We start from the raw sequence: 72,089 nt of genomic DNA, 5'->3' as shown, positions 1-72,089 counted from the left end.
AAATGCACACAACTTCTTTGCTCACTGATGCAACCAAAACACCCAGGAGTTATTATAATGTGCGTTCCCTTGACAGAGACTTTTATTTCATGCAAATTACTATGATTAAGATTCGAATACTTTTTTTTTCATTTTCGCACATTACTTAATCAATGTGAAGTACTGTGTAAAAATTGCATCTCTTCATAACAGTGATTTTGACCAAGTCAAGTGTTGCTGCTAGAATCCTAATCCAGACTTGTGATTCAATTATCATTTAGAGACTTTCTAAATTCAAATTAAGTTTACCAAAAAAAAAAAAAAGTTAATATCAATATGGATCATTTGTAGGTTTTATCAAAATAGCTTCCTGTTGCAAGAGAATGTAAAATATGTTGGATTCTTTCTGTTTCATTTACTTCTTTAACTTAACGTGAAAAATATACAGTGCTGCATGGAATCTGAACATTAAAATGTATACCTTGGGACACTTCTTGTTTATATTGCATTGTTTATATTTTATAGGCAGTGATCCTGAGAGCTTATGAGAATATTTAAGCTCTGGATGCGAGCATGTGATTGAAGCAAACACATTACCACAACAACTTCATGAGTTACCGTTCATCAGCTGAGTCCTAGAAATTCACTGCTACCTCATAACCCAAAGCAGGTGTCTGCTTCAGTCCTCAGAGCTACAACTGCCTCAAATAACAGGTAAAAAACATGTCTGTTAAAAAACCTCCCTCCTCTTGGTGATCTGCTTTAAAATTTGGATGGGATATGCGTGTACATGGTGCAAGCTGCCCGTGAACTGCTATAACCTCGTGGCCTCTATACGTACGCCCGTGTAGTCAGGTTGGCTATTTCAATCATGGGTTTTTTGGGATAAACTCACTGTGGGCTGTTCATGGGTGTTAAGGTCAGCAACAACTATGATGTTGGTCTGTCCCTTTACATACCCATGCAATTCGACATTGAAATGCCTTCCTCAAAGCCAGTGACGCTGGTGGGACCAGAACAAATACTTTTTTGGGGAAAAAACCCCAGCTGCTCAACATAAAGAATCTGATCAGTGGAGAATTTGCTATATCCCTTGGCCCCAAAGATAACACAGTCTATTCTGGAGAACATTAGCCTGGAATTCATAATGTAAAGCCTCTAGATTTCAGAGGCTAGCTAGAAAATCACATTTTCATTAATGTTTTGACTAATTATTCTCCTACAGCCACATAGAAAGGTTACCTGGTCTCTTAAATCTGGTATGTATCTAGTATGTTAGCAATTTTCCTTCCTTTTCCTTCCTCACAGGACAGAAATTAGACATTGTCATTCCATATTATTTGCGACATGTTGACATTATAATTTAAAAGGATGCAGCAGTTCTGAACAGCTGGAGAGTAATCCCGAACAATCCTTGACAGTTTCCTTTGGAGGATGAATGCCCCTCCCTGGAGAACTGCACAGTCTCTTATTTTAAACTAACAGCTAATTTTAGACAGTTTGCCCTCTTAGAAATGCATGCCACAGAGACTTCTCTACATGGTGAACAGCAGTGACCAGAGATAAGCACCCACACAGAAAAAGAGAGAGCTCTAAAATAGATTTTTCCTCTTCTAAGAGACATGACTTGTTTGCAGTATTGCCTGATGGAGCCAAAGAGAGATTCTCGTTGCTGGCGCTCTCTGAGACAGCCCTCCCTCGTGCTATGCTGAGTTGAAAGCTTCTTGGATGCTGCAGACACTTTGGGATTGCTGTGGTTTACTTCTCCTCAGAGACCTGGGGGAATTGGTTTAAGCAGAGGAGATTTTCCCTCCCCACCACCCAACAGGTTTGGTGCACTGTGCTTGAAACCTCTTGCTCCTGGAAGGGAGCAGGAAGCAATCTGCAGCAGGGTCTTGCATCACCTCTGTCTCTCAAAGGTCTTGAGTGCAATGGCATTGAGTGATGGGGGGCATGAGCCAGCAAATACCTTGTGTAAGATGGAAACCAGCTTCATATGGCTTTGCCTTGTGGGTTGTTGAGAGAAGGGAGGAGCGTGGGACCTGTGGCATCTCCTCCAGACATCTCCCAGAAGGAGGGGAAGCTGCTGTGGCTGTTGGACAGAGCCCCACCTCTCCTGCCTTTCTGCAGCTATGGCCTAGCCTTGAGGACAGGTTCAAACACTCCCTACTAAAGAGTGCTTGTATCTTGAGCCAGAAATGTCTTGAGGTTTTTATTTTCTTTCTTTTTTCTTTTCTTTTATTTTTCCTCCCCCCCCCCAAAAGTCCTGACTTCACATCATCATGCTCCTGGGCCATCCTAGGCAAAGGCATGCTGATTGCAAATCAGACATCAGGCAGGTGACCCATTTGCCACATCTGTGGGGTGATTTGGGTTCAGGTTAAGGGTAGAAAAAAACCTGCTGAAATGATTATTGCTTTATTGTGTGTCATGTTGTCTGAACAGAAGCAGGTCTGGCTTGCAGAAGTCATTGCAAGGACAAGCAAGAAGCACAAGAGAACTGGTTCTCTGTTGTCACAGGCACTGGAGGCATTGCCAAGACAGAAGAGGAGCTCTCCTGAAAAACTGGTTCATGCTCTGCAGCTCTTGTCTCTCCTGAATACAGGAGCAAAGAAGGGCTGAAGGGACAAACCGTTTTGTGCCACATACTGAGCAAAATACCCCTGTGCTCAAATAGGTTGGGTCAGATCTGAATTGTGCTCAACCATGTTTTTCTGAGCTTTGCAGCAGACACGAGTGTGGTCAGTCTGGGCACTGATGATTGCCTCCTGCTCCACTGGGACCACTGAAAGGCTTCACGCTGGCTCTAATGGGGCTTTGGTCCAGCCTTTAATCTGTACAAGTTTTTTTCCATGCTGCACATCTCCTCTGGGGAATAGTCTGTCTTTTCTGAACAGGAACCACAGCTGGCTGCAGAATAAAAGTGTCTGGAGTTGGGCTATGCTGGATACTGTGCACTGTGAAGTCAAGGGGAAATTCGTCACTGATTTCAAGGACAGCAGCTTGAGGTTCCTTCTTCAGCTGTAATTCAAGACTTTGCCTCATGGTTTCTACCAGTTCAATATTTCCATCAAATGAGGATAGTGCTCTAAAGAGGAGAGTCTGGTAGAAAAAAAACCCAGAAGAGTTCATAGAATCACAGAATGATTTGGGTTGGAAGGGACCTCAAAAACTATCTAGTTCCAACCCCCTGCCATGGGCAGGGACACCCTCCACTAGCCCAGGTTGCCCAAAGCCCCATCCAACCTGGCCTTGAACACTGCCACAACTTCTCTAGGCAACTTCTGCCAGTGCCTCAGCACCCTCACTGAGAGGAATTTTTTCCTTATGTCTAATCTAAACCTCCCCTCCTTCAACTTAAAGCCATTCCCCCTTGTCCTGTCACTCCATGCCCCTGTAAACAGTCCCTCTCCAGCTTTCCTGTAGGAAGGCTGCTATAAGGTGTCCCCGGAGCCTTCTCTTCCCCAGGCTGAACAATCCCAACTCTCAGCCTGTCTTCACAGGAGAGGTGCTCTGGCCATCTGGAGTACTTGCTCCACCAGGTCCATGTTCTTGTCCTGGGGACCCCAGATCTGAATGCAGTACTGCAGGGGGGGTCTCATGAGAACGGAGTAGAGGGGAAGGATCACCTCCATTGACCTGCTGGTCACGCTTCTGAAGAATTCCTGATTCTCATTTCTCTAACTAAAAACAACTCCCCTCAACTCTCAAAGCTCTAATCTGGGTATAATACTTTCAATAAGAGAATACTTCCCTTGCAGAGTCAAGAGCAGCAAGCTTAAAAATCCAGGTTTTGGACAGAAGTGATTTAAAAAACAATTTCACTGTATTTAATCTGTAGTTGGAAGAGCTGATAAGCCATGCAAAAAAACCCCCTGTGAATGTAGAGAGTGAGTGGACTGATATAAATCCATCACTGCAAGATCTGTGTTGAGAGGACTTGGTCACAGGAGTAACGCTGTTCCTGTGAAGAAGCATTTGCAGGCTCCAGTCCTCAGTATAGCACGTGGAGCAGCTGAACAGGTAATACCTTGGGGCCCGTGGGGATGGGAGATGAAGCTGTTCGAACACTTGTCTGTGTGCAGGCACTTGAGTGAAAATATAAAGTGTGCGTGCCAGAGCTGAAAGGCTTACAGGACTCAGGTGTTTACACCTGATAAAAAGCCAGGACAAGTGGTGTGGGAGTGCAAGAGTCTGAAGAGGAGAAGTCAAGACTTGATCTGTTTCCCTGAATGATTCATTGCCCTAAAAACCAGAATCTGAACTATATTTTCCACTGAAGACCAGATTCTCCCAGCTAAGAGAGAACCCCAAGAGCATTTCCAGGTGCCCTGTATGTGGGAACGAAGAAGACAGTGAAGCAAACTCATTTTCCTAGGTCCTTCCAAACTTGGTCTCAAGCAGTTGCTAGAAATGTGAGCTCAGCCAGTTCCCTCTCCAGAAAGAATAAAATACAATAAAATGGCTTAGCAGAGCTTTTAAATCCTGATATCCCTATTGATTTTCCATGGAAAGCAGACAGTGTTGAACAGTAACAGTGCAATGCCCTCAGGTCAGTTTTCTTGTGCTGAGATGCAGAATGTACCTAAACAAGTCTAGTTTTACTAGAAATTGTGCTCTAGAGCGCAAGTCACCTCTAGCCAACATGGTCCATCAGATCAGCTCACTACCCCTTTATCCTCCCCATTGTAGCTCTAAGCATGGAGTTGATGCAAGTCTGTTTAACAACCTCTGATGTGATCCAGGAGACGTGGTAGAAAACCATGACCAAGTCAAGAGTTGGGTGAGTCTTGCAAACTCTGCTCTTTGGATGAGGTTGAGATCCTCTCCAAAATTCACACAGATATTTGTAAAACATTCCTGGGACAGCCTGAAGGGGAGAAATCAAGGGCATTGGCTGGAAGAAGGGCTGGTGGGAAACTTAAGGAAACTCCTACCTGAGAGCTCCTGAACCACAATGCCTTCTGAGCTTGTCCAGCAGATCTCCTGGGACCTTGTTCCACCCTCTTATCTAGCAACCAGAGGCCTCCTGGAGCCACTGGACCCTGATGGTAATTAGCAGAGCAGATTGCTGATGTGAGGCTTGTTCCTGTGATATCAAACTCCCCACCTGCTGCTGTCCCCGGAGCAGGTCGCGCCCAGCACGCGCCGGGTGCTTGGCACCAGAAGCAAGAGCCCCCCTCGGGACTCGCCCCCCCGCCTCACTGGGTAAGTGAAAAAATGATCAGAGTAGTGGTATTTCACCGACGGCCGGGACGCCAGCGGGCGGGTCGCCCCGCACCGCCGAGCGCGTGCCCGGCCTCCCACTTATTCTACACCTCTCATGTCTCTTCACAGCGCCAGACTAGAGTCAAGCTCAACAGGGTCTTCTTTCCCCGCTGATTCCGCCCAGCCCGTTCCCTTGGCTGTGGTTTTGCTGGATAGTAGGTAGGGACAGTGGGAATCTCATTCATCCATTCATGCGCGTCACTAATTAGATGACGAGGCATTTGGCTGTTTATCGAACATATATAAAATTATACATGTTCCTTTTCCAGGTTAAGTATAGGTGGCCCGTCCACCTTGGTCAAATCAGGTAAATTTAGAACTCTCATTAAGAGAGAAGACGTGTCATGATATCGAGTCCCATATTGTCCCTACATACTAGATAGAATCCCTCCCTAACCATTGTGAGCAGGTTAGCTGTACCCTAGATGATGGCCCCTTTTATTAATTAATAGTCAATACAACACACAGTACAAATACATTACAATTTCAAGATCTTACTTGTCTGTATGTGCAATCAGATGCATGGGCAATTCTGGCCCCAAATAGCTGTCTCCAAACCAAGGTTTCTGCTACTTGTCAAGGAAAAATCTGTATCTCCCCGTAGCCTCAAGCCTTCCCCAGGGAAGGTTTTATCCATGAAAGTGCATCCTAAGATGCCTTTGAATGTTGAAGTCCTCTCCTGACTTGCTTAGTTCACTGGCAACAGAAGCCATCCCTTCCAGGACAGAAAGAAAAACAACAAACCCTCCTTATTTTCTTTCACCCTCGCACATTTTCAATTAAAATAGATTTGTGCAAGCTATACTGAATGTGCCGCAAATCTCTTTGCATGGTTAAAGTTGATTAATTGGGGTCGGAAGTGAAAATTAAAAAATGGCAGCAGCTAACAAAATATAAATAGCCTCTCTTGGGCCTTGCGGATGATGGAGCACAAACCGAGATGCCTGAGCTGGTTCTGCCTTGAGGAGGACCGCCTCCTTCACCTTGGGTTAAACACTCAAGAGCAGAGCTGGGTTTTGGGGGGAGGGGGTCGGCCTCAAAATAATATGTATATAATCCTCAAGATAATCAATTTCTTACAGATGCTTTGTAAACTTTCGTGTTCAAGAGCGCAAGCCATAGTACTTTCTAAATCCCTAGGGGTTGTACTTGATATCCATTTGTTATTTCCTAATGCTATTCAATCTTTTTTTTCCCCCGTTTTTTTGAAGCTTGCAGCAATAAGCCTCAGACTTACGTCGGCAGTTGCCACCGCTTTTGCCATTCTGCAGTGAACTTTGTGCGCGTTTTCATATTCCTTTTCTTACACTCCTGATAAAAGCATTATCAGGGAAATTCAAAAGCAAGCAGAAAACTGGCATAGCTAATTTAGGCTAATTAGTATGGCAGAAGCTGAGTCTTGTACTTCAGAGGTTCCCATGCCCTCCCATGTCTCCACCTGATCGCCTTGTCCAGCAGCAAACCCAGGAGGCAGCTCCAATTATATCATAACCTCTTCAAACACCAAGCCACTCAAGCTAATTTTATCCTATTAAACAGACTGAAGGATTCAGAAGAAAGGTTCTCCCCCAAAAGCTTCAATTACCAGTGTCCCTGATTACCATCTTTACAATCCTATATGCTACAGTTAAATACTTTTTTGCTTAGTGTTGCTTTCTTGATTTAGATGAAAAGCGAGTATTAAGAGCATGTCTTTTCAACTCAAGCAAGTGACATTCATAAAAAAAAAAAAAGGAACCTCTCTTGTTATTAGCGTGTTTAATCAAAGTCAAGTTTAGAACCATTCAAAGACAATGTAATTGGGGAAATGCAAACATCCCCTCGCATCCGGTGGCATTTAAAGCAGCCACAGGTAACTGCCAGTAACAGTGGTGATGGCCAAAAGAATTAGGTCTAGAAGAAAAAAAATAAATAAAGAAAACAGCAGGATCTCCTGAAGCAAGGAAATGTCGAATGGTGCTTGAAGTAAACCTCATAGCACTAATCAGTAATAAAGACAGAAAATATCCTCTAAGGTATTGAACTGGTTCATCTTTCCTTGCACCAATATGCGGTAGACGTTGGCCTTGAGCACGCAGTCACGTCTGGCCAAACGCACTCGCCTGGGTCACAGATGTGCCTGGGCTTAGGGCAGCGCACAACCTTTCCTCCCCGTGCTCCACTCTTGATGGTGGCCTCCAGCCTTCACTCTCCATCCTCATGATGCTCCTTCTCTGCTGGCCGTGCTCACTGGGGAACCACCTTGCCATTTTTCTGGCTGGTGCCTCCTGCAAGGGGGCTGCGATCTTGGTGGATGACCCCAGGTGCTGCTATCATTCGAATAATAATTGTAGGATCCAGACTATTATTTTTAAGAACAAAGAGGGAAATGGAAAGAATACATATCATCTGAGCATCAAATTAACACGCTCCTGAACACTGAACCTGGGAGATGTTCAGGTGATGGCAGTTCCTGTTAGGACAGCATTTATATGGAAACAAGACAAGGATATGGATAACTTGGGAAATTCAGTAGCACAGGTCATAGCAAAAACACACTGTGGTTTTTTTTTTAAAGGAACTCATTCTTCACCTTCCCCAAATAGACTAATTTTGCTTACTCCTCCCACAGACAGCAATTATTTTAGACACACGACTTAATAGTCTTGTTTTCTTTCCCAACTTATTAGCTCCCAGTCCATCACGAGCTGGAGGTATTTGGGGGTTGGATTTCACTTCTGATCTAGTCATCGTTGCAGCTGAAAATGAGCATTTTTCTTTCTCTCTAGAAACAAACAAACAAACAATTTCTGTCATTTAACAGAAATTGAATGAGTTTCACTCAATTGCCCGCTCTTTGGGCGATATGGAAATGCTATTGTCTGCAGACAATGATTCTCATGCAAATGAAACAACAGCTAAACAAGAATCCTCCCTATCTCTGTTTGGGCCAATTTTCTTAACGTTTCAGCAAAGCTTAATCTGTTGGCAGAAGTGTTTAGGCCCATTAACAGCTAAAGTCACAGAGTCCACAACTCACCCTGCTGACAGTAAACAAGGAATTTGAGGAATGGCCTTTAAACAATGGCTAAGCCACAAACCATTTTGTCATCAAATGCTGTGAAAGGCATATAGGCTGATGATTTTCTTCCTTGGGTTACAGCGATTTGAAAGACCAGCTTCCCTCCCCTGAGTCCCCAGCACCCTCCAGGCTTGGGTTACAGCTGTTTTATTTGCCTTTCCAGCCCTACAGCTGTGGGATGGGTTATGCAGGTGTGCTCCCGACAAATGAGTCATTCCAGGGCTTCGTATTATTTATTTGTATTGACCGTCTTGGAGACCAGGGCCCCCCCTGTGCTCCACACTGCCCAAACATAGGACAACATGATGCTCCATGCCCTGCAGGGAAGATTCCTGGGTTTAATTTTGCACCTAACAGCGTCATGGACAAAAAGAGAAAATTTACCCTGGGGGTGAGAAATAAGTGATAATTGCTAAATAAAATAAATTGCTAAATAAAATCCATAAAGCTTGTATCCTGCCAGCAGAGCTGAGATGGAGAGGGGGTGTGTGGATGCTGGGGCTGCTCGTCCCACGGTGTTTCTAGGTTGTAGGCTCTACCAGGCAGTGCCAAAGGAAGTCCCTCTGCACCCCACTGCCTGAATGGCACCCAGATTTATCCCTTCCCCCTGGGAGAAGCAGAGCCAAAGTTACGGCAGATGGCTGCAACCCAAAAGAGAATGTGGACAACTTTTTACCTGGAGTTGTTGGGAAAATACAAACTCATGATGTCAATGCCATGCCAATGCCAATGCCATGCCAATGCCAATGCCATGCCAACACCATTTGCCTCACAGGTGCTTTTCCCAAGCTAAGTTAGAGTGTGCATCTAGCAAAGAACTGAAGAGCAACATGTTACAGTCCCTGCCGTTGTGTCCTTCCCATGGTGGACGGCAGGAGAAGGTGCCACACCAGCATCTCCTACCCAAATTGTCCTCACCCGCTCTCTTGCCAGAAGACAACAGGCAACAGACTGAGCTAATCAGTGCAAGTACTGAAGGCCCATTCCTAGATAAACCATGAGCACTATACGGGGCTTCTGGTGGGTGTGAGAGATCTTTTCCTCTACTGGGTCTCCCCAGGAGAAACCAAAGAACAAGGAGAGGAAGAGAAGAGTGAGGAGCAGAGCAGGTAATTAAATGCTCTTTGGCAGCATATGCAGATATCCCATCCCTTGACTTGTTCAGGCTGCATCTGAACTATGTTGCATCCACCAGTGCCAGGAGGGCATCATCAGCGTTATCAGGGCATGTGAGAGAAGGAGGGAAAAGAGAGCTGGAGTGGGAGAGCGTTGGCTGTGCCATCAATGCAGCATCAGGCACCAGCCTGCAGCCAGCGGCATGGCAGGACTCTCATCGTGCCACAGCTCTGGACTGTCCACGTTTCACTTCTCCACCTCTGACATTCATTGCCATTAAAGGCAGATGAAAACTCAAGGTTATTTTAGTATGGTCACATCTGGGCAACAGTTTGGCAGTTCTTTTCCCCAACTTTGGTATAGGTTGGTTCATAGTTTTCAACCAAAATATGTTTTCCCCAGTAAATTAATTCTGTAGCAGGCAAGATTCTGGGTTTTCTTGGAATATAAATGAAATGAAATGAAATGAAATGAAATGAAATGAAATGAAATGAAACAACAATTAATAAAATAAAATAGATTTTTAAAAATAAAATAAAATAAGAAAGCTTGTGGCCAAAGTATTTTGCCCTTTGAGATACCATTTTTAAAAATGAATGCTACGGTGTTTCATGGCAATTTTTAAAAATGAAAACTGGTATCAGTCACTCTATTAAATGACATTATTCCTCCATGCCAACCTTGTTTCGTTTATATCTTTAGACCACCATGGTTACAGTGACACTTTTGCTAACTGCTAATGAAACGTGGGAAGAAAGAAGGTTGTGAGGCATTTTTGCAGATGGAATTTGGGAGCAACACTGGTGATGCCAGTAACAAGGTATTGGCATCAGAAATGAATTCTTCCATAGATCCTTCTGTATAATTCTCAGTAACGTGGTGCCATATACGCACAGCTGTGTGGAGACGGCTGTTGGCTGCGGTGTTGGCTGGTGGCACACAAGAAAACATATCCAGACCTCCTGGTCTGGTGCTGACATTCCCACAAACCGTTGTGTCTGAGACGGGACCTCCTTGCAGCCCCTCATACGAGCATTTAACTCTGATTCCAGCTTTACAATGACTTCACGTTCAAGCTGATGTGAACAGACGGAGAGGCAGGACATGAATTAGATGAATGAGGGTTGGAAGTACAAGGCAAGGATGAAAACTAAGAGTTTAACGTGGAGCAGACAGCTTTATCAGCAGCACTGGGACCACAGTGATGCATTTTGCCAGAAGAGTGTATCAGCAGCACTCCATGAAGGCCACTTTCTACTGGACTGAAAACTCTTTTACCTAGTGCTAACGTACTAAGAACTCCTTGTAAGTCACAAAATACTGACCAGAAACACCCTTTGGAAACAAAGTGGAGCCTACACAGCAACTGAGCCTTTCGATCTACAAGGCAGCATCAAAGAGGGGATCCAATCATATTTTTAAAAGAAACAAGGCATAAAACTCACATCAAACTCTCTGAAATTTTTTGCCTATTTCTGACAGACCTGAACATTTCTTGGACAGGTTTCCTCTAAAATAAATAAATAAACCACCATCTTAACCCCACAGCAGGACTATCTCCCCCCCATGTATATACATATACATATATGTATACATACATACGCACACACTTATATACACAAATAAAATACCTGCAGTAAATCAGTTTGCAAGACATAATCCTGTAAGACGTTGATCAGGATGTCCTGATGGGGAGGGGGATCCCAGGGTACCTGCAGGTCTGTGGTGGGAGAGTAGACCCTAGTGCCTGGCCAGCCAAAATGAGGAGGCACAGCTGTCACATCTGGCTTAGCACGACGGGGCACGTGGAGGGCCAGGCAGGTTGGTGTGTGGCAGCTGATGCGAGGTGTGCTTGGGGGCTGAATGTCCAGTAAAAATTGGATCAGAGAAAAACTATAGTTGGATTTAGAGAAAAACTATAGTCCACTAAAATTGGAAGAAACTTTTTACTTTATGTGCTGCTGTGCATCGGATCGGGTACGTGCTTTTAAGGACGGGGCCGTCATTAGGCTTGCACAGTGGTTATCTAGAGAAAAGCAGATGCTGCGGATATTTATACGTTACCATTTTCAGGGTGTACAGCAGTTTTCAGCCTCCTGAAACGGTGCCTCTCGGTGTGACCCACGCACTTGTAGTTTTGCGTCTCAACAGGAGAAAGGGCTAATTTTGGGGAGTGGGGCTTTCTGTCTTGTTGCCTCTTTGGGGTGAAAAGAGAAGCCTGATTAAAACCTATTAATCTAAGGATTTGGGTAAGGGATGTTGAATGAATTATAAAACCTAAAATTATTAGAATTATCAGAGAGACAGACAGACAAGCAAAATTTGACCGAGCAAAATGTATTGAGCATGTAAGAACACATCAGCTAATTTGGAGTTTTCGCTCCCATTTTACAAAGTCAAAAGATTTCATCGTTTTCCTTTTTGAAGGAAGTATAAATCAAAGCTGGATATTTTGCTGATAAAACATTTCCTCTTTTGGGCTTTATCACAGGTGAAAATGAACTTGGCGTTCGCAGCTTAGTCCCAGTTAATCAGAACTTGCAATCGGAGAAATCAAGTCGTGTTTCTGCCTGCAAGTGAAGCCAGAGTTAATATTCCTGCGTGGTCCAGGAATGTTTTGGTGGGCAGATGGACCCTCCGTCCGTAAACAAGGGGGGACGGCTCTATTGCAAAGTGGGACTTAGGCTCGAAACGTGCCTCTTCAGGGAAAGGGTGGCATCCCAAACACAAGGCTTTCAGGCTTGCCAAGTTCTCTGCGGGGTATTAGGAGCTTCTTTTTAGCTGCCTAAAACCAGCCACTCAAACTTTGCAAGCACAAACATTCACCCCAAATGTGAGCATGGCATGAATCAAGCAATAAAAGTTAATCAGCATCATTAAATCTGTCAAACCAGCAGGTTATTAAAATTACCACTATTCACTCCGAAAATGGGAACAAAAAATTATGCTCTAGCTTTCTGAGCCTGTTTGTCTTGTTTTCCCACACTGCTTATGAATTACTACAGTATATTACAATGTCCTCTATCCATCTTCATTAGCATTGTGAACAAATTGTATTGGGCTGTAATGCAGCGTTTTTTTCGTATTGTACAAACATATATGATGTACAGAAAATGGGCAATTTAATATGAAAAGAATATTGTGCCTCAGAATTTTTATTTTCTAAACAGTCATTTCAGTTGGGAATTATTGCATGATTTCTGCATAATTTCTCATGGATAGTTATTTAAATATAAATAGGGAAAATATGTAATTCCATATGGTGGCTATCTACCCTTTCTTGATGCCTCTCCATATTTTTAATAGTGCAATAAACAAAAGATAAAAACATCTCTAAGCCACACACTAGTCAAAAGAAGATAATTGTGCCTGTATGTGTTTATTGTAATTTGAATGTGCTTCAATTAACTTTCCTCAATATTTCCCAGTTCTTTTAAAAGAAACTTAAATTGGTTTTTATTTTGTGAAATTTGTTTTCAGCGCAATAAGAAAAAAAAAAATCCCTTTGTTTACCTCATTATGGATACATCCTATCCAGGAGCAAAGCTCCAATTCTTTATTCCCAACAATATATTTTTTTTTTCCATTTTAACATGTTTCTTATTATACTTTAAGTAAAAATATCAAATTTCTAGTGCTCCCTAGGAAGAGGCAGCTCATCATCACTCAATATATCACATATCAAAGTGTGGTAAAACATGAAAATGGCAGAAAAGCAAACTCTTACACTTTTGCACTGCAGTCACTTTTAAAAGATGAGAATTTATTACCCTTTCCTCCTACGAATCATCAGGGCAACCGAAACAGAGAGAGCGCATATAGAATACTTGTTGTAATTAACCTTGAGGCTTTTATTTAAACAAGGTCAAACATTTTAACAGCTTTATAAATTAAGGTTGGGTCTGCATGGCTCTATAGCATCAGGCTAATGACAAAATGCACATGGAATACTTATTAAACGGCATTTATTTACGGAAAATACATCACGCAAGCTTCAGAGAGGCACGCCCGCGGGCTGGTCTAGCATCGACAGACACACGGCTCCATCCCCAACCAAACCACCCCACGGCCACCTGTGTCACTGTGCTTTTATCACATGCTACCCAAGCCCAGGTATTGGTAAATTAGGTCATTTGCAAGCTAACTGCATTTTTAGAGTGATTACAAAATTACAGGAGGTAGATTACAATCACCCCAATAACTGCTGTTCTGTCCTTAATTTCGTCCTATTTTTATTTATTTTTTCTTCTACTTAAGTTTTAATGGAAGGAGAAGGTAGTAAGACATTTGAGTTGAGTAAGATGAACTACTTCTCAGTGTTAGTGAGCAGTTAGTCACCCAGGGACCTTTATCAGTCTCTCTGCCCATCCTGGGTTATCTCCTACTTCCTAATAAAAAATGGCCATCAAGAGTAATTTTTTCTGAACAAGGAACTTTCGATTTCTTTCTATTTTGCTTTCTATTTCGCACCCTAAACGGTAGCTTTTAAGTTGCCACCGTTCATAATTTCACACTCTTTTCAGCGTACCAAAGCATAATAAAGAAGATCATAAGCCACAGCGCCTGACATGGCTGCTTTACACGACGGTCTGCTCTGCAGACCTCTTACCAAAAATCCTCTCTTTGAAGTCAAGACGAGATCCACGTGGACAATAGATGCCCGCTATACGTGTGACCCACCAGTCTTAAAACAGCTGGCGTAATTTTCCTAAATGATTCAGATAATTTCTCCCCAAATATTTCTTTCCTCTTAGGCAGTTTTTCTTAGCCCCACGGTGTATGAGTTACACAGACCCCAAGGGATACTCATTATTCACCACACTTGCTCTCTTAAACTTCACATCTGGGTGGCCACAACCGCCTCTCAGTATGAGCTCTGGGCCCCTGGAAACATCAGTAGGGCTACAGCTGGGATCTTCATGGAAACCTCCTCCCTCTCACCTGGCCACAGCATATTGCATCACATCCAACCAACAAAAATCCCGCGTATCAGCGGGGCCAACAGCGGGGACCGAACAGGGTGAAGAAATAAACATTTTTCGGCATCTGCGTTCACCATTTTAATTGACTTCTCCTTTCATTTGTTCCCCTTCTGTGCCCTCCGACTATAAGTGTTCAAGCGGCTGTAGCAACCCCCAGGAAAAAAAAAATAGTTGTGCTAAATGAGATTTTTATGTGTGGGTGTTTAAGTATCCGCGTGAAGCAAATTTCTACCCTCTTCTCATCAGAATGGGAATGAGACCATGTGAGTGATGTGACCAATTACCACCGAGCACCCCAGAGCAGCTTCTGAATATTCACGTCCAATTGCTACTTTGGTGGAACAATTGGTTTGAACAGTTTGAAAAGGCAATGATGTCAAACGTGCGGCGTGATTAAACGCAGAGAAATTACCAGCCGTTGAGCTGAAAAAGAAGCTCTGTTTCCTTCCCAGGGTAATTCTGCTTTCGAGTTTTGCAGGAAACGCTGTGCTTAGATGGCCTCTTCCCACACACCCAAATCTGTCAGGGCAAAGGTGCAGCTGAATTTTGGAAGCAGCATGGTCGAGGACACGCACGGGAGCTTTGATACGGGTGCAGCAAGTCAAACGCCTCCTCTTCACCCTGACGCTCATGCAGAACCACGTTTCTACCCCAGGTAGAGCAACGCAGCGGCACATTCTGCAAGCACACCGTGATGCAAATGTAATTTGAACCAAAGATTTCTGGGGCCAAGTACCTGGGAGTTGAATTGTCCAGGTAACTGGCAAAGGCTACGCCTTTTCCATCAGTATCAGCTGCGTTTGGGAGATCTTCTGTTTTCTGTACAGACAAGGACCATGTTAAACACACAGTCCTGCTGCTTGGTTCATGCCTATTTCTGTCATCACTATTTTTTTTTTTAAAAATAGACCATTAATTCCTCCATCCAGCTCTCTCCTTCTGCTTTAAAAATGCATATACTACTGTAAGTTATAGTTCAGTAGCCCTCGTTTTATGACTGAGTCATGCAAATCCAAGAATTAGGAGAAACAGCATTTTTTTTACTGTAGTGCACAGAGTAGTGTGTAGTTCCCAGATGGCAGAAGGGAGCTGAGAGCACACACAAGGAAAAAAAGTAATGCATCCTCCAGGATCATATCTGATGCTGAGCCCTTGTCAGAGAGAGAGGGCACAGCAACGCTGCTCGTGTTTGGGGCCAGCTCTGAAAACAATTTCTCTCCTCCTGGTCCCCTTCAGGGAAGGTGGTCACGTATACTCTTGTACAAAAAAATGTGTTTTTTTCTCAACAAGCGACTCCCACATGTTTTGTGAATGTGCAAAAGGTTTCTTAAACATGATGCAGGAGGCTAAGATGAGGAAACAGTGTGTATAAAATCCCCCTTGAAACTAGGGAACTTTTTCTTTTCCTTTCTTCTCATTTCCTACCCAGAGATCTGAGCTAATTTTCCCTATCCATAGACTCCCCTCACCCCCTCAAAAAAAAAAAAAAAAAAAAAGGGGGGGGGGAGACTGTATTCACTAATTATACATCCTGAAAAGAATTTGGTTCAGTGTAAGATGATCCTAGTGATATGCTAATCCTTTTTTCTGCTTGGTGCAGCCTGAAGCCTGTGTCTAACATTTTTTTCAACTGTATGACAATAAAAGTTGTGGCAACAAAAGAAATAAATGGGCAGCTAAAGAAGGTATAGCTGAAACACATGGCAGACCAGTTCTCTCCTCTCCTTCTGGCTGCTCTTTTGTAGGCTCTGGTTTGGTATCCTCAAGTCAATAGCCGAAAGCCAGCCACCTTAGCAACTTAGTATGACACCCAAGCCCTCTCTCTTTACATTCATGAATAGTCAGCAAGCAGCAGACAAAATAGAACTAATCTTTTTTGACAGAATTGTTCAATTTTAGAGGAAAGGCTTTTGAGGCACCTTCCATACATTTGCAGAATATGAGACAACAATGGCCACCATCACATTTTTACAAAAGGACGACCAGGGATGTGAACGCACACACACGCACCCACAATGGCTGTTTTGATAAAATATTACAGCTAAGTTCAAGCGATTGCAGGGTATGCCCATTGTTAGGGGGAAAGCTGGCAGGCAAGAATAAATAAATAAATAAACAAACAAACAAACAAAAATCTCCATTGTTTTGTTGCTGATTATTAAACATACACATCCCGATAACGCGTGATTAGGGTTATTTGTCTTGATTAACCAAAGTTAAGAGAGCTGATTAATATCCATTCTTTAATTTCCTGTCATAGGCTGATAACTTCATCTTTTTTTTTTCTTTCTTTTTTTTTGGACCAATGATTCTTATTGCAAAATGCATTCAATCCAGCAGGTTCTCGCCTGCTTTTAAAAGCTGGTTTTGCCATTTCGAAATCCTGTAACACAGCAGCCACTCACAAGTCTACTATGTGCAGAGAAGGACATTCCTCCTTTTCCCTTCTCTCCCCTCCATTTAATGCAAGCCATATCTCCATCTCCAAATACAGTCTGAGCAGGAAAGAGAAGAAAATAATAGTAGTAGTAGTAGTAGTAATAATAATAATAAAAAAAATAAAATAATCTACCCAGTCTATGGGCAAAAGCAGAAGTTAGCAACATGGTCCATGCAGCTGCAACACTACATTTAAAATTCAGTTTACTCCTAGGAAGAGGGCTAATCCTGCCCCTGTAATTCCCTACAGCCAAAATGTACCCCCCTCCCTGAGTGACAGTGCAATGCAAAGACACTCGCACGCTTATCTTCCCCAACCAGATGGCCGACTTGGATCAATGCACACACGCCACGATCAATGGGAGCGATAAAGAATTAGGAAAACAGTGGTACATGCTCCCAGAAAGCTTGTACACTGCATAATTATTTTATGATTCTACACATGGCTACATGTGATACTGGAGTCAAGAAGGAAAAGGATAATTAGAGAGCCAGAAAGCACCCGTACTGCACTACACACTTTGTCAGTCAGCAGTTCCCACTCGGCTCAAGTCACCGCCGTTATCTCCTCTCCTGCCCCCTTGCAAACGAATTTAGGAAATATGCAAAATATTAGGGGGAGGCGGCTTCTGGGTTACAGAGACGGGATACAGGAGATTATCGTGTCCTGTGATACGACAGCAAAAGTTTTTGTCCGAGGGCTGGGGTGGACCGTGCGAGCATCGCTTGCGGCGCGGAGCGTGGGGCAGCATCCGCGGGGCACAGGGGTACCTGCGATGAGCAGGGGCTGCGTCTGAGCCCTTCTAGGGCTTTATTGGGAGAGGGATGTGTCCACATTCATTCAATAAAATATATCTGTATATGTTACTCTGGATTTGTTTGGTTTTTTTTTTTTTCCTCCTTTCTTCCTCACAGGAATTTTGAGATTGGCTCCTTGCATCCAGCCTATTTGCCGCCACGCTGCCGAGCAGAGAAGGCGGGGGGAGGACAGAACTGGCTCCCCCCAAACTGTTCGAATGACACAGAATAAATATCAAAGCGCTGGATAGTTACGACGGTGAATCTGGATGCCAAAGAGCACACGACCGAGATTAGGGAGCAGAACAATGCCAGGCAGAAAGCTGCCCTTCGTGCCCAGGCAGGCAGCGAGAAATCACCACGCTAAGCACTTTGCAAAAACACATCGTCACCACCTGACGCCACGCACGTCCCTGCCCTACCACCCTAATACCACACTGAAATTGCCAATAGGGACGGAGGGAGGAGGAAGGAGACAGGCTGCCATCATCATCGGAGGCAAAGCTGAGGCACCCTTGTCCCTCTGAGTGCCCCCATGGACAGGACCTTCCTGCTGGCCCTCAGGGTGGTGGTGGGACACCAGGCCATGGCATGGTGTTCCTGTGCAAGGGGAGAGCGGTGTAGGAAATACCCGGAAAGGCTTACAGAGAGTTAACCCACTGACCAGCCAAGGAGCAGAGGGGTGTGATGGAGAGCTGGAGCTCGGAGGGGCATGGGGTAGGCATCACCATCCCTTCCACGGCTGCCTTTCCTCCTGGGGCCTTAGTGTACACTGCAGAGGTGTCATTGCTGGACACCATGGTCCAGAGATACCTGCCCAGGTCCTTCTGCAGGGATGTGGCAGAGGGGCTCACCCTGCATCTCTTCATCCCTGACCTAGCCTGCTCCCCCAGCATAAACCAGGGCCAAATGGCACCTTTCAGTAAAATAAATGAACATTCTCATGGTGGTGACATGGTTGGGAAGGTCCATTTTAAATGTGAAGTTTTAAAATAAAGAAATTGGTGTCCCTCCTGCTGGCATTTGACTTAAATAAAGACCAAGGCCCAGAGCTCTTCCCTGACCTGTGGATCAAAATGTCTCTGATGTGTGCTCAGACTAAAACAGCCACCCCAAAAGCATCTGCACTTTACTCTTCTCCTCAGACACAGGCCATTGCATGGGCAAAGGCAGATCAAACTGCAGTGGCCTCGCCAGTAGAAACAGCCACCATGAACATATCTATGAGGCTGGACTGGTGATCAGAGGTACCCCATGCATGACAAGTCACTCACTAAATTGGTTACTGCAGCTCCAGCCCTGAACACACTTTTCTGCTTGATCATAAAGGTTTCCCATCATACTGGGTCTCAAATCAAAACACCCATTAGAGTTTGGTTTGCCCAGCAATGTTTTGCTCCACTAAAACCACATGTCCATAAGAAAGGTGAGAAAGAACATGTGATGACTTGGGTCAATTTAAGCGAACATCCTCCACTGCCAAATCAGAAATCATGCAGTGTCGGTTCTGCCTGTGAGGGAAAACTTCCAGGCAGCATTGCCTGTAAGCAACGCTCTAGGAGCTGAGCAGTGCAAGTGGGTCCAGCTGGGACGGGGATGAAGACTGGTGGATAGGTAAGGTGTGACACACAATGGTATTAACTCACCCATTTCTTCATCTCTTCTCTTGTGGGGACTGGTGGCATCTGTGAGGAGGGAGGTAACGCCAACACTCAGAGGCATGCCAACAACAAGGTGCAATCATAGTGTATCATGCTCAAGGGTCCACCTTGACTGGACAACTCTTTGTGAAGAATTTATAGTTCTGTGCATGACATCTCACTGCCTAGAACCAACCCACTCTGATGGGTATGTAATCTTCACAGGTATAGATGGTCCAGATGACACTGTCAAAGCAGCATTATTCTACCTGTACAGTTATGCATTGTCACAGGTCTTGGAAAGACAGCTTTTCTGGAGGTGGCAGAGAGTGTATGTGAAGTGCCATTATTTTGACCACTATGGCTGTTTCAACTTCTTAATCAAAAAGTCTCTATAAATAAAACAAATTACTTTTTGAACAGATATGAAATTTTTGTTGGTGCCTTCTGTTTGTTTTGATGTATTACCATTACGTATGGAAAAAACCCACAATAGTTCCCTTCTTTAAAAATTGCCATTTTTTGGTAAAAGTTTTATTAAAGATGTATCTCTAACTGAATATTTATCCTAAAAATAATAAAGAAAATTCAGGTTTATTTGTCAAGGTTTTTACACTCCGTTTTTTTGTCAAAAAAATGATAGGAGCTTCAGATAGAAAGGGGAACTATTTCTGAAATTTCTCAAGAGAAATAATTGCCTTCACTAATCATTGCTTCCACAAAGAAAAGGTTCTTTAGTGACACAGGTTCTGCCTTTGGAGTTGGCATCATACTGGGTAACAGCGTAATTAGAAATAGAGAGATGTAATAACTCTCCAGGTTGGAACAGATCTGTACGAGATCAGTTTTGCCTCACTTGGATATGGACTATCCATTTCTGGAGTGCAATTTAATTACTTCTGTGGTAGCAGGTGGTAAGTTCTGCATCTCCCTTGACTGGCAAAGTGCCTCTTCTCCTCCTCAGTCCAGCTCCCTATGCCTTCGCTAAGTTCGTCCTCTTCCTCGCTGGGTCTGTCTCTGTGGCTCGGTATTCTCCTGCCATAGTGGTTATGATGGATGGATTCTACCGTTTGTTTTGGTAAACAAAGACCTGGAGCCACAGCTGCAACCAAAGAAAGCTTGCTGCAACTCAAAAGAGGGTATTTTTTTCCCCACCTGCTGTGTATTAGCCTTTCTAACACAGAATTAAATAACCTGACAGATGCCCCAAATTTTGCCAGCTGCTTTTGATCCCTTCGGACAGACAGGGATGACTAGAATGTGTGGGACACCATGGCCATGTGTCCTTTCTCTTGATCAGGCCTCTCCTAGACGTTTTGGACATCACACAGCTATATAGGCATTGACACTAGGAAGGCTGGATGTATCATCCTTTCTTAATGCAACTGTGTTGGTGTCTTCTGGTGAGGCTAGTCCATGCCACTCATGGAGTAACTTGAAGTTTGCATGCCATCGTCCCTCCTTTGTATCAAGACTGGAAATGCAAATGCATGTCCTGTCGTGAGAGAGGATGTGAAAACAACCTGGGGTCAGCTGACGAGATGCTCACAAGCAATCCCACCACAGAGCAGCTCATGATCCCCCTGGCCCCAGCAGTGGATTGTTCATAGGATGGGAGCACATCCCGTTGTATGTGGATAGTCCCCTGAGAAGGCAGACCTCAGGGTAGCTGCTATGGACAGGTTCCTGCAAACCTATTTCCACCAAGTAAAAGACAAATCTGGAAGAAGAGAATAACTATCTGCAGACCAATGCCCAGAACTCTGTCCCATGTTACAAACTGGACAAACTTTTACTTCTTAACTATTGAAAGCAAATGGGACTTAAATTGTCACAGATGCAAGTAGGCTGGTAGAGAAGCAAGAAACACTTTTTTGTATCTTGTCTATATGGGTTTTTTTTTTTCTTGTCTCTTATAAGGCTAAGTAGCATATTCTCTCTCTCCTCTTCCATTATTTCCTGCTTAATTTTAGGTTCCAGTTTTGGCCTTGAACAATAACACTGTTAACAGAGAGCAGTGCCTTGGACTCATGGAGGCTTTCAGAAAATATTGGTGCCATCTTCCATAAAACATTTTAAACACATGCTATTTGTTTTTAGTCTCCCTTCTGGTTTTACACACTACAAAGAGGACATTTAATATGTACAATAGAATTAATAGGGATGCAATGTAAGCAGGACTTACATTCAAAATACACTTCCACAAAACAAAGGAGCAGCTGTGAAAATGTAGAGTCCGCTGAAAATTTTTTACTTGGGTATCACATTTGCTAAAAGATTTACTCTGCAAAGTTTTATCTAATTTCCCATTCATTCAATTAAGCAGAGAGATAAATGGCCAGATCCCAAGGGATTAGGGGAAACTGTGTTTAGCTCCCCCTTACACTTGCGATCAAGACTGTGTTCAATTTCGTGATTATTGCTATAAAGTTCATGCTTACAGGCTCTGTGCTGCTGATGGAGGAACACCTCCATCTTCCACCAAATCCAATGGGATTTGAAAGTACTCAGGATCCCACAGATCTCTCCAGATCAAGAAGATTCAAACCACATATGAAATGATACCCCATTCGGCAAGGATAGATCACCCTAGCTAGGATGGGGCTTTGTGCAACCTGGCCTAGTGGAAGATGTCCTTGCCCATGGCAGGTGGGTTGGAACTAAATGATCTTTAAGGTCCCTTCCAACCCAAACCATTCACTGATTCTCTAATTCTATGAATGGTCTTTGAGCTCTGCAAGGAGGAATGGCCAAAACTCATGCATTACCAGAGCCATCAATTCAGAGTAAGAACCAGGCACCCACCAAAATCTCTTGGAAATTAATCATATGGTAAAGGTAAGGCAGAGGAAAACAGATCAAATGAAAATTGCTCTCTTTTCCCCTGCTATTTGTGTCACACAGCCTTTATTGACTTGTCTAAGCAAAGTCAGGAAGATTTTTGAACCAAACCAGAAATATGTGTTAATGTTTTGTTGAGCATCAGTCCAGAATTCTTCTTTCTCCTCTGGCAATTGGAACATTGATATTTTAGTCATCGGGATAATTACTTTCTGGAGTTAGCCATCCATTTAAAGCTAAATTATGGATCTTGTGAAAGCTTGAAATCCATGGCAGAGCCAACAGACCCTCCCAGAGTCAGGAATACTCTGCTACTCCTTCCCTGGAAGGGTGACAAGTGGGTAGGAAAAGAGAGATTGAACACAGAGTGAGCACAGCCACAGACATTCATCCTAAAAACACAGAGCTGTGAAGATTGTTCCTGGTCACTCTTACACATCAGGAGAGGGCACAACTGAGATGCCCAATGTCCCACCACACCATCAGGGGGTGGGAGCTGTTAGCAGCAGTTAGTCTGAGCAGCCTTGAGGCCAGTGAGTTCCCAGGATGCGGAAGAAATGATGGCTGACCACCACCACACTGAACCATCCAGGCAGCAGCTGCGGGACATGACAGAGGTTTGCTAGTGCCAGCATTACTGTGGAAGCTGCAGAAACTCAGACACGTTCTGAGTTCTACCCTGCAATGAAGTGCCTTTGAAGGAACTGCTTTAGGAACTGAACAAATTCTGTTTAGCCTTTTGTTTGTACCTTCTAATTCCACCAAGGTTTCTTCAGTCACCCTGGATCCTCATGCATGGCACAAACATATAGCAAAGAACTGCTCGTGCCTTATTGACTTTATTATCTAACTATAATACTGATTCTGAGTTGCAAGAGTTTTTCCTGCAATTTACATCTTTATGGATTGTATGGGTAATAGGAATGGACAATTCCAGGACCCAACAGATCAAAGGGGAATAGAATTTCCTGCAGTGCTGGTAGGCAACATGTTTTCAGGTCCTCTTGTCCCAAACACTAACGAGCAGCAGAACTGTAGAAGGAGAGCAGCTCCTGCATATATTCAAGGCAAAGCATTTGGCAGTAGGTTTGATGAGACCATTACCTTTCATATTGATCTGAATTGTCTCAGTATTTTCTTCTGTTCACCCTAAACGTCTATGTGGATAGAAAATTCTCTGAGAATAAAACAATCTTGGGCTTTTGCATTTAAAAGCACAATAATCCACAACCAGGCTGTAGTAATTCTATGATATTTCTCCTACTGCTGCTACAATTACTACTCTAATTAGAATGGGACCCTTTCTTGATACCTTGATTAAGAATCAATTTCCAAAAGCATCTGCTGGTATGCAGAATTTTGCAGATTTGGCCCTCAGATAACAAACATGGTTATTTGACAACATTAATATAAAATGTTCGTTCATGTACCAAAGCAGGAACACTTTGGGATGCTAAGTAGACTTCTGTGGATTTTGATGTCTGTTTGCAAAAAAAAAAAAAAAAAAAAAAAGAAGAAGAAAACAAGGCAAATGATAGAAAAGACCTAAGATGTTATTCTAAATTTTATCAGAAATTTTTGATTACACATATGTGAATACATTGTCTGGTTTTAATAAGCTTGAAAACATCATCAGCAATTAACTGGCAAAACAGAATATTGTTGCATAGTCAAGCAAGGGTAATTGTGCTCGTTATACTGCGAGAGATGCAGTTGATCAAAAAGAAAGATGCTGTTTTCCCTGAAGTTCATTTACAGTATTTAGGTGGAATCCACACTAGGCATTAATCAGACAAACTGCTTCACACAGAAACTGCTCACCAACCTGCGAACACCCAGCACACTGTCAATACGCACGATGGGTCTCCCACCGGATGTGTGTATCTCTTTTTCCAAGGCTGTCAGTGCTATTTTTCCATTTCACCTGGAATATCCATATTTATCCCTCAAGAAGCAACACCAGCCTCTTCTCGTTCTCTGTTGTGAAGAGAAAGTGTTGAGATACAGCAGGGTGCATGGATATTCTTTAGAGGTCAACTTATCTCAGTGAATTTACATGGAAAAAAGAATGTGGTTGAACCTTGTTACTGCAGAAAGTGAAAATACTAACTATTTTTCTACAGTGACATAGTTATAGTCATCCAAGAATGCAAAAGAGGCACTGTCTGTAGGCAGAGGGAACAACACCAGCTGACATAGCTGACAAGGACAAACTGCAGGACCAGAAGCCATTTTCCCAACAAAAATTTTCATAGTTTTTCTAATCCAAAGCTGGGATTTTGAGGTTTGGCTTTTCCACCACTATCTCTTTCAAGGATGGGACAAACTGTTTGGACAACCCTGAAAAATTACGACTCCCTTTTCAAAGGCCACATGCAACCAGCAAATGGTGACTCTATAAATAAGTGCCTGCTTTGTTTGGGCCTGGCTCTGCATATGAACAAGCACTTCACCCACTGCCCTTGTCCTTGCCTCTTATTTCCATAATTACCTGCATTTATTGCTTACTCTGAATATGACGCATTTAATGCCTCAATTTATTCAAATGGGGTCTGCAGCTGTAGGTGCTCAGTGTTTGCATCTACAGGTTTCTTTAATGGCTTGGTAGGGGCTTTCTTCTCCAGTGTAACCAAGTACCAGTTTCCTCCAGGGATATACAACAACCTCTTCTCCAAGCCAGCAAACTTTTAGTTGTGTCAATACTTGCTTAGTGATGTCTATTTGTTGTTTCAGAAATATGTGCCAACACGATGCTTGTACCCACATTTTCAACAGAAAGACCTGTGGGCTTGAATTAAAGCTCTTATTTTACCTACTCTCAGTGCTATGTATTTTAAAGTTCTGTTTCTGAATTTTTTTCTGCCTCAGAAAAAAAGAAAGAACACTGCTCTGATTTTGTGCAAAATTGGTTTTTGAACTTATAGTGAATCCTTTAATTTTCTACTTTGTGCAAATATTTTGTATGACAGCAGCATGTGCAAACAAATTTTCATATTTCATGACGATGCATAGAGAAGACAAAGAAGGGAATATGATGAGGCTCATTGCTAGATTCAAAACTTCATCTGACCAATAATCCACTAATGTAATTCTGTCAGGGACATGGGAGTTACGTCAGCTCAGTTTGGAATAAGAAAGTTCAAGGAAAAGGCTCTGAGCCTTTAAGCACAGATTCCTTTTATGAAAAGAGCCAGGAGGCAGCAATTAAACTCAGTTACATTGGGATGAACATGCTCTCCCCGTGCCCAGAGACCACACACGCGCTGGATGATTCTTGGAGGATGAATGTATCCTGCTCCGGCCAAGGGCCAGGTCAGTGATAGCCAAAAACTCTTTGAGGTTTTGGCTCAAAGGTGCAGCCTTGTGACATACTTGGAGAGGCAATCCTGCACCACATAGCCTGTCCTGATGAAGTTGCCCCTTTTGGAGTATGCCGGGACATTGACCCAATTTGCACAGACCCTCGGCATTAGCATAGACCCATTGCAAACGAAGTCTTTGAACACCAGTTGCCTCCAAATTCCATTACCTCTCTCCCTGCTGGGTTTTGTGCTTTAAGTATCAGCCAGAGGCTGGGAGAAGAAAAGAAAAAGAAAAAAACCCAGTAAGTTAAATCCTAAGCCCAAATAATTAGTCATGTTTTGGTTAGTTCTCTAAACTCTTACTTATTGCTGATTCTCCATTTGACAGAATAAAATCTGATTTTTTTTTTTTTTCTCTGGCTCGACACACAGGTCAGTTAATCCGGAGGTTCATAAGTATGGATGAGCCACAGAGAGAGGTAAACACCAACTTTGGATGCGTTTGTCACAGCACTTCATCTTTGTTTGCAGCCTCATCTGATGTACAAGCAAATTTCAGAGTCATCTTTGCGTGCAGGTACTCTGAGAAAACTTCACTTGGAGAGGGAAAGAAATGCGGGATGACTTTGCTGTCTAGCAGATAAGCTTAAGGGTAACAACAATATTTCATCCTTTGTCACTAACGAGAGGCAGGCTTGGGTTTGCTGGATAATTTTAAAGGGAACACTGCTCATAGAAAAATCCTGTGTGGACAGAGGAGAGTTTTAGTTCTGCATTGAAAGGTAGCAGGCACTCTTATTTCATCTGGAGGTGAAGACCCAGCCCTGGCCTGGCATGGAGGGGACTTTTCAAAATTAGACTGTGAGTGCAGGACGACTGAAGGAATAAAGTCCAGCTGGTTTGACTGCTTAAAGCTTCTTGTTTCTTTGTGTTCAGGAGCAATTATTTAAACTTGATGCCTAGCAAATACAGGGAGAAAGACTATTTATGCTAAATATCTGCCACTTTGGTGCACTCCTCCATCATTAGTCTCCACAAGTGAAAGGACCAACACTCAATGCCTGTAAAAGACTGTTTGAAGGCAGGGCTTACCATCCAAAGTCAAGAGGGGGTCCCCAACTTGGACTAAAGCTCTGCTGCTGTAGGCTGTTTTACTTGTATTCACTTTGACCAAACCACAGCGTGATCTACAACATGCTAACCCTGGGGCTGCGAGTGCAGATCTGGGCCTTGACTTGTCTTTGTAAAGACGTTACCATGCTGCAAGTTGGAGGGGAATCTGCACAACACGTACTCTGTACCACATGTCTGTGCATCACCCAATATTGTACTTCAAACTAGATGCAAAGTCTTCACTAACCGTAGGAAGATCGTGGACAGCTTGCTTGGAGCAGGTACTCACCCTTCAGCATGACTGAAGTTACAAAACCAAACTTCAGTGCAACTCACCTACTCTACATGCAACATGCACTGAGCACATCAGTACGGCATCTCAGTACAGCGTAGTGTGTGTATATCTACCTTAAGATGCAATATTTGCACTGAGACCCTGAGCACAGCATGACCATTTTCATTCTTACACTGTTCCCATCTTATACTGGTTCTTGCAGTGTGCATGTCACTGGGCGCAGCTGTTTGCTCTTTGCTCCTTTTCAGTGGAGTTTGCTTCATTGCTTGAGTTTTCTTCAGAAAGAGAATTCTTATTTTGCATGATTCAGGTACAAAAGAAAGTGAGATTGAAGAATACGCTTAGAGTAGGAGTGAGGTTTGTGGTGCTCATTTCTTCTTCAGGGAGGCAACTTTGCACTGGCTTTCAGGGAAGTTGTATCTCTCACCCAGGGGCTCTTCACCCTATTATACAGGGCTCTACAATTCAGAGCAAAATTCTTGAGGACAGCCCTGAGGGGTCCTTGAAGGTTTTCTTCCACTAGCCTTTTCCAGAGCTTGTGACCTTGTCAACACTATGAACTGAATTTGAAATTCTCTGAAAAGCTGCTTGAAGGACTGGAGGTACGATGCAGTTGAGTAGCTGGTATCATTAGGGAGATACCTGGTGGCATTTCTTACTAGCTAGAGTTTTCCAAATGCTGATGGCCTTATGCACAGTTTTCTCACGCTGCTTCACTTTCCCTGCAAAATGACAAAATACTGCAGGAACAAGGTGAGGTCACCACCAGAGGAGACAGGACAGAGTCTCTGAGCTGGAAGGAAACAGCAGAGGATATTACTTGCACACGCTGCTATGGTAGAGATTACTGTCAGGGAAGACTGAGTTGAATGGACACCTTCAACAAAACAAGACAGTGCTACAGCTACATACTCTTTGAAATCCTTTCCTCCGAGCAACAGCATTACCTCTGCCTCACCAAGATTCAGCTTCAATGAGCTCTTCTTCCTTCATAAGACTGTCCTGATGTGAAGGATGTAGCTCTGCGTGGTGGCAAATAGGAAAGGCTGCGTGTTATCTGTGTGCTGCTGGCACTCAAAGCAATGTTGCCTAATCAGTTTATCTTTGGGTTTCACAGAGGTGTTAAAAAAAAAAGCCAGAGAGGAGCTGATCTTTGTGAGACTCCATGAACAAAGGACTTGGAGGTGCAGCTCTATTTAGTCCATTTTAGCATTTCACCCTGCAGTCCTGACACCTGTTTGCGATGAGAAGGCAGACCCGCATGGTCTCCAGGATCAAAACAACTCGATGAGATTGTTAGTTGGTGTTTGGCTAACTTCACAGAGCTTGCTCAGGAGTGGGAGCTCAGCCAACAGGAAGCAATAAGCTGATATACTACGGGGTGGGAGGTTTCCTTCATGTCCGTGGGATGGAAATGGCATGGACTAGATTAACAAGACTTTGGGGGACAGGGAGGAAGGGGATATTTTTTTACATCATCCAGAACTTCTCAGGTGCAACTGCACTGCTCCCTGGGAGCAGAGACAAGCTGCTGACTAGTGAGTACGAGCCATTTTGTTTCAGAAAACCACAGATACGAAGAGTGGCTCTGCCTAAGAAGTGTAATTTGAATTAAGGTTACTATACCAATTCTGCATGGAGCCAGGTTTCTTCAGCGCTTTGACAGCCATTTTGCACACACTTTCTGACCATAATTTCTCAGGGTGGAAAAATCACCCACCAGGCTTTAGCCTTGCTTTTTCTCTTGGCAAGAGCTGCAAGCCCAGGTGGCAAACAGAATGCAATTTTGCAAATTATTTGGAAGTGTCACCCTACTCAGGTGCTCTTTTTCATGTTGTTATCAATATCCATAAAATACAGCCTGCTTTGAAAGCATTTCCTACCTTAAGAATTACAGAATTCCATCCTGGAATATATAGATTTTAATAGTTCTCATTAACAGACTGTGGGCTTGCTAATAAGTACAAGAAACGTGATGGATGAGAAACACGAGAAAACTCCAGAAACTAAATGTTGTGAGGATTCATCTTGTTGAATGGTGATTCATGCATGCAATTCCCGTGAGTATTACCAGGAGTTATGGATACAAATCCTAGCACATCAAGAGGGGAATATAACCCCTAGTGGTTAGGAATTAAAAGCATTCTGAGGGGCGCGGAGTCTCATCTTAAGACACAGAGTCACTGTATGCATCTAAATCCCTGTACACCGAGATGTGAATATGTTAGGATCACAGTAATAACAATGACTATGCAGCTTGTGCGGCGCTTTTGAAATTGGATGACACAGACACATCTTTCCAAATTAGCGATTTAAAATTGCAGGTGGCTGGCGCTTTCAGTTTTCATCCACCCCGTAAGCCTGGAGATGGTTTCACTAATACAGCACTTCCCAGATGTTTAGACCCCAGGTGTGCAACACTGTTCTTATTGATGAGATTTAAATTCTCTTTTTTTTCGGTACTGCTTATGATAGGAGCAAAGATAACTACATCGGGTCATACCTTTCATTATCACACAATCTTCCTCTCTTCCTTGCATTACTGATGGTGGGTTTAATTCTTTTTACAAAGAATTTGTTGAGACCGTACATATATTTGTGTGCAGGGCATGTCCTTACCTTGAACCAGGATAGTAGCTTCGCTGTTCATTCATTTGTAACGATTGTCTCCATGTGCATGCTCACACCAACAGATATTATTTTACCAGTGAGTGTTAACTATATTATTAATGATTTTCTTTTTTTCAGTGCTCATTTACATATTAGGATTGTTTCTTTGTTCTAGTTTTGCAAACCTTTGGATGTTGTCACTGCACCACTAGATAATGCATTTCAAAGTCTCGTGGTTACTCTACTTCCCATTTGTATGTCTGAGGTTTTACCTCAAGCCTTGTTTGCTTGACTAATAGGGGATGGTGAGCAATACTTTGGTTGGAGGGGGATTCATCTGTTTCAGGGCATGTATACACTGCACAGGTACTTCCATCAGAACTAGTCCTCCTAATGCATTTTAAGTCAGTCAAGAGAGACAGGTACAATTTCTCTCAGTCCCACAACGTCAGATGAATCATATCCTAAAAGTATGTGTTTACCCCCCCATGATTCTAAAGGGAGTCCAGAATAACGGGTTCAGATGATGATGTTCACATTGTAGGTATCTGCAGTCCAGTGAGATGGCACCGACTTTGCATGCCAAATACAGCTGTTTATAAAAACCAAGTTGGAGCAGCCAAAATGCTGAAACTCACAGAAAAGTGGCCACAATCAATTTATAGATTAAGAAAGAAGCAAAACCCTTTCAATGCAACCTGTGCAATGCCTTTTATCACGCGCATCATTAATGCCCACAGACAAAAATAAAGGCATACATATGGGGCTATGGCATGAATTAAATAAACAGGTACTTTCCATGATGTGCCGTACAACAAGCAACGAAACAGACAGTCCCCTTCTAAAAGGATGGCAGGACGGCAGACCAAAGTACGACACCCTGAAAACGGAATAAATCCATCCCTAATCACTACTGAAGTGCTGACTATGCAGTAGATATTTCTCTTATCAAAACCTATAGCTGGATTCACTGATATGGGTAATTTCCCAGGTGTTTACTAGCCAGAGAAACAGGTCATCTAGGGGGAAACTGTGTCCGGGAAGATGAAGATCTGTGACCCAACAACTAAATAAGTGTAGGAAAAAGTTTGCCTATACAGCAAAATGTTACAGTTATGATAATTCCTGAAAATGCCAGGGAGCTGGATTCACAGGACTCTTCCAGCTGCATATCCCTACGTCTTACATGACACCTCCCACCTCTACCAGCTGCAACATGGACCTTTATGAAAATAACCCCAAAGTGGATTCATGAAGAGAATGATACTAGAACTAACACTATCAGTATTCGGGTCTGCTATCATGCCAACACATGCCATATTTCAGAAAATAAAATATAAGCTGTGGAGTACTTGGAGTACTATATTTTACTTTTTCTTCCTATCACTGAACAAATTACTCTTCTAGTTACTCCACTGCAATTTTTGCTGCCAAGGAGAAGCCTGATTTTGCATTTTCCTCAAACAAGAACCGGTTGAACACAATGTTTCTGTACAGTCTCCTGTAACATTGCAGTGAGAAAATTCACATTTCCTTTTTTTTTTTCCAAGTACTGAAACTAGAAACTTGGCCTTGGGAGTAACACTCAGCCACTGCTGGCAGAGAAGCACTGCTGGGTGACATCTGTCATCAGCCACCGCTGAGCTGAAATGTTCACTTCCTAGCAGCAAGTTGTGCATTAAACAAGCAAACAAAAAGCCTTCCAAGAATTCTCCAAAAGCAGTTTGAAGCAGAAGTGAATTTGAGAAAATTCGATATATTTTTCAGCCATTCCTCCATCACAAAAATACGCATCAATTTTCACGTGAATTGTGCATTGAGCACTGCACAGATTAGTTTGAATTGCAATGTGAAAAAATGTCAGGCAGCAATTCTGACCAGTCTAATTGTGGTCTATAGCACTTGTCCAGACAGAGGATTTTAGGTGGTACTTTAATCTAGGGAAAATACCTGATAGAAACATGCCTTTTAACTCCTGGAGAAAAATGTATGAAGAAGCAATGCCTTGAAAACTCAGCCAGAGAAATTCTAGAAATGAGGTAAACATTTATAATATTGAAAGTGATTAATTCTAGTGACAAACATCCAGCAAAATAAGGAACTGCCTAGCTCTTGAAGTCTTCAAATCAAGAATGGACAGGACATTTTAACATCAAAAAATGTTGAAGTTTACACTGATTTTAAATTAATAAAATAATCTGGTCTGGAACATGCAGTATGTCAGATCTAAGGACCACCCAGGATTAAAATGCTGATTCCATGAAAGCAAAGGGTTGCACATGGCTTTGTGACTGCATCATAAGATGGATCAGTTTGTCCCAGAGCTCTAAAGCCTGGGCCAAAGATTATTTAGGGACTAGACTTGTCCTTGGCTGAAATTGAAGCTATTGGGAAGTTCTCTGCATCAGAAAGGCAGATGATATGTTAGGCAAGACATGCTTTGGCACGTTCTATAGATCCTGAGGGCCCCACAAATACATCTGTTTAAACATTTTGTCACCCAGCCCCATGGGAATCAGGATACTTGTGTTCCCTTCTTCATTCACTAGACTTGTTATGGGGTCCCAAGCATGCTGATTTTCCCACTCTGTTCCCATCTCCCCAAAACCACTTGTCTATTTAAACTGCATGGTCTGGGAGACAGGGCTCTGATTGCAAAGATTGTCCTAATAACACTCCTGACACGTAAGAGCATAAGAGCATTTCCATCACAGCTCGCTCTTTCACGTGCTCTAAATGCAAAAAAAATGGGAAAGACTTTACTTTCCCCTGTTTAGATCCTACCGCATCCCCAAAAGTGAAGTTAAATACCTGATTAGAAGGCAACAAAATACTTTTTGTAAAGAACAAAAACCTAGCTGTATTTTAAAAATGGTATAAACCTGCTGTGGGTGAGAGCGTAAGTGTTGACACGAGTGTGTTAGGTTGAGGTTTAGAACATCATTATTTGCTCTTATTTACCAAATGTCTTACCTACCATATTATCTGCCTTTTCAGATGTGTACTGCTTTTGATTTTTAATTGGTCTTATTTACCAAATGACTTACTCATTAGACTATCTACTTTTTCAGATGTGTTCCCATTCTGATTTCACCGTGAAGCAAACCAGGATATCAAAACAGCGACACACAAGGCTTTTTCCGCATCTCGGTGCCTTTGACACAGTGTCCAGCACCTCTGTGTACCACTCCGGTGGTTTTGCAAGTGACCCCTTCTCGATTCAACTTTGAATTCTGCGATTCAACTTTGCCATCTCCCTGTTCAGCATGTAGGGAGTTCAATAAGGCATCGACCGCGATGAGCTAGATTTCCAGAGATTGTGTCTCCTCCACACCTTGCTGACATGTCTTTCTGCCTTTGGTTTTCATGTACCATTTGGAATGATTTATCTCCCTTGTAAGGGAATAACTTCACCACCTGAAACAGTCTGAAACATTGCACTTCATTTCTTTTCTCAGGGCTAATTGCTGTGGCAAGCTGGTCTCATTCCCCAGATATCTCAAGCATGTAGTCAACAGCAACTCAATATTCAGAGCAACAGAAGCCCCTGGGGGTATTTAGTCACTTAATGCTAAATATGTCCTTAACTCTTCTGCTGGAGGGGACTCAAGAAGATGCGCGCCGCAGCCAGGGTCTTCTTGTGTGGTGGCAAAGAGCGGCTCAAACACCCCACAGAAGATCAGGCAGCCCACCACAGGGAGTTAATGTGGGGGTCCACGCAGGCAGGGGCTGTCTCTGGAGATGGATACCCCTCCTCATCATCACAGGAACCCTACACGACGTTGCCAAGCAATTCCCACCTAGGTAGGGCAGAGCCATGTGTGCTCTGACAGCCCACTGCCGGACTGGGACACCAGGGCACGCACCCTGCGGACCCCAGCACGGCACGCCTGTGCTGCCAAGGCACTCAGCAATAAGGGGCAAAATTGCATCAGTCGTGGGATTTTTCACATTCAGCCTCATCTTCATGCGCATTCTTCACCTCTTGGTGGCTTTGAATTTGCAATTAAAGCCCCCGAAGGTGGGAACAAAAAAGGCAACTTTTGTCTGAAGAACAGTTAGCTCTGTGCAGTAGGTTGGATGTTGGATTTATTGTTTCCTTATACAACAAAATCCATTTTTTGCTGAATAAAACCCAGTTGTTTGCACTGACTGCTTAAGAATCCTCTAATATTTAATCTAAAAAACATCTCCAAATGACAGTTTGCCCCAGACCTTCTGGTAGCTGAAAATCCAGAGCACAAAGGATATAGTTTTCTAAAAAAAAAAAAACCCAACAACAACAAAAAAAAACCTCAGTGCATTCTTGGGAAAGCAAACAAATTTACCAAAAATATCTAACAATTAAAAACTCTGGAGAAATTAGCGATAATTATAGATTGTCTTAATCAGAGTTTATTTACTATGTTTATATAGATCTCATTGCATTACGAGCCTCTTCACAATTTGAGATCTCTGGAACTAGCAAAAAAAGTATTAGCAAAATATAAATGCCTTTAACATTACTAAAAAGACCCCAGTCCTTCTGCATACAAGCCAACATAACAACAAAAGAAAGAAAAACAGTGGTAGCAAACATCAATAGTTTATCCTTTAGGATAATTCAAATTATTCTGTTTTACCAAAAGTTGGATTCATTTACAGCTTGCAACAGGCAGGCTGAATTTTAATGCATTTTTACCCTTTTATTGTTTTGTCTAATAAAAATGTCCTTAGCTCATGACAAACACAATGATGAAAACTGATGGCTTGATATGCAAACTTTGACCCACAGCAACAGCCTACTATGTCACCAGCCGGGAAAATTCCAAGTGAAAACGTTTTTGACAATAAGCAATAAAGGAACAGCATTCCAGGGAGGAACTCACACTTGAGGCTGACAACTAGGCGAGAGATTAAAAAGGAGAGAGAGAGTGAATTTTAATGACCTGGAATGCTCTGGAAGATACGTCTGGTGTAAGTATCAAAAAATTACAACAAAGAATGCAAACATGATAGAGCCCAAATACTTGTGAAACTCTAAAGGTCTAAAAAAAAAATAAAAAATGGAGAAATGAACTAATGTTAGTGTGTGCAAAGATCTCTGGCTTGGTGGCCAGGGTCCCCATCCAGCTTGTGCTCTGGTTTAAGAGCAACCTAGGGGACACACACATGTACCTAGAGATAAACATGGCTTGTCAGATCAGGGCCCACACGTCCACCTCAGTTAAAGGGGTTGCCTCAATGAATATTCTTCTAATCATCCTTTTTCGAAAAACCCAGGTCTGCCTGGAATTCAGAGCAGAAGCTGAAGGTGTTTTAGTAGGGCTGAGGACTGATAAGGCTGTTATAACAATTCAAAGCACCAGGACCCAGACACTTCAGACAGGGCACCACTGACTTGCCCAAAAGTTCTAGATAGATTATTCAGGTTTCTTGTGGACACTTGACCATGAAGGTGCTTGGCTTTTCTTCCCTCTACCAGATTCTGCAGTCCCTAAGCACTAGCATTTATTGAACTCTCTTTTCTTCCAAGGAAAAAAAAAAAAAAAGAGGAAAAATTGTACAAAAAAATAAATCCTGCTTTTGTTCTGGATAAAACTAGGTCAGCGTTTTCCATCCTCACTGTCAGTTTTCTGCAGTGTGTTTTGTACAAAGCATCATCATTCCAGCAAAAGGTATTTATAAAGTGAGCTTTGACAAAACAATTGGTTGGTGGGTTTTTGGTTTTTTTTTTGCCAGAAAGGCTTTGGCATCTGTCGCTGACAGGAAAGATTTAAGATCTAGGTAGAATTTTCATCTCTCACAATGACTTGGCCTATATTGACTAGATCTAATAGATCTAATGTTTTAAAACACCTTGTGCAGTAAAGCACCATAAATTGCAGCTGTTTAGAAATCCCCCTCCTCCATGGAAAATCTTCAGTGGAAAAAGCACAAATGTTTCCAAGATTTATTTTCATCTGGCACCCACACAACACCCCCCCTTCTTGATTCAGAGGCAAAAAAATAGTACCGCATGGGAGGTGAAACTTGCCAAAAATAGTACCCCATGGGACAAGGAGGATGCCAAAAACACAGACTACTGTGGGCAGGGGGCATGACAGAGGCTTTGCTGAAAGAAATGAGAGCATTTTCCCCAGAACTGGGGAACAAAGACAACTTTTTTCATTTCTTCATAATTTGCAACCAACTGGTGAACCAAGACCCTTTTCCACACACATTTCAGCGCAATTACACACAGAAAAAAGTGATACTTGAAATGTAAAAATAAAGAGAAAAATATCTGTCATTTTCTTGCCATCTTTTTCAACGTGAGATAATCAGGACTAGTTAAGGCTTATCGGGCACACACAGAGTATTAACTCCAGGGCATTTACTCCATTGTGGCGACACATAACCCACCACAAAGGCAATGTCTCCACTTACCCCACTCATGAGGAATACACTGTGTCTGTAGCAGTCTTGGAGCCCCTTACCTGTTTGATGAAAGAGGATTTGAAAGTATCAGATGCAGCTGGGGTAGATGCTTATCATCAGTTCTCCAGTCAGATCATCCCTTAAAAACAAATATATGAGAGAGTCATCCACTGTTGATACATAAAACAAGCACAGAAGATCTACATCAGGCACAGGGACAAAAGAAAAATGGACTGAGATGCCCGGAGCTCACGAACATCTCTACGTCTCATTAATAAAAGTGGGGTACAGGAATGATCCGCAAGGTGGGAAGAGTTGGAAAGCAGAGACATGCACAAGAGAGAGAAGCGTAGGAGACCTGCACTGGCAAAAATGAGAGATGGATGAAGGACCATAGGGCTGAAGTCAACGGGTTTCTCCACAAAAGCAGTAGTAAAGGCATCACAGTCTGGCCTGCATTTTCACTGAGGTTCTTGCTCTCGAATAAAGTCAGAGAAGACAGAGTAAGACCTTAGGTGGAGAGAGGGAGGAAAGGCAGAGGGGACTTCAGCACATCCCACAGCTCTGCAGAAAAGGCAGGAGCCAAGACACAGCCATAAACTAGTTAATCCCAAAAGCTTCATCTGAACTGTCCTAAACCAAACATGCCACCAGAAAGCATTCCTGCAGCCCCGTAATAGCTCAGCATCGCTCACAATAGCCACAGCATGTCCAGCAGAACAGCAAGGTTAGTCAGTAAATCAATATTATGTCAAATCCCAAAGTCAATCTGAGTCTGATTCATCTTGAAAACACAGCTCCCATGTCTTCAAACACAGCCAAATTCTTTACAGGAAAAAAGTCTCTGCTTCCCTGGGTGTTGTGAACAAGTAAATAAGTCTAGCAAAATCCAAACACAATTTGGCAGGATATAATACTTGTTGGAGATAATCCTACCTGCTGAAATTTCCTTTTAACCTCAGCGAAGACTCCAGTAGATGCTAAGTATAATCAGGACAGATACCAATTCTCTCCCACTGGAAAGCAGAGTGAAAAGTCTTCAAATTATTGTTCTTTCATGTGAGAGCACGGCAGCAAAGGAAAAGTTCTAGAAATAGTTACTTTGGGCAATTTTCTCCTGAAAAGTAGGCTGGGTGATTTTGGCTGCGGTAGGTCCCCCAGGGTAATAACAACATAGTTCAGCCCATGATATTCAGGTGATGGAGAACCATCACCTGGTGTTCCCAGGTAGGGGGACTGCAGATTCCCACAGTAGGAGTTGGCCTGGTTTCTCCTGAACCCACAGTGGGTTGGGAAGGACCATGGCAAAGCTGTTGTCAACGTCTTTTGCCAGTTGAAAACCTCTCACTACAACTTCTGTCTTGCCACCCAGCTTGAAAAGTATTACAGGACAGGGATGACTGTTACGGTTATCTAAAGATACGCTTTACAAATAGATTGTCCCGAGACTCCACAAAGAAGTTCTCTGGAAATGCCCATTATGTTACACAAAGTGTTTATTCAACTTCAATTAAAGCTCTGATCATGCATTAATTGTAAATTTTGTTGCAAAAAAGCATGAGTTTCCTGATGATTAAAGGACTGATATCGTTATTTATTAATTATCATTTGCAGCATGGAAGGCTGCAGTGCGATTCCCCCTACAGAGGTAGGTGCCGTATATACCCTCCTGAAGAAGCATCCTTGGCCCTGGAAAACTTAGAAATCTAAATAGACAGTGCAGACAAAGAACTACCATTATCTTCCTTTTACAGATGGGGAACTGAGGCACAGAGAGATTAAGTGACTTGCCAACATCTGTGGAAGAATGGAGGATTAAACCTTGATCTCCTGAGTCCAAGTCTGGTGTTCAGTCACCGGACCAGCCTTCCCGCTCCTGCTAATGTGTTATTGCTATCATCTACCCATTTCTACCTAATCCCTTTTCAAGGTAGCCCTTCAGGGACTGTTACTTATGTGGGTCAGGGCTTGATACAGCCATGCCAAAGAGGGACATACTGTTTCGTCCTGTGGGCACCACTGGCTCTGCTGGCAGGTGCCACTGCTGGGTGGCATCGCAGGAGCAAGGACTTACAAAGTCATTTCTAGTTCAAGACAGAAAAACCTGCCACAAAATAGCTGGGCAGCAGGGAAAGAGGAGGATGTTTGCTGCATCTGCAGTTCCCATCCTAGCGAAGCCAAAAGAGTGTGTTCGTGTAGGAAGAAGGCTCGTAAGATGAGGCTATAAGACAAGAAGAAAAAATCTTGAAAGGCGTGTATTGGATGGATCCCTGGAGTCTATCAGTATTTATATCTTGTGCTGCAATACCACCTGCAGGTCCCAGTCCAGGGCTGGACGCTGCAGAGAAAAGATGGTCTTATAACCCAAGGGGGTAGGTCCCAGCTCTCAACCTCCACGGGAGCCTTTCTGGTCGCTACGGCGGGTTCAGATGACGCTCTGCGCACACCGTCAGACAGGTGTACCCCATGCTGCATGCACTGTCCAAACCGGTCCCCTTAACCCAACCAAATGCCTTGCAAAAAAAACCCTGTGAGGAGAAGGGCTGCAATGAAAATAAGCCCCAAAACAGTCTTTGAGGTGGAAAGCTACCGGTCCTCCCAAAGAACCAAGAAACGATGCTATTTCTGCACATTTTGTGAAAGGTCAAAACTTTGTCCTCCACCGGCAAGCAATGCATTAGCATGCGGACCCCAAGTGGGGCTGCCCCACTCCCCCAGCCCACGCCAAAATGGGGGGCGAGGGTGGAGGGTGCCACCGCCGGGCCCTCACCTCAACGCCTGTCACCCCGATTGCAGTGGGCGAGAGATCACAGGCGAGCGGCGGTATCTGCTCAAGAGACATCAGACGGCGTCGGAGCAAGGGTAATCCATTTATTTTTAGAGAAGTTTTTCCACTCGGCGATCATACACACTGCAGATCACAGAAACACATGCAAGCATGAAATTTAATTTTTAAGAATTCTTTTCCTGGGGCTTCCATGTAAAGCGGCAGTGAATGGGAAAAACTATAATCATGACAAGACAATTACAGAGGGTTTTTTTGCTAAGCATGAAACTTCGAAAAAAATGTTTAGGGAAAGAGGGAGAAAAAAAACCCCAAAACACTAGAAAAGTCATTTTTGTCCAGTTGTCTTGTTCCACTGAAGCAGAATTAGACATCACGTCACATAAGTGACTTTTAAAATAATAATCGGCTTTAAAGTATCCAAGAAAAAAAAAAATTAAAATGTTTGAGTTTGAACTACTTTTCCTGGTTTGGCTCTTTTAGTGACACAGTGTGTATGCAAATGTGGAAATTGTCTGCAACCTCCTAAATGCTGCAAAACACACGTACTTGTGCGTTTAGCATGAAAGGACTGGGAGACATATATTAGGATTTGTGGGATTATGGTGAGAAAGCAGGAGTGATAACTTTGATGTTCTTTTAAAAAAAAATAAAATGGTGAAAAGACAGAAAACTGAGTGTTTTTTTTCTTCTTGGCAAAGCCCCCCAGGAAAGAGCTAGCATGGAAAATGAATCCCCTCTCATCTTCCAGAGAGGCAATTCCTTCCCTTCCAGCCTAAGTTCACGGACATGGCTGTGCGGGGAGCTCAGACGCTGCATGTCTGAGCCCTGCTTAGCCTGTGGATAAACAGAGAGGTTAGTTTCTACAACACGCAGCCACGTAAAACTTCTTAAGTAGCAAATATGCCCCGCGAAATAAATACCCATTGTACATCCAGAAATGTAAAATAGAAGCAATTTGGTATTGGCGAGAAATGCATGGTTGCCACCTCGATGGTCACATAGACAGGAATTTTAATTCTGGGGAAGTTTTCTAACTTGCTTCTCATTAAATCCAGTCCTTTCTTGGCATAGGTCTCTTCTGATGTAGCAACAACTGCTTAGAGGTTTTCACAGCTGCCCTATTCATAACTGCAGCGTCCCAGCAGCTTTAAGTAGGAAATAGAGATTCAAAAATAGCTCATCGATCCACAGCGGAGGGAATCAAGATGTTAAAAAATTGCTCTGAAACTTTTCAGCTGTCCTTATTCAAGAGGCAGGGCTTTTAGCGCTGATCGCTTAGGAGGAAAATGGCATAAAGCAGAAAGTGTAAAAGGGTTTACCTCGATTTTGTAGCATTGCAGCATCCCTCTGAGTCTCTCGTCCCTGCATCAGGCAATACTCAGCTGCAATCAAAGGTGGCAACGCCATGCTCAGCTCCTCCAGGTCTAGAGACAACACAGCAAAATAATTTGTCAAATTGTCAAAACTTAACAGACATGGTAGAGGAGCAGACCGGGGAAATTTGGATAGACCGTGCCTTCACCCAGTCCTAATCTCACCACTGGAGGCTGTAAACATGATGGGTAAAGTGACAGTCTGGCTACAAATCTGTCTGGCAGCTTCATTAGACATCTTTCGCCTGACTGATTAAACTGCATTTAAGACCCACTTTCATTTTTTCAAGTCTTTTGTTTAAATTAAAAGGTCATGTTTGCAAGCGAGTGATCCGCTGCCCTCTCCAGTCTCCTGCCACAATACAGTTACATTAGTACTAGTGTTGCACAAAGCGCTGTGAATAAGATCCACAGACACCAACAAATGTCGCAGCCAGCGGAGGTTACAGAAAGGGGTTTTTGTCTGTTCGTTATATGCCACAGCAGGGATACAAGCTTGAAAAGTCCCCCAGCCTCAAACTTGGACTATTTCTGCTGTGCACCGGGGGAATTGCAAAGAGGACTTGCTACTTTTGCAAATATATTAAAGCAGCCGGGTTTGCCCAGTGCATCCCACTCCACCTTGTTTTTTGCTGCTGCCTCATCACTTGGGAACTGAAAGGGATTTTTGGTGGTTAGACCAAAAAAAAAAAAAAAACCCCAAAAACCCAGGACCTGGGATTTGGGGTCTAATGCTGCCAAGTGCTGAGTGCCATCTGTTCCCACTGGCTCCGAGCGGCCGCGGGGCTGCTCCAGAGCTCGCGGGATGGGGCCCTGGCGCGGCGGAGCCTGACGGAGCGGGGCAGCTCTCCAGAAGATGTAACACGGCATCTTGGGAGCGCTCCCAGTTTACACCTCTACGTCTCTGGCCCGCAGACAGACCGCACTTAACCTGCCGCCCTGCAGCCAAGTACTTCTCTGAGCTCTCAGAAAACAGCAAGCGCGCTCGGAGCTGGGAGACATGTCCTGGCTGCATTTGAGACTTATGTACGCTTTGTTTCTAATGAAATCCAGGGAGGGAGCCCCTTATGATCTGTGCTGGGAGGTGATGATGCACTGAGCATCACTGTTTCTTATGCCACAATGATGTCACTGACGCTGGTCTAAAAAAATCCCCCAACCTCGCTCGCACTTTTCCGTAGGTTTTTACTTGGCGGAGGAGAGCACAGAGATGACTCGGAGGGTCAAGATATGGAGCAGCCGTTCCCGAGGAGGGTGATGGCTGAGCTGTCTGCTCCTCTCAGGTGAAAAGCAGAAATCAAGGGAATTGAACAAAAGGACTGGAAACCAAACGCTGGGTCACTGCCTCGGAGGAGTCCTTGCTTCCTGCTGACAAGTGTAACTCCAGCATGAAGGGGTCAGATCAGTGCCTTGTACGAGAGCCCACTTTACACCAAGGAGATGTAACAGTTGGCTAAATTTTTACCAGATCAGATGAGCCTTTCACAGGCGCTCTGCTGTAGATGACTGTACTCTGCCCAGGGACCTGTTGTGCCCTGTTATATTCCCTAAACTGCAATTCTGTTAACTGAGAACATTGCAAATGTGACTTAATAAACCGAACTGGAGTTTGGATTGCAATATTCATTGTGTCCTGTGCCTGACATGCTTCCTCCCAAGTCTTTTTTTTATAAATCACATTGGAACTTTGGCTCTGAAAATGTACACAGAAATGTATTTGATAGAGGGTTATTTCCCTTCTTTTTCAGGTACAATTAAATCCTCGATAATCACTGAGGTTTTCAGAAGTGGTGGTGACATCAGAACCTCCCAGAAATAGTGTTTCTGTCGGATTGCAGTGGGATTCGATCTATAACAAGCACATAGCAATATTGCAAATACAACCCTGACTGTCTGCTGCATTTTTCACTTATTGCAAGGGTCAAAGGCTGGCTAGGTATAACATCTACATTATTACTCTAAAATCAAGCTGGATTTTCTGACCCACCGGCATGGAAGCTGCTGAAATCCTGTAGTGTAACATTTGCTTTAGGACTACATTTCTCTAATTGATGTACCTAAGATTCACGTGCAGGTATTGACAGGAGAATAGACCCTTTAGCATTTAAAAGTAAATCCCTGACATTTCTATCTCATACACTAAGTCCAATTACCCTTTTGCTCTGTTCCCCAGTCAGAAATCTGAAAGGCAGAAGAAAATCCAGAGTACACAGGAAAATTTTCCAAGTTGTGTGGTTTGCTGTAAATAAGAGCAGCGAATACGACCCAGCAACAAGTAAGAGTATTTTGGATATCAGCAGGGCTAAAGCAGAATTTAAGGCTTTTCTGAATGGGCTTGCTTTTGTAAAGCCAGAGGACATGTTGCCATTGAGCATTCATTTATAAAAGTGAAATAAAGTAATCTCTCTTTCCCGATACCTAAGAGAAATGCTTCTGAATGACCCTTTCCCTTTCTTCACACAGGCTATGTTTTTTTCACAACTGCCTGACTGTGAATAGGCACAACCATTCCGGTAAGGCGTCAGTTTGCGGTGCCACCAATTATATCAGTTATCCAGGCCCTTACGTGTCATTTAATACCTACTTTCATAGAGGGGGAGATGAAAAGAACAACTACAATAAGATGCAGTTAATTATGGATATGTTTAGAAACAGTCTAATGAATAATAAACAACGTTTTATTTCCTCCGTCTATGACACAGTGGCAAATAATTAAGAATCAAAAGAATTCAAAGTATTAGGTAACAATCAGAAAACTTGTGCAAGATTTTTTTCTGCTCAAGTTTAATTGGTTCATTGTTCCCATGAACTATAAACCACGGGGTTGATAGTGGTGCTAAAGTTTACTTCTATAAAGGAAGATTAACATATTCGGGAACTTTACCCTAATCCTTGTTTTGCGTTAACTCAAGCAGATTGGATTAGTAATTCTTACCTACCACCCACTAGAAGAAAACGGGTTTCTTTTCTCAGACAACTGGGTGTATTGTACCTTCATGTGCATTATCTGCACTGAAAGCGTTCTGCAGAAAGAAATAATGTGAAGTGAAAGGGAAAAGAGTTTTACACTGTGATGGCAAGAAACAATTGCTGACGTTGCAGAGTCTGAGCTCTACTGAAAGGCTAGACCTGTTCCTCCCCAGTTCATGTGCTGTTATTTCAGGAAAATGAGAATAAATCCTTCCTGAATTTCTCATTCAGGAAAATTACGAAAACAAAGAAAAGTTGATTTACAATTTCTGATCTGGAGACCTGTGGGGTGCGCTGGCAACAGCCCAGAGAGGGAGCAGAGCTGCTTTTGTGGTTGAGCTCTGCTGAGCGTTGGCTGTTAACGCGGGCATTGCAAACCCACCGGGCTCCCAGGTGCTCAGCCCTGCCGGGAAGGGGGGCGGCCGCTGCAGGAAGCGTCCCAGTGATCCTCCCGGCACATGGATGTGGTGCAGTGCAGACCAACCACAAGCACCAGTATAACCCTGGGCCTGTGGAAAGATCCCACTCAAGAGTTAGATCCAACAAGTGTCTGCCATCCAGCTGAAATCCCATTTTCAATAATTTCCTGAACAAAGCCAGGTCTTTACTGAAGTGAAGCGGTTGAGTCACCATCCCTGGAGGTATTTATAAGACGTGTAGACATGACGCTTAGGGACATGGTTTAGTGGTGGACTTGGCAGTGCAAGGTTGATGGTTGGACTTGATGATCTTAAGGGTCTTTTACAACCTCAGTGATTCTATGATTCTATGAACTCAGTGCCACATCTTCACCCCAGGAAAGAAGTTGCACCTACTCGCTCTGTTTGCAATAACTTTTCTCGTATTTTTCTCCCAAAGTCTATAGCCTGGATCCTCCTGCTCCCTCTCCATACACAGGAGCTATCCCTTTACTCAAACACAAGCAGCACAAGACCCCAATGAGAGATAAACTCTAGCATCGACATGAGAGACGGCAGAAGGACTTGATACCGTGCAGGTTTCTATGAAGCTTGGTAAGTCCCAAGAATCTTCCAGATGCTTCACTGGGGAAAATTCCCTTCTTAACATATATGGACACACTGAGCCAGATCCTTTCTGTCATTGATCAACAAGTTATGGCAGGAAATTTGAGGGAGTTTTGAATAAGCAGAATCAAACTCTTTTGCACAATATTTATGAGCAAGCTGATGCCCCAGGTGAACACAGCAGCTCCACGGATCACATGTAGTGGACCAAACCATGCAGGGCCATGGAAGAGCCCAGCACAAGCAATGGTTTCTGTCCAAGCTCCATCCGACCACAAAACTGTGAAACTCTCACAAAATGTGGCAGCAGCACACAGAAGCAAATGCCAAGGTACAGAAAGGCCACTCTTCGCTTTCTTGTTGGTGCTGGTTGCCTCTGCACCTCAACAGAGCTGATGGCCTTCCCACAACGATGGAAGAAAATTAATTACTATTTGGGTGGTTCCTTTCCTTTTTATGATATTAAACAATGATTGTAACTGAGGACAGCTTTAAAAATATTCAGTTGCCAGGACTATAGGAGGTAAAGAGCTAGCAAACACATGTGCCCTTGCTATTGAAAAATTGGTGCAAGCACAACTACAGTGATGAGCTTTGTGCTAAACTACAGTGAGCAACAACAGGGATTTCATGGGCAAAGAGCAATGCCACCTACTAGCCGTATGTGAAGGAGCAAACTGGCTAAATGGTGGCCCAGTTTAACCTGGATTTCTAATTGGACCCATTTACTTCTGCTCGTTAGCAGAGCGGGATATTAATTAGCTCTGCACCTAGGAATGAAAGAGAGCACCTTGAAGAAGTTCCATCTATTTCCCCCTCATTCCAGCCCAGAGCTGTCTCAGGTGATCCAAGACTGACTCTTCCATTAAGCTGTACTTGATATTTTGGAAGGCAGAAGAAGCCCACCAGAAAGAAAATTACCTCAGACAGTGGTCTGAGGCACCTTGCTTCAGTATGTCAAGGGTAAAAGAAAACGCACAACCCCCAAACCAATAACAAAAGCAAAAGACACGTGAGGTTGAGACCTAACTCATCTTGGCTGCATGAAGCAGACAAGAAATTCCTTAAAAGTTAAGGAGGTGGGGGCTGCGTGCCTGTCTCTGCCTTATCTGTAAGACACAAGCTCTGGTGCACCTCTGTTCACCAGCCCAGCCACCTGCGGAGCGTTCGCCCTCTACCACCCTTCATTTGGCTATGGAAAACACGAATTCTGGGATGCAACATATATGCAGTGCCTCCCACAGCAGAATCCTGACCTCGTATAGACATGCTCAGTACAATTTTAAAGCTTGTTAGCTTATAGCCAAATTTGTAGGAGGTTACTTCCCAACGTCCGTGGAACAGCAAGAAAACCCCGGGGTGCCCCAAGTGTCCTGCAGAACTTGAAACTAGCCGGTGCATTTCCCAGGGGAAGCTTGGGGGTTTTCAGGAACACATACGTGAGCTACCTTTGAGCTTTGCGATGCTATCACTTGAGATCTTTTTCTTCCCAGAGAAACCACTGCTTCTGCCATATCAATAAAAGAAAAATGAGGAGTGGATCAATAAATTACTCAGATGCTTTGTAGTGTCTGTTATGAGCGCCGACAGTACGAATCTTCCACCTTCTTCCTTTTTCATGGTTTTCCACCAAGCTGTGCAAAACACACTGCATATCGCTTACTGTTTGGGATTTCATGAAGAAAAAAATAAATAGAGCCTCCAAGTACTAATTTCAAACTGCTGTAGTGAACTCTCCCTTTTTTATTACATAATAGAGCCTTTTGTCCTCAGTTTTCCATCTGTTTGCTAAGCATTTTTCACTTGAAGACTCAATTAGGACAAAAAAACCCCACACAATCATTCAATTCAAAAATTAATTTGGAGATCAAGGGACTGACTTAGGCCTATACCAGTGACTAAAAGCGATTCAGGCTTTGTCACATGATCCAAGAGAACTGAGCAACAACAGTTTAGCTGCTTTAATCCTGCTTAATTTGAGTGCAAAGAAATTCACATGTGCTACTAAGAACATTTTGCGAGTACACTGTGTCCATTTTTCTGGGTCCCCACGTCCAAAGACTTTGTTTCATTGAGAGCTCATGACATCCTTGATTAGTAACCCCGTGCAGACAAATGAAATGCACACTATTTTGCAGAAATGGTGAGCGACCAGCTCAGAAAATATCCTGCCGAGGACAAGGTGGTTCCAGATAACACGTTTTACAAGCAGGAGTGATAGCAAAACCAGCACCCTTAGGGGTTTTGGCAGTGAAGCAGGTCTCACTGTGCCAGGAGTGGTATAAAACAGAGATGCCATCACTGACCCAAAGAGTATATTTAAAGAAATAATACAGCCATGTCACAGGAGGTCTTTTATATATATATATATATCACTAGTTTTATAACTTTTTGCACATACTTTACAGAGGCTATAGGGTTGTTCGCAGTGAAAGGCTACCCTCTCGCCAGCTATCACCACCTGGCATGAGTGTGTCATCCTGGGGCCACACAACGGGTTATCAGCCCACCCGAAGCTTGGCTACAGCCTATTTCAATGGGGACAGCCAAGCAAATTTTCAGTAGATGAAGGAAAACTTGCAAAAATCCCATCCAGCAAACACACACGCGCGTACATATCCTTTCCCTCTCTACTGCCTTGTGCATTGCTGGTTTTGGAAGAACTTAATTAAAGTCAATTGTGAAATTTCCAAGGAAAAAAAATGTAATCCCTTACAGTAAATGTGCTGTGATTGTTCTGGGTTCGCCCTGCTTCTCTCCCTTGACTGGTCTCACGGTGAGACAACATAATCTGAGAGATCAAAAAGAAACCAGCCATGCTTGCTTTTCATCTCTCCGACAAAGCAAATGGCAGCGGAGAGGACTTGGACTGCTTGATCCAAGCAAGGAGTCAGGCTCATCCCTGGATCTAGCAGTTCCCCCAGTTGAGTAGCTGGCTGCCCAGTTCACATAAACCTCACCTCTTTCCCGGACACAAAGAGGTCTCCCTGCAGGAAACCTCCCTTCCCAGGAGCATGACTGCAGCAGACAACTTCTGAAAATGTCCTGGCTTTGTCCTCTGCCTACAGGAGAAGTGCAACATGAAGGTATAACAACCTTTCTCCCATCCCCTTCAATCCCTAGATGTCTGGTGAGGAGTCCCTAGGAGTTGTGTGGAGCAGGTGTCAGCCCCCACTGCTTAACCTGGAGAGGACAAAACCATAACTCTTCAGCTGAAAAAGGTGTGCTGGGGCAAGGGGATGAAAATAGGGTGAGGAAACCAAAGAAAACTCCTGGGCAGCAGCCCTGATCAGGGTGGGACACGGTGGCTCTGTGCTCCAAGACACATATTGCTCCCTGCTCGCTGCCCTGTTGGGACCTGGACTCCCCAAGCCTGTGTTTGTAGGTTGGTGACTTGTTTGGCTCTGAAGGGCCTGATTTTCCATGAAAATGTGCAGGTGCAGATGGAGACCCACTTCCAGTTGTTGCCCAGCAAGTGTCATAGCCATATTTAGCTGGGATTTACCATGGAGAAGTCGCAAGGGCCTCTTTTTCCTCACCTTTGCCTTAATTTACAGCTATGTCAAGATCTGTGGTTCGCTGATGTTTTGGGAAAAAGTACCCAAACATAGCCATTTGCAGGAATCAGTTCATTTAGACGACAACCCTTTAAAATGCTTGAAGGTCGATTAAAGAAACAACCAAACAAAAGCCACAATGACAACAGTCCTGCAGCTCTGTCAAAGAAAGAAGCCGTACAGAAAGGTCTGTGTCGGAAACCCAACCAATTCAGCATCAAAGAGAGAAGAAATAACAAGCAAAGCTTGCCCTCCTCCCCTTACCCACACGGTGTATTTTATCTAGTCAGAGTGGTGGCGCTGGCATGGAGCCAGGGATCTCACCGATAGATCCAAGCGGTGCTGATTAAGAAACGTAACCAAAGTAATTAATGATGGGGGAGGACTGACTCCTGGTGCTGACGGTGGAGCTGGGATCCGACTCGTTCTTTTCAGCAGTTAACCCCAGAAAGAGTCAATTAGAGCAGGACTTCCCAACCTTTTGCAACAAACGCTCTCACTTTCAATTAAAATGGCTCGCTAGGAACCCAGAGCAGCAAGTTTGAGTCAGCAGGCTGCACAGAGCATCAGGCTTCCCGTGCCTTTGTTGTTTCTGACTCTATTTCTCTAACACAACAGTTTTTAATTTGCAAAAATATTGTCTGGATTTCACCCAGGATTTCAGATGGGTTTCAGCACTCTCTGTGCTCTGTTCAATATTCTGGACAAGGTTCCAGCCTCTCCAGTATTAGCAACGGCACTTGCTCTGATTTTCAGGACAGCACTTGGTTCTCCCTGTATTTAGGTCACTGCTGTTGATAAGGTCCACGAATGCTAATGCTGGGTCAATATTCTGGATCACTATAGGGCTGTAGATGCTCAGTTCTGTCTTTTGGACGGGTGCAGGTTTGCCCATGCTCGGATCGTAACGTAGGATGGGTTTTGGGCGATGAAGCTGATTTCAGCCTCCTAGATTCATTGTCATTTTGGTTCAGTTTGATAGTCTGGCTAAAATCAGTAACAGCTCTAGCCGGTTTTCCCTCATATAGAGCAAAGGAATGAGCTAGGAAATCTAGGTTGAAAAGCAAACTTTATCTGTTCTCTCTTGCATGCTTTGTGTCAAAATAATGATAAATGAGAGAATTGCAAAGGAATTAGTGTCTTCTTAATTTTACAATTTATTTTACTTTTTTTTGTTGTTTCTTGGAGGAAATCTGAATGTTACTGAGCAAATCTCAGTCCTCCCCGGCAAGTCCAAAAGAGTCAGGAGCTTCTGACTCTTTCTGGCTGGCCTTATTGGCTATGCCGATGGACAGACATGGATTTACCCTTGTTTTCCTTTACCTTCCCCTTCCAGTCTGTCCACCTCCTGCTTTAGAGGCAATATGCAGACTTCACCATGAGATGATACTGAAACCAGGCACAGGTTTAAAATAAGGTAGTGACAGGACAAGGGGTAATGGCCTTAAGGTGAAGGAGGGTAGGTTTATGTTAGATATTAGGAAGAAATCTTCCCTGTGAGGGTGCTGAGGCCCTGGCACAGGTTGCCCAGAGAAGCTGTGGCTGCCCCTGGCTCCCTGGCAGTGTTCAAGGCCAGGTTGGATGGGGCTTTGGGCAACCTGGGCTAGTGGAGGGTGTCCCTGCCCATGGCAGGGGGGTTGGAACTAGATGGGCTTTGGGGTCCCTTCCAACCCAAGCCGTTCTATGGTTCTATGATTAAGGCTGATTTACTGCACACTGGAGACTGAGTCTCTACTTCTGTCCTTCAAGCTCCTGTTGCCATTTGTGCTGGAAGTCTGTAGGCAGCTTCCACACAGGCAAAAGCTCCACTGGCTTGCAAGGAGTCTCTGTACTGCTTCCTTCACAAGTGGGACTTGGTTTTATCTACCTTTGGTTTATGATCATGTAGAAAGACTGCACTGTGCTGAGCATCAGCATCATAGTGGAGAGGTAAGATCTAAAGCTTTATCCTCTATTTTGGTCCACACATAATCTCCCCAAAAACCCAGTTGCTGAATATTTACCCTATTGCTGGAGACACTCACAGATTTAGTCTCCTTCCCCACACCTTTTTTTCAACACATAAAACCAAGGTTCATTGTCATGACATTCTTTCATGATCTTCATCTTAACTGGAGAAGGCATTTTGTAGCCTAGAGGGTAGAGGCTTTGCTTCATACTGTCAAAAGTAGCAAGTTTAAGTAAGTCCTGTGGTGAGGGTCACATTTTTTATAATAAACCCTTCATATCCTTTATTATCTCCTTGTTAAATGGTTCAGTACATTAATTATCTTTATCATCCAATATATTTTGCAGTGAATGAAAATATTTCAACAACGCTTTTGGCTGAAGAAGCAAAACATAATATACCATTTTATGAGTAATTTTCATGAAATTTTGCATGCATCCAGATCTTATGAGGTAGGGAACACACTTTGTTTGAACTTTATAGCCTTCTCATTCAGTTTTCATTAATAATTTTTCCTTTAGTTCTCAATAGGTTTCTCTAGCATTGAGGGAACAATATCAGAGCCCTCCTGTAGCTAATTTAATATCTGTAAATTTCCATGGCTGATAAGCAACAACTGTAGAGATGAATAGAAAAGTAACATAGTCAATGTGGTGGTGGGGAGGGGGAACCCACAAATGAAAGTGGAGACTGCAAGATGCTATGAAGTGATAATCGTTGCAAAAAGTTTGGCTTCATCAGGTAAAACCATTAGCAGAAGAACAGTGATTATTAATTGTCCTCTAAAAGAAAAATCAAAGTTTTAGATTTGTTTGTTTGTCTCAAAAATCATTCCCTTGATAGACAGAAAACATTTTCTAGTGGGGTCTTTCACCAGCTTCTGTTCTAAGCCATACTCACATGCATCCCCAGCTTGCCAGACAGAGGCACTGGCAAGGACAGCTGTGTTTCCTAGCCCAATAAATCATTTTCTATCACACCTTTCTCTCTCTCAAAGCAAGGGTCTGACCCATACTCATAACTCCTCCTCTAGACAACCAATCCCCAAATCAGGATCCAAGCCACCTTGCCCTTGTCAATCCTCCTGCCACATATTTAATGACCGCTTACTTACAAAACCTTTGCATTCCCTCTCTGAACTATGTAAAATACTGTTTCTCCCCCACCTGCACAGTCACATGAATCCCACGTGCTTTGGTGGCCACTTCAAAGGCTGAACACACCATCCTGGACAAGAAGCAACTCTGTGAAAACCACAGAGAAACCCAACAGCTTTGCAGTGTCTGATGGTATTGCCCTCTCTACAGAAACTCCACCTTTAGTAAACACCTTAGTTGCGGTTCCTCAGCAAACGAATCTTCCAACAACAGGTCTGCTCCACAACAGCTTGGGGAAAGAGCCCCCCTGGAAAGGATACTTATGGGTCTGTCAATTTAAATGTGTTTTTAAATCCTTGCCTGCACAACACAACTTGTTCTCATGAACGCTCCCAGCTGCACAATCCTTTGTTGCAGCCATCGCGCACAAGAAAAAGCAGATTGAGATAGGGGACAGTATATTGTGAGTATTTTAGCAAGGGGTAAGTGTGTGGAAGGACCACAGACCTTGCTTCACTTAAATAATCCCTCCTCAGCATACTGTAGCTGGTCTGTAGAGAAATGCAAGCTGACGCGAGCAGGGAGGGTGTAATACTGTTCTCACTGGAACAGTCAGGTCTGGTCCTAGAAGCCAACCCATCTTGTCCAGACAGGATTGAAGCCTTACACTGGGCCACCGGAAAGACAGGGCCTGCAGGAGGAAATAAATTCCCCTGGAGCCACGGGACCAACCATGGTGCTGGTCACCAGGATGTATCAACAAGCAAATTCTTTTCCAATCCTGCAAATACCCAAAGCCCTGGCACCCGCAGACCTCACATCTCTAATTAAAAATGGCCATGAATACTTCAATAAACAACGCAATCCATCATGTTCAGGACATAATAAAGGGACACGGAGTGGAAAAGGAGCTTTGCCCCTGTCCTATGTGCCATACTGTATGTGTTTCACTGCAGGGAAGCATGTGCTAATTTCTTACCTCTCTGCTGACTGCACTGTCCTTTTGCATAGTTGCTGCTAAACTGCATGAAAGGTATTTCTAATCTCGTGACGGTGACTGAAAAGGGTTGAAGGACACAAATTAAGTCTCATAGCAATAGAGCAGCCCAAGAATGGAAGGTCAGCCAGTTGACTCTTCCCAGAATCCCCTGAACAATGCAATTATTCATGAAGGAAATTTCAAATTATTTTCATTAGACTTCTGTTTTACCAATCTAACCAAAGTGATTAATTAGGGATTAAAATATTTACTCTGCACATGCTGCCTTGGCACGGCACTAGAATATTTAAGCATTGTGCTAAAAGGGTCAGCTGTCTCCAGTACTGTTTGGAATTCATTCTCTATTTTCTGTGTAAAAGGGCATTGACACTCATGTCTATACTACACTTAGGATCCCATTAGGGACACGGAGAGAGAGGAGTGAGTCTCTCTCTTCCTGCCCTTGTAGCTGCCCCAAGCTCCCCAACTTCTTTACTGGGCTACTTCAGCTGAGCAGCAAACAGCAGCAGCAATGACTACAGCGTGCCGTGCAGCAGATTTTAGGTTCGACACCGATTCCACAGAGCCAGAAAGGAGGGAGATGCTCGTGAGAACCTGGAAGGACCAGTTAGAAAAGAGAGCATTGGGCTGGGAGACGGAAGAATCGGACTCAGATTTCGGTCCAGCTACAGATATCCTGCACAACCCTGGCCAGTTTCTTATTCTGACTTGTGCATCTATTTCTTAGTTTTAATTTGGGTCTTGCCGGCAGCAGGGTGAGAATTTGTCATGCTCAGTAAAGGTGAGTGCTGCTTTAATTTGGGCCTACCAGGGAACAAAATATTCTTCCAGAGAAGCTATCAGGATGTGGCCCAGGGGAAGGTGACACTACTGCATACTCTGGTGTGGACATCTCACAAATGTGAGCTTTGATTTAACATTAGATACAATTAACACACAACTAGGATATGGTGCACGCTGGAGTGGAAGCTTGCGTTAGTGCAGGGATTTAGGAACCTCAGCCCTCTAAAACCGGAAAGATCGATTTACCCAAAGTGTCAAATGCTTTCGCTGGATATGGAGTTTAGAGGAAAGATCACTTTGCATCCCCCTGTGACACAGAGTGCTGGAAATGCTTCAGCTGCTGCATTCCCTTTCCAGAGCTGCAACCAGCAACCCCAGATCAGAGCCTGGGGGAAATGCCAATTCACACACAACAAGGCTAGCACATCTCTTCTGCAGACCTTCGAAGGCTCCTGGAATGGATTTGTGATTCATCCTTGACCCCTGTTTGCCTGACTGAATCCAAAGCAATGGGATACGTGACAAGGAAAGACTCCAAAAAGGGTGAGCATGAGAAACCATACAACTAATGGTGCATCAGGCCACGACGGCTCAGCCAGCCTGCACCGGGGCGGCTGCATTTGTTTCAGCGCTGAGGATCCGAGTGGCTTTTTTGGCATGGCAATCTGACACATCTCAAGCAAGTGCATGTCTCTACAGCATAGTTAAAATGCACGGTACCTCAGAGCTGGCGAGTGCTGCCACTGCAACCTCACCAAGATGAAAAAGATGTATAACAGGATTTGCATTCCTTTCCAGACTGACTGCTGCAAGCAAACATTTCAGCACTTACTTGTTACCAATATTATTAGAAGTCTCAACCCATTTCCTGGCTGGGGCATGTTTCCTTGAGGGGACTGAAGTCACCTGTCACTTTCTTTCTCATGTTACTTAATCGTTTTAGTCCAAGCAGTAAGCTGCCAATCATATTTAATATTTAGTCACCTTGAATGCATTGCTACTGATTAAATAGACTGCTATTTCAGTAAACAACTGATGAGAGAATACTTACAGCTTCATTATAATTATTCCACCAGATATTAGAGCATTATTCATATGTAAGTCCAAAGAATATTTAGGTCTTCTCCTATTTATTTCACAAACAACATTTTAATTGCTGCCATATTAGCAGAGCTATCAGTACTAATTGGATAATACCCCTTCAAAGATTTTTCTTATAGCAACCTCTTTTGCTTGCATGCTTTTAAGGAGTCTGTTTTTTAGGATCTCTGCTGATTACCCACAAAGAAATTTACCCTTGTGAGTTTATCAGCCAGGCACCTATATATATTTTCTTTTTGGTCTGGTTTGTTTTTTGTGATGCAGTGAAAACAAGTGGCTCCTGCAAGAGGGAAGAAGAGGATGATAGGACAAAGCCTGTACTCCAACTCATGGCAGAGGCGTGCTGAAAAATCCGGGTCTTCCGAGATCATCCATGGCCTTATCCATCGTACATCCCCTACCCTGAACAATGTACTCCAGCGGGCTTGAGGATCCTTTTAAAACACCCTTGAAAAGTTCATTAAGAAAAACCAAACTTATTGTTAATAGACTTAAAAGCAGGGGTCTTGCTTCCGGCAGAAAATATCTTAGAGGGTCCACAGTTTGAGAAATGGTGGAAAACGATGCTGCAGAGGCAGATTGAAGCTGGGCAGCAGGTTTTGATAAATTTTGTGTTTAATAAAGCTCTTTGCACGCTAACGGTAAATTTATTGACTGAGCTTGGCCAGGAAATGAAAGGTGGAGGACAAATTTCAGAAAAGTAAAGATGTTTTGTGTCACCACCATCTAGGCAGGATCTTCAGCCATTGCTTCTAGAAGGAAGGTTTCATTTAGAAACTCAGCTAGGGCCATTTTTCAAAGGAACAGATAATACATGTGCTTGTCTCGCTTCAGTGAGAGAAAATGAAAAATTGTTACTTAAGGTTGACCCAAACATTTCTCCTTGTTTCTTCCCACCCCACTCACCTCCTCTCCTTCCCCCCTCATAGTTTTTCAGTTTGACCACTGAACTGAAAAATTAATTATTCTTACAGCTCTATTAAAGGATGACTTATGCCAGGCTGCTTACAGACAGTCTAGCTGATGTATATTAAATATCTCTATTTCTTATTTGTTTCTCCCTTTCTTTTAACATCTATCCCTTCTCTTGATAATTAAGCAAATATGTCCTAAAATAAAATAAAATATGAGCCCTATAAACACCAGTAATAATAATGCTGAATTTGAACCCGAAAGGTAAAATTGCCTCATCACTTCATGATCAGAATTTTGTGTTACACATAAAATCCTCAGGCACACACAGTCTTCGCTGTGCACAGTGATGATTATCTGCGTAGGAAAACAGCCTAAAATGCAAAAACCTTACCTTCATGCAGCTGGATAAGAGGACCAGCACACAAGTAAAGCATGAGGAGTGCTTATATTCCCTTATTTTTCTTCTTCTGCTGCCTTCTCTTTATGTCTCCTGACAGCAATGCACTGTCCTGGGATGCTGCACCCTGTAGCAGCAGAAGAGATCCAGGACCACTTTTCTGCGGTCGGCAACAGCCCACCCTGTATCATTACATTGGTTCATTTCTGTTTCCAAGAAATAGCAAAATTTGAGCAACAACATGATAGGAAGAGATTTCCCATACAGCTGGGGGAAACCAGGACACTTGCAGTTAGGATAAAAGCATCAGCTTCCTCTTTTTGTAGCTCAGTCAGATCTGCCTGATTTCTCAGAAAAACTCACTAACCTTTCCATCTTCTTGTGTAAATTATTCAGCCAGGAGGGTAAGGAACAGACGGCTTGAGAAACAGAGTGAGGCGATCAACAGAATTCGTATTCAACTAGAACTAACTACACCTCATTCCTCATTTGCCTCTCCCCATCCTCTCAAGGAGGTCTGTGCTTTGGTCACTCTCTGCTAGGGTCAGTTAAACTCACTTTTCCAGCAGAAGAACTTGAAGATAGAGAAAAGGCAGAATTTTGGCCTGGGCAGAGCAACCCTACCTGCCTCCACCATGGAGAAGGCTGTGCTTTTCATGGCCACAAAGCCCATTCCTACGTTAGAGACTACATGTCCAGCTATGAACCAGCAAGGCTGCAGGGTTTGCTGCAGATATGAAACCAAAGATGAAGCATCTGGAAGTAGACATAAGGCATTCTTGGTCTGTGGGATCCCAGCTAGGAAAGCACTTCCAGAAGAAATTACATAAAGGTAGGGTGCGGTGGTATTTACATTGCATCGTAAGACATTTGATGCACTTGTAAGGACCTATAGTGAGCAATGCCAGGCAATGTCTTGCATTAGTGCCAGAGATAGAAAGGTTCACAAATCCTATCAGCCACTCTTTCTTGCTTGTCTCAGCCAAAGTAAAGTAACATTGGCCATTGGTTCAAAACACAGACAACCAAAGGATCAGGTAAGTTACATTGCTATGTAACTTATTACATCATCTTAAGCAGTATTTCAGGGTGTAGAATACATCCACTGTTCTTAAACTGACCAAAAAGGTCTTACTTTCTCCTTTCATTTGATTTCAAACAAGTAGAGGGAAACATGCACTTTGCAGGTCACCTAAGAGAGCTGGCAGGGACAAACATTAAAATGTTCAGAACATCTCAAAGAGAAGAGTTAGAGCTTTTTATGGTTGTTTTATAACTTTGCTTTAATCAACTTTTTATCCATTGACTCCCTTGCAAGTTCCAACCAATATAATTAGCACTATCTAAATTAGTTATCACTCAAAATTACTTCCTTCTTGGAAAAAACAGTTTTATTTTAAAATTATAGGTGTTGCCATAGGCTATGCCAGAGCTATATGCATGGGCACGTTTTAAGTAGATAATATTTTTAATCCTAATTAAAAAAAATATTCCTCCCCTCTATAAAATGTTAAGATTTGTGAACGACCTTATTTTCATTTTGATAGGCACATGGTAACAATCAACTGATTTTCATTCATATACGTACTCTGCACCTTCCATTGAAACATTATATTGTTCAGCTAAGCTCTTATATAAACCGAACACACATTTTCATTGTCAGGTTTATTCTCATTTCATTGCACACTTGATAGAGAGCAAAGAAGCTCGCATTTCCAAAGGGTGCCTATTTCAGAACCTGCTATTTACACACTGCTATCAGTAAGCAAGATTGTGTCTTCAGTAGGTGCCAACCACCATCAATTCCTATTGATTTCAATGCGAAGTGCAAGTGTTCAGTACATCCAATAAAAGATCGGGCAGCTCACAGCAGCGTGAGCCGAGAGTGGACATGCTAAGATACCCAATCTCCTAGATGTGGCTTTAGACCCAGGATTTACTCAGGGTGGCTAGTGGTCCTGGATAACTCAGCCGAGCCACTTCAAAGGGACCAAACTGAGTAGTTAAAAGAAGTTCACAAGATTGTTACCTGGCTTTGAAAATGTTGGCCCTGTTGGAAATTTTTAGGCACCCAAGCTTAGAAATACTGCCTGGAGATTTTATACATCCTCACATTGCTCCACACTACTGCAAGAGAGCTGTTTGTAGATCTGCTCTGAGCAGATTACAGGAATAGGCTTTAGTTGTTGATCTCCTGTTATCTTAAATCAATGTGAAAATGGCCAGCTACTCCTTTGCAGCCTCAGCTCCAAATCTTGATGTAGCTGACAGCCATCATCCACACACTGTGTTTTTGAATCCCGTGGGGAGGAGATGTTCAGGGAACAGTTTACAGGCAGAGGATGACGAAGGCTCTTTAGAGGTCCCATTTCTCTGTGGAAGGATCTCCTGGTGACTGGGGAACGCTTGCCTTGGCATTCCTTGTTGCCTGTCATCCTCTTAGCGAAGAATTTGAGTACACCCATCTGCCTGCACGGCACCTGTTATTTACCCCTCGCTTAGGGAAAGAAACACTGGATGGGGATGCTGGGAAATGGCCTGAACTCTGAGTACAGACCCCTTCAAACACAGAAGAAGAGCAGGATGAAGCACAGGATGGAGGACATTGGAGGAGATCTGAGTTAAACAGTCCAAACTGGAGTGCCTCACCTGGAAAAGCACTAGCCTTCCTAAAAGAACACTTTTATTCTTACATCTCAGTGTCTTTTACTGCTATACTGCAGTGTAGGGTACTCACAACATTCACTCGGTTCCTGCAGTAACTAACAACATCCATCACAAACTGCCCCTTCCACGTATTCATCCTCCAGTCCCACTCCCTCTCTCTCTCCCATTTCTATGTCACAGGAGTAAGAGTGGGGGGGTGGGAGGTGCAACAGGAATCAAAGCGACCTTATCATTTAAACGTATCATTTGAAATTTGGTAAAGAGAAAGCTGAATAATTTCCCACAACCTAAGGGCAGTGCTATCTTTCATCCTGACTTGTTCTGCTATTTACAAAAAAAAATGCATAATTACCAGAGCAAATGCCACGTCACAGCCTGCACCTGCTATGGGCAAGATAGAGAACATGTTTCTGAAAGTAATAATTAAATAAACCGATCCATCAATCAGCTTCATGGAGTTTTGTAGCTTCTGTGTGCTTTAAAAGGAGCAAAACAATGCATTTGTGCAATGAGCTTTCTCTCTACATTTTTAATGGCAATTATTGCATGTAAACTAGCTTTTGTAAGAACTACGAAGCAGATGGATGTGGTCTGAAAAAAACCCCAGGCAAATACACCCACTGGAAAATCAAAAAGATAAAAATGCAAAGTCACTGCGTGTGTAGTTATCTGTATGGTACGAAATGGCTCTTTTTAGCCTCAGCATCTGAATATTCCCAATGGAAATGTTATTATAAAAGACAACAGGTTGTTTCAGCAGAACTGATCAAAAAGTGTGATTGCAGTTTCAGGCACAGTCCCATGATGTGACTGACAATCCTGAGCGAAAGAATTCTTTTTACCTAGCAGCTCCCTCTCGAATGGAAGAGCCATCCAGGAAGAGATGAAGATGCTTGAAATCCTGGGAAGCAGTGAGAGGGTAGGGATGTGAGGAGAGGATTGACCGCAGGGAAGGATCTTCTCTTTTACCCTTCATTTCTCCTTTGAGCTATGCCACTAATGCTGCTGCCAGATCTGCCGAGCACGGTGTCCCTCCCAGGCTGCATTCAAAGAGAGGATTCAGGATCTCTCTGGGGCTGTAGAAGTTTCCTGATGCAAAAATTCATCCTAGCCCAAGCCAAGGGAGGAGATGGGTGCTAAACCTTCACCTAGACGAGACAAAGGCTTAATGCTTGGACTCAGCTATCTAGACATACCCCACATCTGTCCTCGTGCATCTTTCTACATGTCTTCATTATATATTTTCCTCTCTACCAAACTGACATCTGTGGTGCACATTCCTTTTATATTGTGCTTTAAAATACAACTAGGATGAGCAACTGGATGGGACATTTATTCTGTGTCACCACTGGAGAGAGCCATATGTCATTGCTTCCTCTCCGTCAACGGACAAATTTACAGTATTAAGCCATTCTGCATTACAATTTTGGAAAGTTGCGTGCAAGGTAGGATTATGAGGATTAAAGGGGTGGAGGGCTCTACTTTCCATTAAGGATTTGCTGACAAAGAATCTGTTGGCAATTAATAGATTAATAGATGTTTATGTGAACGGCTCATGAATTCTTACTGAGTTGAGTAAGGTAATGATCCCAGTTCATAAGCCCACAGAGCACTCTGGTCTGTGGTATTTACAGCTGTGGTTTGCAACTCTTTTTTCCTCACCTTTCGATGCCTGAAATTTTACTCCGGTGGTCCAGCCCCTGCCCAGTGTATTTAAACCAGTTGCTAATGTTGTTGTTCTTCGTTACCTCCAGAGACCTCTCAAAAGCAGTTCTTGGACCACTTTGGAAACCCTTGCTTTGGACCAAGCAAATAAGCAAATCCTGACTGTAAAATACTAAATTTTATTGCCAATTAAGCCTTTACAAAGTACTGAAGAATCAATTCTTGAAACACAGTGTAGCTAAGAAGCATGTTTGAAAAGGCACCACATCCTAAGTGGGAAGGCAACAAAAATAGTTCAAGAAAATCCCAACAGATGACTCCTATAGGCAAAGAGACCTCAGGAAATACCCTTCATAATCTCCTCTTCAGGCAGCAAGGAAATAACTTCTAGGAAGGATTTACTTCCTTTCCTTTTCAGTACCCTAGATATTCGGAAACTCTCCCTGAGATTTGCAATGGTTCCTACTTAGAGAGTAATTTATTGACATTCCTAAGAGAGAATGCTTTAATTCACAAAATATTATTCATCAAAACGCTACAAAAATGGCAGTTTTATTCTGATCCTAATCTATAAAGCTTTTTGTCTATCTTTAAAGCTATGGTTATCTTGAAGTGCTTAGTCTCATATTCATTGCTTTTATAATTGGACAACATAGAACAATGGGAGATTTACTAGTTTATTAAGAACCAAAATGAATGTAATCCAATATCACCCTTTGTTGAAAGCCACCTACAAAAGAATTGCATGAGGATGTGAAATGAATAATCTTTCTTGGTTTTTCTCCTCTTGAAATCACTATAGTGCCTTTCCAGAGCATAATAAATGGCAATATGTTATGGAAAATTACTATAAGTCTTACCAAGTAAACAAGTTCAGTAGATTTTTGAGAACTGGTGTAGCTTGTTTCTGACAAATGTTTTCACAGAGGAATCCTTTTTTTTTTTTATTTTTTTTTTTTTAAATTATCCTGATGGTCCAGGGTTAAAAAAGAAAGACTTAAAATCAACAATCTGGTTCTTGTTCTACAGACAACAATATGGCCATTCACCCCAAACTCATTTGTCTTTTTCTCATCATTAAAGATGGACTTGTGCATGGAGGTGGGAAACTAAAAATTATACCAGAAAACGTAAGGCAATTCAGTGTCAGGAAATAAACCAGAGAGAATTAACTCACTTGGCAAGATCTAAATCATCCTCTGCACTAGTATCATTAGTCTTTTAAAGACCAACTGAATGATCAACACTGAGCAGCAGTCACATCTTCAAGGATAAGAGCAATGAAAAAATGGGACCAGTGTGTCCCAATGATGTGTCAGAGTTTAAGTCAAGGGGCCACACAGACAAAGAGGTTTTGATGCTTCCTTGCCATGCACAGAACTAATTTTTCCAAGTGCTGCATCCTTTCTAGGTTGGGATGAAACTGAAATGGGTTGAAAAAAAATTCACAAATACTGTTTTGCATGAAAATGGGCTTTGATTCTGCAGGGAGCTCAGAAAGTGTCTTTTACCACCTTGGCCTCCTGAAGCCTGTTCAAATCAGAGGACCAATTTCCTATTGCAATGCTCTATCACTGTTTGTCTATACCACTAATTACAACGTTTTCTTCAAAGTGCTTTTATAAGGACAGAAAATGGTACTACGCCTATTTTTTACAATCAAAGAAACTGAGGCACAAAAAGACAAAACATTACTTTCTCATTGTAGGCTGGACCTTGAGACCAGATCAATGCAAACTATTAAGAATCATTGTTGCCTGATAGAAGGAAAGGTCTGTTCTCTGAACCAAGTGGTCACCAGGGACACAGACCGATCTTTGGGTTTGGTTTTGGTGCGTATGTTGTTTCTTCAGCTGTAAATCTGTTCTGCTGACTGGGTGAACTGTGCACCAAAGAGGTGTCAGGCCATCACACCCATGACCTGTCACGTGTGCTGTTCCATGAGAAGTCAATGGTAAAAGAGCACTTGACTTCATTGAGTGTCTCTCTTTGGACCACTTAATCATTTCTGCGTTATAAGAAATGCTCATCTTCAATAATCTGCCTTTTCCTGTCCAACCCAAGAATAGCAGCACCATCCATGCCCATTTGCTGTGTTTTGTGTTCCTGGGAGCACTGACCATCTCCCTGCCAGCTCAACAAACTCTAATCTTCCTCTGTAGCTTCTGGGCTTTGTTGTAATGCAAATAAAAAATGTCTCAAGCTACTTGGAATAGACCTTCAGAGAGATATTGAGAGCTTCAGGAAGGAAATCAGAAAGCAGAGGTGTAATAAGTTAATTCTTTAATTTTACTTTATTTAATGTGGTGTTTGTGACAGCCTTTATTCCTACCACATTTCCCTGCACCATGAGCTTGTGGTCTTCTCATCTCCTGGGTGAACAAATGGGATGCTGGTGTCCACAATACAGATGGGAGAAATCTCCTCTTCTCCAAGACAGAGTTCGGCTCCCCACCTCCAGGAGGGGCCTGGGCTGATGCATCCCCAGAAAGCTGGAGAGAAAAGTGGGAAAAACTCAGCATGCAGACTGCAACAGCTCAGCTTCTCCCTCCTTATCACTAGTATTGGAAATAAATACCAATTACCACCAGGCCAATGCATTTAAATCCTTCCCATGCTGAAAATCAGAGACAACATGCCGCATTGGTGCCAAAGGCTCCGCTGACCTCAGTAGTCACTGACAAACTGATCCTATGGGATCTCCGTGCATTCACACCTCCCAGAGAATCTGGCCGGTGCTCGAAAACACCTCAAAGGGAGACTATCACTTCATGCTCCCTCAGGCAGATCATACCCAAGATCGTTTATCAAGTTAAACTTTACTCATTGGCTTAAAGAATAAATAAACGTTATTGTCAATTTTCCTGCTTTATTGCAGCTAATGGCAGGGCAGGATGTCAATTGTTTCTTTCCTCAGGACTTGTATGCTCTTCTGCTTTTCCCCATAGAGGCTTTCTTATAAAGAGTAAAAAATGTAATGAATAAATTGAAAAAAATACTTGTAGACCCAAAAGAAAGAATGCATCTATTATAAAATAAAATCTCTTTTAGTAGCTATTAGAATGCATTAAAAATATTCACAGGACTCTCCCCTCCAGTTATGTTGCAAAAGCCATGCAAATAATAATTGTGGCTAAGTGCACTACAGTGACAGTCAATATTGTAGTTCCCAAGCTAGTACTCATTATTCTTTATGGAACTCATGCATTTTGTGAAAGATCAAAAGATTTACATATCATATGGAGTGCTTTAGGGAGTGACTTGCTGTGCACTTTAAATGCACAATGTTCCACAGCCATTTAAATACAGATTTCATTTCTCTCTTCTATGTGATATTAAATTTGAAAAAAGAGGGAGAGAGGGACGAAATCGACTTGGGTACCTTTGTTCACATCATGAAATACAATTTTAATTTGGTTCCGATACAGAAGTTTAATATTTTTATGGGATGTTATTGAATAATCTGCTAGGCTCAGCACTGGCCTTTGCTCAGGAAAGAGATGAAAGAAATAATTTTTTTTTATGAGCACTGCAGGCAAAATCATCTGCTCTTCCATGCCCTGGAGAAGGGGACAGATTCTGACACACCGCTTGGCCTACCCCCACCCCCCCACCAGCTTCTCTGCAGCCTTCCCCAGTTAGTCTGGTCTGTGCTCATGGATGGTGGGTAACAGCAAATGAAGAAGGAGCTGCAACCCATTTCCTTAGTGCAAGAAAGCAGGAAAATGTCATGATTTCTGTGCTGCCCCAGGCTGCAGGAGACAAGGCAGCATCATTCTGCCACAGCCTGCTTGCATGCCCTTGGGTGAGCCACTGCACGCAGGTTCCTCTGGGCAACACAGAGACAAAAAGCACTTTTTTACCTTGCCAGGATGTTGTGAGGATAAAGAACTACATTATGGACAGCTGAATGGCCAGTTACTATGGTAATACAGCCACATGGCTGTGTAGGGGGGCTTTGAGGCCGTATCTGCCATGCCTGCACTCTACATATTCGTGCTCCTGAGACCTGACCTCTAGCATGTGCCCAGCTGTGAAAGGGCCAGCTGCTTAGACCAGTCTCAGTCTCCTCCACCTATTTTCTCTGCCCTTGTGGTTGTCCCATGGGGCCAAAGACAGGGTATGAGCCCAGGGGACAGGGGAAGTGGCAGGGAGGGGACTTTTCCTTGGATGATTCCCACCTGAAGGTGAGATGGGATCTACAGACAGCCTGAGCTACACTCCTGGGAGGCCTGAGAGTACACCAAGGTCGGGGTCACTCTTAAAGTAGGTTTTTTAGAATGACCTTCATGACCAGAGAAGGATCATAGATGAACACCATTTTGGGATGGTACCTAAAGAAAGAATTAAGAGAAAAACAGTCTGTGTCATTCTGGGTCTACTCATCAGCAATGTGAGGAGCTGGGCACCACCCAACAAGTGCATCTACACTAGCAAGGTCAAGGAAGTGTATCCCTATTCCTCCTCTGAAGGAAGAAAAGAAAGGCTTCTGAACAAATAATTATCCCTTTATTTCTATGGAAGAAAGAAAGGGTTTCATGAATAGGAAATCTACCCAATTTGTTTGCTTCTGGTACATTCTGCATTATTTTCTGAATGAAGCGAATGGAAAACCTCTTTAATGAAGCATAACTATGTTGTGATTAAGGCTTATTCTGTCTAAATATTGACTCGGATAACATTTTCTCAGGACGAACAGACCATAACCCATGAATCTGGCATCAAAGTCAGGAAGATTAATAGGAAAGATGAATTTTCTGGTTGTCTGAAGAGAAGTTTGACATGGCCAAGGCAACAGTCAGAGACTTTTCTTATTATTTATGAGATCCAGCCAGAGAGCTTTCAAGAGGCTGCAGCTTTCTTGTTCCACTGGGCATTTGAAAGCTCAGGGAAAAACAGCTCTGTCCTTCCCTCGCTGGTTAGCCCAGAGACAGGAACAGAGTGGCAGGAATTTCTGTAAAACAACCCCATTGTCTTGGAGCAAAGATTAACCAAGGAGTCTTGCAAGCCCTATTGAAGTACAACCACGGGGTCTCTGACCTGCACCTGAAGGTAAAATCAGAATAAGTCAGGCATACAGATACTAATCCTGGCCTGAACAATCCAGAAGAGGAACAGGTTGACTGGTGCTTGGGAAAAGACAAGGCTAATTAGGGCAAAGTAAATTGTCCTGGACATATTTGGTCTTCTGCCAATTTCTATGGTGTGATATTTTATCTTTCTCATTAAAAAAGCACAGATTTGTGTTTCTTTAATAAATGAGCTTTATTCTCAAGAAGGGTCCTGTTGTGAGGGAAAACGTGTGAAAGATTTTTGTTTTAGCCATTGTTATCTGCATCACAGTCAGGCCCAGAGACCCCAGCTCAAACAGGATCCTATTTTGCCAAAAAATAAAGAACAGGAGTGAATCTCTGCCCCAGAAGACTTGCCATGTGGTGATGGAAGGCACACAAAATGGGTAGGACACCATGATTCTGTTTGTTGGGAGCTCAGCGCTTTCCATCCTTGTGTACAACCAGAAAAGCAACAGTGCCTCGCAGAGAAATACCACCTCCAGGGCTAATCGACTGTCGTGGATAAGGATACCTTGGAAATACACATAAATAGACAGAAGAAGATAAATTTTTCCCACAAACACTTAACAGAAAAACCTTTATGGGAAGAAAAAAAGCTCCCTAAGAAAAGTATTAGCTCTTTGGTCCAGGGGAGTTTTTTTATCATTCTTAGGATTTGGGAATTTAAAAAAATCATGACAACAGACGATTGTGTGGAACAGAAAAGCAATGAAAGTGCTGCAGCGGTGAAGGCACAGCAGTGCACTGCAATTCAGGTGTCTCTCGGCCTCTGTAGTATTTACTGAGGCAAGGTGAGAGTTTGGGACATTTACAGGAATTATTCGATCAACAATTTAATTCTTTGATATTTAGTCATTCATTTTAGCTTTCAAAACTCTTAAAAAGATGAGCTTAACTTTGCACATACTTCTAGGTCTTATTGTGGACGAGGAATGGATTTACACTGTGGCCTTTTTACAGGGCTTTGGCGATGCAGACGGACTTAAAGCGAAGTCAGGAAAACTAGGAGGGTATGGTCCAGGACATGAACCTACACCCTTTGGGTACTTTAAGGAAAAGGTTATCTAAAACAGATTCTCATTATGCTACAACTCCATCTTCTCTCCATTCCTTGTTTGTATAGAGAGCGCTTTTAGTTCATGAAAGTTTGTCTTTGAAAAGAGAAATTCTTCCAGCTGTGAGCTCTCTCATTCCTCATTGGGTATCGCCAGTGCTATGGATGGCACATAAGCCCTCCAGAATAGATACAAAACATTTGGAAATATTTCCCTACAGCATTCTACAATTGTATTTCCACCTTACCAGCTGTCTAGCCCCCCTAAACTTTCAAATTTCAGTTCTGTTCCCATTGTAAACTTTCCCAAGCTGAGCTCTGCAGTTCCAAGAATTTCTAGATGGAGAAGTGTGCAGTTAGCTAACTGTTTGTAAAAGATAAAATAATTATTCTCTGGAAAAAAAACCCCAAAACAACAACAGGAGAGACACAAAATAATAACCCAGCAGATCTCACAAGCCAATTGCCAAAAACCTTTACAGTGATGCTTTGTCTTCCTACCAGCTGCAGATCCCAGCCCTTATTTTGGGCTCTGCACTGCAATACTGGGCTTTCCTTTGCGCTAGAAGGAAGTAGAAATAAAAGAAATACAGAAACGTAAAGGCTGAAATTAAAGTGGAAGAGCAGCGGGAGCGTGGCAGTAGTGGTGTTAATGCTGAAATATTCCCTGGGAGCGCGAGCTGGCAAATGTAGTGGACACCCAGATATTTGAAATGCAGCCAAATAATTTGGCACATCTCTAACTGGCACAAAGCAGTCTTGGTAGAGCTTCCTACTGCTGCTGGCACTTTTACAGCTGTCTTTCTTCATCTTGCTCTTCCCACTGCAACAGCTACTCAACAGGTGTTTCCACAGACACAGTGTGTTTGGCAGCTGTAACCCTTCAATATTATCGCTGGAATACATTTTTCTCCCTCTCAACAGCGTCGCTCGGGTCCGTTGCCCAGAGGCCGGCATGGCAACGGGGACAGCTGACCAACTGGATTTGGGAAAAGGGGGCTGTGTGTTTGGGCAGCCAGATGTACGAGTTGGTAAAGCAGTCGGAGAACATCAATGCTTGGCGTGGCCCTGGGAAGCTGGAGTGATGCTTTGCTGAAGTTTATCTGGAACTCATCTTCTGCTCACCTGGGTCTTTCCTGATTTTCTGTTCTTGCCCCAGGACCTCTTGGTCCCACATCCATTTTCCCCGTTGCAAATAAGTCCCCATACCTTTGGGCTTCTTGTCCTTGATTTTTCATAAGGATTGAGTGTTTGCTCAGATAACAATGGATTTTCTTTGCCCAACCCTACTCAGCCTTCAGTCCAAACGTGCTTAGAAAAAAAAGACAGGAGAGGTCAGAAACTTGAGAACTGCGAGATTTTCAGACACAGAAAGTACCCAGATAGATTCAAAGGTGAGTCACTTTGGAGCAGAGTTCATGAGAACATTAAAATTAACAATTGCCTTGTTTTCTTATTTTTTAGCTTACCTCTGTAGTTTTTTGGCCTTGAGTATCATTTTCTATTTTCTGATTTCATATGCACCAAAGCAGTCTCCGTTCTTTCAGCAGTGCATTCTGTGGTTTGCTGAATGTCATCTTCTTTAGCATATATAGCACATACGAGAGAAACAATGCTGAATGATTTTCTTACAGGAGTCTGTGCAAGGTCACAAAAAAAGAGATTTTAAAAATATCTTTTACTGATGTATATACACGTAGACACACATATGAAAACAAGAATGACCGTGCTGGTTCATCTCAAAGGTCCATTTGACGACTCATCCTGCCTCCAATAGTCACAGAAAACAAATGGCTAAGGGCAGGTTTATGAACCAGGCTGATGTTTCCATAGCACATTTTCCCAGTGTGCAGAAATTAGCAGCTGAGAAAGATGGAAGATGGTGCTTAATAGCTCTCAAACAACTTTCTTTCCATGAATTTATCCACTCGCACTTTTTGAACTTATGAGAACTTGGAGCATCCACCAGATCCTGCAGCAAGGAGTTCCACCACTTCACAATGCTGTGTGTGAAGAATCACTTCTTTCTGTTTGTTTTGAACCTATCACCCAAGAGTTTTGTCTGATGTCTCTTAGTCTTGTATGGAAAGAGAGGAGGAAAAATTAGTGCCTGTCCCCCTGCTTCTACAGCAGCCATGATTTCACAGGTATGATTTGACCTATATGCCCTCCCTCCATCCTTCTCCCGTTTCCACATAGTGATTGACATGGGCCTTCAGAAATATCAGTTTGGAAATGTTCTGGTGGCTCTTTACTCTCTCCCCTTCGAGAACATCTCACCTCTCTCAAGTCAGAATAATATTTCTAGCCCCTATTTTGTCTATGTTTATATATTGATATGTAGACATGCATGTGCTGAACTACATCTAGGGCAACTAAAGAGCATGTCTCATGATATCTCTGCCACAGAATAAAACAGTGCATTAAATCTTTGTCCAGAGCATCGTAAGCACTCACTTTCTGATTAGGGCCGGAAGGCCGCGAGGCTGTTAAAGCCCTCTTTCCACTCTCCCCAATGTTGCCATTAATATGTAAAAGCTTAAGCTTGCTAAAGGGATTATTTCCCATCCTATCTGATTGTAAACTGGCATTTCAATGATTACATGTATCTTTTTGTCATTTTCTCGTAAAACATCTTATTCTTGAACAGCATAATTGGCCTCTTACTAATGTTTAATGAATGATTAAATCAGCATAAATGCAACATACAGCTCTACATGGAAAGCATGTTTGCAACCTCCAGAGCAATAGAAATGTATTTTTGCAATATAGGTTTTAAATCCTTATAATTTTCTAATTATGGACTTTCTGGTATATTTCACATTAAGTACATGGGAAAGTAAATGTGAATTTTCCTGTATGAGCTCAGAAGCAATTCAGTCACTTAGCATTTTGTTTGCAATTTCTAACCTACGTATTAACAACACCTCTGTGGTTTTCATTTAAGTATATTATATAATCTTCCCAAATTAAAAGCCAATTAAAATCACGTAATTGCAGAGCTCAGGCAGGCGAGCCCTTGTAGAGATGGCCAAGCAAGGACACTTCTTTGCACTGACGCATCACATTAACCAGCCTCATGGAGAGACTCTAGGTTTTGCCCGAGCGAAGGAGTCCAAGTGAAATGAAGCAACAAATGTTTAACTGAGTCTAAAGAGAAATGGAAAGGTATTTCTTCAAAGGAGGCAGAAATATGGGAAGATTTCACTTTGCTGAAGATATGAGATTGAGAGGCATTCAGGAGAAGTGGAAATCCTGTGGAAACATGATGATGATCTCAGGAGACACAGATGTAAGAGTAGTTTAAGAAAGTTCACTTTAAGAAAGGCCCCTTAGCTGACAAAACCAGACACATAAAACTGGGACACATTATTACCAGGGTGCCTACAGGACCCCAGCATCCTGTGGCAGTGGAAAAGCCAAGTGCAGTCCTAGGGTATATCCGGCCAGATACAGCCAACGGAGCTGGGGAAGTGAATCTGGGAGATGGGTATTTCAATCTTACGAGGGAAGACGCAAAAAGATTCAGCATTCCCTGTAGAAATATGGCAGGGAAGTAAGCATAACAAAGCAAAGAAGCCTATTTAGACAAAAAACTGGCATTAGCACAAGAATATACCAGAACAAGCCAAATAGTTTCAGGGTGGAAGTTAAGTTACAGCTCCCAAGCGCTAAGGTCCTGAGGCAGCTCTTTGACTACCAGGGCCAAGAAAATGTATACATTTTAAAGTGAAGCTGGATTTGTTTACAAGGGGGACCAGGGGTCAGTTTTCCCTTCAAAGCCACTATCTTCATTGTTCAGAAAAAAAAAGTTTGTCTACAAGATCAGCAAGCAAAGTGACACTGCATAACAGCACTCTTGAGATGTGTAGAGCATATTCCATGCTGCTGGGTTGGTCAGCTCTTCTAACCATGCTGAAGACAACCCACGCTGAGATATATCAGAGCTGAACACCTGAGCCCTCCAGCATTCTTGAGGTTCATTCACATGCCATGTACTCTGTTCTATTCCAGGTGCATTTAGATAACATCAGATGACAGCCAGAGTTCATATGGGGTGGTCGAGGTTCATTAGAGGTGAAGTCCATCAGGTGGAACCGTCAAGCCTTGTTTGAGAGTAACACTGCTGAAAAGGTTACTCTTCCATGCACAGTGTGCTGCCTGGCTTTTCACGACAAAACTGCACACGAGTTATTGAACAAGAGTTGTCATATGCCAGCAAAGTTTTGCAAATGCTTATGTAGTCAAAATAGGGGCCAGAAGGTTCAAAGAAAGTGAATATAGGCAATTGCTTTAAGAATCACCACTGTTTACTCCCAAGCAACTCAAGCTCAGGAAGAGCTGTGAAAAATATTTTAAGATACAAGTGATGGTTCTGTTAAAAACAAGTGTTGGACAATGCAGACCAGGAAACTGTCTGAAGATTTCCTCAGCTCACTCTGGACTTTTACTAAAAAAATATCTGTAGTGAATCTGGAGAGGAGAAGAAATAGGGGTTTTATCCAAGCAGTCCAATGATGCTCACACAAACATCTTTTTCCTCCTGCTCTCCAACAGCTGCAGCTGTTGTATGTTTGTAAGACAATGTCTTATGGAAGGGATTTCAGTATTTCAAAAAAAAGGTGGGAAATTAATTTTCTAGTTCCTGTAATTCTTCAGAAGGGACAGGGCAGCTTTACCAGAAAACAACATGGCCCAACCAGTAGCTCAACAATTCATCCAGCTACAACTGCACCAGAGACTAAATATGAGTTTGGCAAACACTTGCCTGGTCTCATAATCTGGTTTATAAAATCACTGAGGGATTTTAAAAGACCACAAACAAGTGGAATTTTAATTGGCATCACAGTTCAGATTAATAGAATGCCCTACCCACCATCAGGAGTGAGTGTTACAGCTCTCAGCAAAATCAGCCTGGATTTATTAATTAACATTACAAGGAATAAATTGCAGGCACTGAAACAGATAAAGATTCACCCATTAGAAATAACAAAAAGCCCAAGCAAGAAATGTGAGAGTATAATATTTTTTTACCAAAATGCAAGGAAAAGTTATCAACCAAAACCTTTGGAAATTTCTGGCCAAACTGTATGATGTTGTCATGGCAAGACCGCAGGTTGAAGCTACTGTTCCAATTTTCAGTATGATCTCAAGTTGTTTTTTAAATTATAAACAAAACCACAGTATCATGTCATCACTCTTCAATAAGCCTTTACCCCTGCATTCCCACCCCTGACAATTCAGCTCTGGGTGCTGTGACTGTCTGAAGGGCTGCTCTGTTTTTTGCAGATCTTCTAAGAGATACTGAACTGTCCAAGAAAGATGTTCCTGGGAAAATACCAGGTGGAGAATTAGAGCTGCATGTCTGAATAACCCGCTTTCCAGCCAAATTGGTGCAAGATGCTTTATCTGCATTTTATATAAACTCAAGTAAGCCAATCTTGTATTTTAGGAAAATAAGGGTAATAAAGCAGAAGAATCACACAGTGTCAAACTCCTTCAAGCACCCACTGATCTGTCACTAAGGAAATCCTCATCAGCCATGTTTGAGGGCTTCACATGAACCATAACAGTATCTACTAAGCTGTTCTGTTTGCACTCTCTGCCACAGTACAGTGGTTTCAGTCAACACAGATACCTGGAGACAACTGACTTCAAACATTGTTTATTGAGCAAACATCCACCATGCAGCTCAAAAGACAGACAAAGAAAGGGAAGAGAAAAAGATGGGCAAGCATCCCTGTGAATGTGACTCAGGAGAGACACAAACCAGCCAAGGACGTTAAAGAGTCAATGGCAAATATCCTATTGCCAGAAACATTTGTCTAATGAAACAGGCCAAGGATAAAATACCTGGTGTACCAGAACCTTGAACTAGAAGTGGACTTGGGTGTCTAGATTAAAAAACCTACCAAGTTGGTGATTACCTCTCAACATAATGAAATTCTCTGGATGCTCCAGTTTCCACCAGAAAAGTCTTCATAGTACCTGAAGTACCATTCAGCTGCTGGGCACTCACCTGCCCACCCAGGTCCTGGAAAGCACCAATGGGGTTCTCATACTGGATTCTTCTAGAAAGGAAACAGGGAGGGTCTAGTCAATCAAAAATAAATGGGAAAGGACACACTAGTGGTTAAATTGTTCTGTTACGCTACCCCAGATTTCTCACATGTCCTGTACTGAACCTGATTCTCCTCAGGTAAAATTATTCAAGATTCAAAGTCAGAGAGAAAGCAGCTCTTACCTGCATGTTGAAGGTACTAATTTGCCAGATCCAAAGGACTATTTAAATATTTACATGGAGCGGAACAATTTGTGCAGCAAAGACAGAGAGAGACTAAACTCAGAACACAGCCCAGCTGCCGAGGCATGCCTCCAGAAAGGGTTTAGAGAGGAGTTCAAAGCCCTGGTCCTTCTCACAGCTCAGGTAACGGCTCCCACATCCACCCAGTCGCCTTCCTATGCATTGTGTAGGAAGAGGCTGTCCTGCCCCAGGACCTAGAGCCAGGAGAGAGTTCACCCGCATGAACCTGACATTGAGGGAGCCACCATCACTGCTCCTCAGCATTTCCAAGCTGTTGGGAACCAGCTATTGCTTTTTACCTCCAAGACCCTTCCCAGTCCCTTCTAATGAAACCTACCATCTCTCTGTCACTAGCAACAATTAATATTGCCTCGACAGACCTGACTCCTGCCTTATCACCTACCTGTTATGGTTCCACACGTGCTTTCTTCCAAGCTGCCTCTCACACCTGTGAGGACATTCTTCATGTACATCTTGTATCTCACCGTCGTTCCCAAATCTGTGCTCTGGTAAGTCCAAATGGTTTG

Source organism: Grus americana, chromosome 5 (assembly GCF_028858705.1).
Source record: "Grus americana isolate bGruAme1 chromosome 5, bGruAme1.mat, whole genome shotgun sequence".
Taxonomy (NCBI): Eukaryota; Metazoa; Chordata; class Aves; order Gruiformes; family Gruidae; genus Grus; species Grus americana.
Note: the sequence above shows the minus strand (reverse complement) of the source record.